Here is a 72089-nt window from a genome sequence, read left to right as displayed (position 1 = left end):
GAACCAAAAAACAGGATCTAGAGCCCCCTTTCTTAAAAACTTTTACGATGGTTTGAGTGAACACTTGTTTATGGAGCATGTTGGTGTTCTATTCAACAATTCAGACACATTTTGTTTTGTGAATTTACTGCAGTCCCGACAATGTAATATCACTCTTCCTACTTCCTCCCTATGTTTTGCATTTCCATTTGTCCTTCTTTCCTATCCCTTCCTGCCCTCTGAGTTTTATCCCTGGGAAAAGCTGCTCCTTTGGTTTTGTATGGCTGATTGTTCTAAGGAGTGCATACCTTTTTAATGTTATTGTTCACCTTATAGGCTGAGTATTCCTTGGCTGAAAGTGGAGCCACTGGGGTGAGTTTGGTTCCAGGCTCAAAGGGTCACTAAGGGCCACAGTCCTGGGGGTTCCACCAGTCTCTATCAAGGCAGCGAGCCTGGTCTTTTTGTAGGATTTTGAGTTTCGTTGCACAGTTTCCTCCCACTCCATCCAGGATCTTCTATTGTGATCTCTTTCAGAGAGGTCATTAGTGGTAGCCAGACACCATTTAGTTCTTGTCTCAGGGTTGAGGAGACTGAGGTTCTCATGGTCCATTAGCCCTTTGGACTACTTGTTTCCATGTGTCTTTGATTTTCTTTTGTTTCAGATGCAGAGAGACCAATAGTTGCACTGTAGATGGCCTCATTAGCATTTAAGACCCCAGTCACTACTCACCATTCTAGGATGTAGAACATTGTTTTTGTAAACTATTTTATGTCAACTAAGTTAGCTGTCCCCTGAGACTGTGGTCCTAAGCCCTCAAGTCCAGTGATTTATTACATCAAGGTGTTTGTTCCCGATTGCTCTACTATACACATGAATATATTTACAGCACTATAACTACATGTGTAGAAATATCCTCTGCCAAACATATATAGATTGTGGGTATAGTCCTGTTTGTCTACCCATACCTGTTCAGCTTGCCTGTCTGTCTATGGATCCATTCATATATCATTGTTTGTTGTTACTGATACTGCGTGATTGTGTATTTAATGGCATTTCCCTGTGTTGTCTGTAACTCCAGTGCTCTCCTCCATGTCTTCCTTTGCCTTCGTGATATTGTGCTGATAATCTAGATCTCTTTCAATGAACTAGAGTCTGCGGACCTCAAAATTGCTTGAATGACTACTTATAAGCTAGAAAAGCTCATAAAAGATTCAGACCTCTCTGAGGTTCTTTGGATTTCACAGTCCTAATCTGGTTCTTCATACTATATTACTAAAACTGACATACCTGGGAGAGTGATGAATATGAAAAGAAACAAGCCAGTTGTTTGAAATGCATGTCCCCAGACCTCAATCCCTGAGATCCCGATTCTGTTGAACTGGGGTGGTGGCGGGGTGTGAGGGATCAGGAATTGTATTTGTAACAAGCTCCCCAGGGTATTCTGAGATCAGGTAGGTGTGAGAGCCACTGCTCTAGACCACCTCCTGACTGATGTTACCTTAGGTCTTGCCTTTCTCCTTGGTGCCTTCTCTTTCCTGTCCGTGATATCTGGCCAGTTCTAAAATGTTCTGTAGCAGTTTCCAATCTGACCTACTTGCAATCTTGCTGGACCCCAGTGGGGTTAAATGGCACCCTCGCTCACACCAAACAGCAGCCCAATGATCTCTGGGTACATTTCTTGCCGTAGGAGAGCTGGGCGGTTCATCCCTTTTAGGAAGAGCTCATTACACCTGCTTTGCTTTGGTTAGCTGAGTGAGTTGGGGGCAAGAGTGATGTGATAGGATGTTAAGTGATTGCTTTTCTGTATATTTCATTAATATCTGCTTTGTCGACAAACTGAATAAATGATACTATGATTCTCTTAAAAGAAAAAATAAAGAGTAATGCATAGTATTGTTTGGCCTTGTAAGCCATGGAAAGGTCAAGTTCCCTAGGCTAGCTAGCTCTGATCAGATCCTAAGCGATTCTGATTTTATTAAGTCTGGAAAGAAAAGGTTTTGTTAAAACACCAGCGCTAGCTATGCCTTTGCTTCCCTAATGGTGTAGATGGGAAAACTGGGCAAGAGATTCTCCTTGGGGACCCTCTGACAAAACGATCTGTGGTAAACGCCAAAGGACCCTTCACTTTGGGGTCAGCCACTAAGGATGAGGTGCTGCTCATGTGGAGACTGGAGCACACTGGAAAGGGAGAAGGCAGAATTGTGAAAATGCAGGATCCTGCTCACTAATGGTCCTAATTTATACAGGACCTGTATTAAGAAAGGGCGTGGGTTCTCTAAGGACCAGAACTTCACTGACTGACAGTATAGCTCAGTGGGTCAGAGATCCTGTGTTCAAGACCTGACTGTGCCTTTTACTGGGCAAGTTGCTTAACCTCTCTGGGCTCAAGTCTCTTCACCCTTAAAATGGAAATAATAATGGCACCTACTTCACAGGGTTGATATGAGGAGTAAATGACCCAATATAGATATAAAACTCTTTGCATGGTTTCTGGTGTATATGTCGTTGTTGTTGTGTGCCATTGTGTTAATTCCAACTCATAGCAAATCCACAGGACAGAGTAGAAGTGTCCCATAGGATCAACTCTACAGCAGTGAATTTAATCTTTATGGGAGCATTATCACCAGGTTTTTTGCCATTATGCAGCTGGTGGATTTTGAACTGCTGGCTTTCTAGTTAGCCACTGAATGCTTAACCATTACATCACCAGGCTCCTTGGAGTGTATATTAGTTTAGCACTTATTGATAAACTTTGTTTCCAGTAGGCATCAGAGCTAAAGAGGACATAGTGTGAAGACTTCATGTGAGGACTTCATCCTCCTTTCCTCAGATTTTAGATTTCTCATATTCTTGACTTCCTGTAGACATTGTCCAAAAAAAATGGAAATTTATTTTGGCTCATGATTTCATGGTATAAATATCCCATTAATTTGAAATTTCAGAGGAAGGGTAGAGCTGTGGAAATGGTACCATAACTGGATCTGAAACTTCGGAATTTGCATGAGGAGTTCCTCTCCCGAGCCCAGAGGCAGGAAGTTGTTCCCAAGAAATGATGTTTGTGTCCCATAGGCCAAGCCTGCACATTAGAGTAGAATGAGAAGGCAGTGTGACCCTGGTCTCCGTATTTCATTCCAGCTCTTAATTTCAAAATAATATCCTCATCTGTAGGGTTTTATATTTTTCACAAGTAAAGATAACAAATAGAGAGGAGAATGCTTAGTAAGAAAAATATCTCTATTTGTAAAGGAAATCTGTTGAATCAAGAATTATTATACTGCAAACCATCACTTGAATCCTGTCACCTATGAAGTTCACAGATAAGAGCCCTCTGATTTTTAAAACTCACAGCCTGCCCTGAAGAACCTGAAACTCTACATGGAAGTAATTGGCTGCTAGAGCAGACTGCAAGTTTGCTGCCTCTAGAGAAGGCAGACTGGGTCCTACGTTGGTTAAGCTCAGTGGGAATGTGTGAGTTCTGCCTACCTACCCTGAGAAACATGTCCACCATGGGTAACAAATGCCTGCTGGTATTTGAAATGCCAGTGGCATAGCTTCCAGCATCACAACAACTTGTAAGGCACCATAGTGTGACAAACTGACACACTGTTGGTGGGGAAGACATCGAGGGCAGGTCTTTTCCAGAATCCATCTCTCAAACTTTGATTGCTGTGTGTTTATAAAAGGGAGACACAATTTGTAAAAATAAAATAAGCACTACAGATTTGCACCAAAAGTAAAAGAATCTCCTTGTTTCTGCCCATTTCCCAGAGGTAGTCATTGTTAATACATTGGTGGCTTCTTCAAATATTTTCTATATATTTACATATATACATTTATTAATACAAATGGATGACATTACACCCATGGGTATATTTTTCACTTAACATGTCACTGACATTTTTTTCATGTTAATTTATATAGGCTTCCCATATTTCTTTTACTGCCTACATAATATTTAAGTGTTAAAATATTAAAATGTGTTCAATGCATGTTTGCTTTATATAGTTTTTTTGTGTTACAAGCGGTGATGCTTTGAACATCTTTGTGTACATCTGAGTTTATTTCTGTAGACTAAATAGATTATTACATGTGGAATATCTGGATCAGATACTCTGTTTGGGCTCTTCCACACTCCTCTACTGTTTTGCGGTTGTTACAGATATCCGAGAAGTATGGCCTGCCAGTGGAGAAGATTGCAAAACTTTACAAGAAAAGCAAAAAAGGGTAAGAAATAAACTGAACTGAAATTGACTTCCATACCAGAAACAAGCATATTTCATTTTACTGTTCTTTGCAGATACTGCGTTTTTCACTAATTGAGGCTTTGTGGTCATCCTGTGTTGAGCAAGTCTATTGACACCATTTTTCCAACAGCATGTGCTCATTTTACGTCTCCTGAGTCACATTTTGGTAATTCTTGCAACTTCAGACTTTTTCATAATGCTATTGCCCACTTAATAGACCACAGTATAATGTAGACATAACTTTCGTATGAGTCGGATCCAACTCGATGGCACATAACAACAACGACAACAACTTTCGTATACATTGGCAAACCAGAAAATTTGTGTGCCTTGCTTTATTGCAAGTTTATTGTGGTGGTCTGGAAATAAACCTGCAATATCTCTGAGGTATGCCTGTAAATCTATATGATGCCTTTTCAACATGAGGTGGTGATTTTTTATATATATATTCTGGTTACCTAGTGCTGCTCTGACAGGAATATATCACAAATGGGATGGCCTTAACAAACAGGAGTTTATTCTCTCACCATCTAGAGGCTTTAAGTCAAAGTTCAAAGTGCCAGGCTCTAGGGGCTGTGTGAAAGCCCCTTGACTATGGGCTTCAGCTCTGGCTCTTGCTCCCGGCCCACTGAAGCTAGAGGCATCTCTTCATCCAGGCAGCTACTGGCTGCTGAGGCTAACAAGCCCAAGGTTGACAAATAAAATGGCACAGTCCCGATGTTACCAAACCACACAGCAGGCCATTAATTCAAATCCATTGTAAGTCCCAGGGTTAGCAGAGCATGGCAGGTTGCTGAACAATGACATGGCTACATGCAGGATCCAAGCGTGCCATAAGCTAGAGACTATCCCCAAGGCTTCTCCTTATACACAGAAAGCAGACCACATCCCAAAGACAGCTACTCAGCTGCTTGTGGTAGATCTCACCATGGAGTTGATTGCCAGCTGCCCAGCCACTCAACCAGGCCCAGCCAAGTTGACACACAAACATAACTACCACAATATGTGCATTGTCATCTACCTTTGATAAGAATTGTGCATGAAATGGTTCCAGAGCAGGATGCAAGTGCAATGCATCTTGAAGATCTTCTATGAGAGAGTGAGGGAGGAAGAAAGTAGTCATGAGATCAGCTGAGCTGAGATGATGGGGCAGAATAGAGGGGCTGGGGTGGTGGATACTGGGATAATGCCAAAGTCACCCCTCTGCTGAGTGACGTTCTCTCAAGGTTTATTGGAAGATAGCACAGTAGGAACATAAAAGGGTACAGGGCATAGGAGATTCTTCCAAGGTTCAATATGATCTCAAATGATCTTGCTAGTTCTCATTGTTCAGCACAATAGCTTTCATTTATTGAGATTCAGTAGGTGCTGGACTTCCTGCTGAGTGCCTTGTATGTGTTGCTCCATTTACTCTCTAACTTACTAATGGGAAAACGGAGCCAGAGGGAGGTGAAGCATCTTGCTTTAGGTTCACATGGATTTGAACCCAGGTCTGTAACTGGAAAGTTTAAGTTCTTACCCATCATGTTTACTCTTTGACTACCTCTGAGCCCCTCCTGGGGCCTCTGTTTGTGAGGTTCTGAGAGTAGTGACTACAAGACTTGAATTTATCGCCATGAGAGTCAGCTCTGTTGAGTCAGCTTCTCGAGCTGTTTTTCTTCAAAAAGCAGAAAATGAATCTTCTCAGAACCTCTTCCTTGAAAATATTGGCTAGAGAGCTCAGGTCTCTTGGTTGATTAGGAATCCAGCAAGAAACCCTTTCCACTTCAGCCCTTGTTGGAAAGCTCACTAAAATGCTTCTTAAAGTTTCTTTCCAAGGACAATGCAACAGACTGGAGGAATCCCTTTGATGGTGAGACTTGAGCAGTGTCTCCAGGTTTTACTGCTGAGCAGAAGTCCTCAGTGCAGATGTACCTACCGATGAAGATAACATTTCACTTTCATTAAACTCTGGGTCAAAGCCCTCTGCTAAAAGCTTTAATCCTAACAGCAACCCTATAAAGCAAGGCTGTTAATATATTTTTGTAAAAGAATAAACCGAGGCTCTGAGAGACTAAACAACTCATTTGATGACATAGAGCTGTGGAATGATAGAGTCAGTTCTTATTCTCAAACTAAGATCTGCCTGACTTCTAAGACGGGGAGTGACTCAAGGTGGTCTAAATTGTGGACAGAGCCTGGTTGGTTTTCTTAAAACAAAATCCACTGGGAAAAGAGCTAGCCAAGGAGTAGGCAAACCAGTTGCCCTCAAATCAACTCTAACTCATGGTGACTCCACATGTGTCAGAGTGGATCTGTGCCCCAGAGGGTTTTCAATGGCTAATTTTCCAGAAGTAGATTTTCATGCACCTTCAAAGGCATCCCTTTGTTGAGCACATACAGTGTGCCAATGTTTTAGGGAACTTGTATTTAATCCTCAAGGCGACCTCAAAAGTGCCATGACTCCAATCGCCAACCTTTCGGTTAGTAGCTGAGTACATTAACCGTTTGCACTACCCAAGGACTCCTATGAGTAGTAGCATGTGGTAAAGGTAAGAGCTTGAGAGTAAGGCAGTGTTCTTTCAGAACAGTGCTCAGTCATGTACTAGCTGAATGAATGTGGGGAAATGATTTAACCTCATTTAGCTGTTTTCTCATTTGCAAATGGCGATGATGGCACTTTTGAGGTTGCCTTGAGGATTAAATACAAGTTCCCTAAAACACTGGCACACAGTAGGTGCTCAACAAAGGGCAGCTGCAGTGAATCTTTACTTTCCCCTTCCTCCTAAGAGCATTTTTTCAAACTCATTTTCAAGAGGCAATATAGTTTAATAAAAATAGGGAAACTAAGTATTTAGGTTCTGCTCTGGCATGTGTTAACTCTGATTTTGGGCTCTGCTAACTTTTGTGGACCTCAATTTACTAATCTATAAAATAAGAGGGTTGGGTTGCTCTGAAGTCATATGAAAGTTATCAGTGGTGAGGTTAGTTCTGAGAAACTGAGGCTTGCTGTAAATCTCACTGCAAATCTCTGCAGAAAGAAAATAGAACAAAAGTCGTCTTTTCCTGCCTTGTTTCCTCTCTCCTGCACCTCTCCCAGCCTCCGTTGCAAAAGAATGTCTGTGGGGAGCACTGTTCAGGAGCTGCCCTTGGCCTTAGCACCCTGCTCATGCAGTTTTTTTCTCTCCCCCCCCCCCCCCCCCGTCCCCTTCCCACCTGACAGCATCTTGGTGAACATGGACGACAACATCATCGAGCACTACTCCAATGAGGACACTTTCATCCTCAACATGGAGAGCATGGTAGAAGGTTTCAAGATCACTCTCATGGAAATCTGAGCCCTGGTCCCAACAGCCCTTCAGCAGGAGCTCTCAGTACCTTCATCCTTGAGAGAGACAGAGGCCCTGACCCCAGAACCACAGACCCAACTCACCCATCTCACAATTGCTGTTACAAGACTGCCTGGGCAACAGGGCAAGGAACAAAGCCCCATTTGCTGTCTGTGTATTTGTCCTGTCCACCAGGGGGCATCCTGTGGAGCTGAAGCCTGAGCCCCTCAGAATGGTGCCTTGGGCCTTATTTATTGCTCACCTTTTCCAAGAGCCTGGGGTCCAGGACTTAGCAGGTCATTACTGGCTCCAGATGACACCATCCAGCGCCTACTCCTTCGAGGGAAACACAGCCAATCGATTCACCCTGGAGAGCCTGAAACATTCTCTCTACTTCTTTCTCACCTCTCCATATCTCCTGAGTGGCTGGACTAAACAAGCTACTTCTTGGTGTGGTAGTCACAGATGGGCTGAGAGGTGGATGCCCCCCTTCCTGGTCAGAAAAAAAACCATCAGGCTGCTCTGGGGAAGGTCTTCTTGCTCAATACCTCCAGAGGTTCCAGCAAGTGTCCACGAGGACTTGTACAGGAAGATATTCTGCTACAGTGTAATTAGTAGGTGACAAAGAAATTATGCCTGACTATTATGTACATAATGTTTATAATATTGCAATAATATATTTCACCTATGGTATGTGGGCATGTTTACTGCCACTGTCCTAGGGGAGGCACATACCTTGAGACTTGGCTTTCTGCCTTTCCAGCTCTTCAGGAAATATCCTGAGCTGGGGAAGTGGCCTTCGGGATGTCAGGGGACTGTGGAGGGTGCCACGATGGACTCTTGAGAGGGCATGCCCTGAGACATTTTCCCTGTCCCCAAAGGAAGTCATTTCCTTCTCTGTGACCACGACTTGCCCTCAAGGCCACCTCAGTCTCTTGGTGATGTGCTTTGCTTGACTCTTCCTTTGAGCTGTCTCTGAGAAAGGTCATATTGCCTGATGCTTCCAGCTCTTCTCCAGGGCTGGTACTAGGTGCTGCCTGAGCTTTTTGGAGAGGACTCTGCAGGGGTTTTGCCCTCAGGGCCCTGTCACTGGGGCCGGCTGCAGAACTCCTTGGCAGTGATGGGAATCCTGGACACTGTGTAGTGCCTAACAGTTTACAAGCACGTCCTTCATCTCAAGTGGCTCCTTTAGCCCAACTGCAGTTTTCAGAGCAGTGCCAACTGCTCAGCAGCAACCAGCAGGCCATGGCTTTTTCTTGGGTCTCCGCTGCCGGAGGTGCCAAGAAAGGAGGGATTGCTGCTCCTGAGTAGCCGCTGAGTGAGTGAGAACACCCCAGTAGTGCTTTCTCTTCCGCCACCAGCCTCAGGAGGTGGCCTGGGAGAGCAAAAGTTTGCACCCCTGCTACATGCCCGGGAGGTGAGGAGGAGAAGAAATGCCTCCTAAACAAACACGTAGCCATGAATCATGGTGGGCCGTTGTTCTCTTTGAGAGGACAAGTGAGTGGCTGAGGGGTGTGCACGCACCCTTAAAGATTGAAGCACTAGCTTTTGGGGAGCCTGACACATCCCCCCAACAAGGTAAGTTCTATGTAAAGGCCCAGGTTGTTTGTAAAGCACTTTGGCGTCTTACCTGCAGGCCCCTCTCAGGACTCCCTGCCCCTCCACTTCATCTGTCCTGAGGCCCAGAGCAGGATGAGTGGCTGCTCCAGCCCAGCTGTTTCTCCCTGATGCTGCAGGGGAGGTCATGGACCAGAGAGCAGGTGCTGTGTCCAGGAAGGCCTCTGGGTGGGGGCCGCGGCACCTTTCTGTGTGTCCTCTGGGCACATTACCCCTCCCTGTGGTGCCAAGGGTTTGCTTCCTGGATTCCACTCTGCTCCAACTCCGTCCCTTACTCCCCTACTCAGTGACCATCATGTCCTGACTGAGGCATGGTTACCATCCTGGGTATGAATGGGGCTGTATTCTAAGATGGAGAAGTTCAGTGTTGGAACTAGAGGATGTACAATGCACTTCCCATGCTCCTTGGGTGAGACATGGTTTCAAACATGGTTGGCAGATGTAACAGCCAATATGATTGGGCTGGGGCATAGGGCTCCAGAGTAAGGGAGCACAAATAAAATATTTCATAGCCTAACACAGGATACCTATTCTTCTGCAGCCTTTTTGGAAATCTGTTTGCTGGGGCTACCCTCAGGCAGGACAAATCAGAGATGCTTTTCCATTTGTCTTAAGCCCCTGAGCAGTCATTGTGGTGACCATTGCCAGAAGAAAACAGACGAGGCCAGCAAGCATTGGTGCTGAGTGTTATCTCCCATTGATCCTCTAGTTTTTCCATCTAACACACTCCCCACCCCCCACCCCGCCTCCTTGGCGCTTCCATGACTAACTGTAGTGTGTCCTTGCCTGTACCTGTTAGCTTTGGTGAATCCTGTTGTGCAACAATTCCCAAGGAAATACACTCCAGAAAGATAGGGGACCCTGCCTCCTCTGCCTTTTAATAAATCACACTCCATAGTTAAGCTTTTCCATCTGTGGAAGATGGTGGACATGAGAAGCAAGTGCTTTTCTTATACATCCCAAATTGGTTGGGCTTCACAAGTGTTTGGAAATTGGGACTAACAGAACAATACAATCAGAAGTCACCTTGGGATTAGTTCCTAAAAGACGAAGACACATCCCAGACCAGAGACTTAAGAAGCATGAAATGATCAAATGTTTATTTTTCTTCTTATTTAAAATCATGGAAATGCAAGAGAAATAGAGGGTTTGTGCCAAATTCTATGAACGGCCCTTTCTTAAAGATAAGCAAGGGAGATTGATATATGTACAATTTGCTCTCACATTAAAACAAAAAGGTAAATGTAACTTAATAGTTTTGTAAATGGGAGAGGGGAATCTATAAATAGTTATTTTATTTTTTGTACATTTCTAAGAAGAAAAAAAATAAATATTCATAACATCAGAGTAAAAAGTAGAGTCTGTTGCTTTCCTCGAGGTGGCTGGTGGGCTGTTTGCCTGATAGGGGAGAAGCCCCTGTGATGACCTGGGCACCTTCTGGCCCTGGGCTTGAACCAAAGAGTGTTTCCTCTTATTGCCAGGCCCCACCCCAAGGTTAAATGAGAAGAAAAAAACGTTGCCATGGAGTCAACTTCAATTCATGGCGATCCCATGTGTGTGAGCAGAATTGTATTCCATAGGGTTTTTTGGAAGCAGGTCACTGGGCTTTTCTTCAGAGGCACCTCTGAGTGGACTTGAACCTTCAACCCTTTGGTTAGTAGCTGAGTGCATTGACCTTTTATGTCACACAGGAACTCCTAAATGAGAAGAGGGCTGAGGAAATCAAGAGGACTTCAATGTGACCTACAGACAATTAGCTCAGTCTCTTTACTTCTACCCTTCCTTACTCCCAGGCTCACTCACCCCCACTTGACCCACAAGACCTCTTTGGTACCTTAGTCCATTTGGGCCATTCTCTACATAGAGACTAACATCACATGGCTCAAACTCCAATTTCATCACAGTCTCCTGCCCTGGAGCTCTCAGACTCTCTATTCTCTGTCGGCTCGAACCCAAACACCTTGATTCACTATTCCAGTGTTTACTGGTGTTTCATCATCAGTGGTCATTCACCCTGCTAACTTCCACACACATTCCTTTAACCATTATCCATGATTTTCTTCCCAAGACTTTTTCTGTTGGAAACAAGTAGTAGTTCTATGTTCTTCCACCTCTCACTTTCTCTCTCTAAACCTACAGCTTTCAAATCTTGGCTGAAAATTTGCCTTCAGGAAGCTTGCCCTGCCTAACTCCCGCCCCAAATTTATGCCTGGACCAGTGGGCAGAGAGGAGGCTGGGGCAAGTGCTTATTGAGGAGCCTTCTGGAGAGATCATGAGACAGAAATGGGGCCACATGGCCTTTTGGTCATAATCCATGTCCCACAGTTTCAATAGGATGTTGTAGTGCATGGTCTACCAAGCTGGCCTCCACATTTCCTCAGAGGCTGACCTTGGCTTGTGGTAACCATGGTCCTGTTGTTTGGTGAACTTTGCTCAACATGTGTGCCACCTCTACACACCTCTTTGTACTTGAGACTCTGGTTGGGTAGGAAAGGATGACCAATTATCAGTGCCACAGGATCTGGTATCAGTTCTCGCCTTCTTCCTTATATTTTAGTTCAGTTCAGTTACCATGGACCAGGCACTGTGATAGATGCTTGGGAAAAAGAGGCAGTTAGATGGAGTCTGTCTTCAAAGGAGATGTGCAAAGTGGCAATGCTCTAGTATCATCAATCAGCACAATAATAGAGGTTTACCCTGGGAGTGTCAGGGCTCTGTCATTACCCCATCCTAATACAAACCCTTCTTACACGTAGACATTCACATTGTAATGAGAGGCTACCAAATCTGAGCCTCACTTTGGGAAGGCTGCCAACTTGAATGTCTGAGTGCTGTGTTTGTGGAGTGTCAATCAGAGTCACTGTGTCACTTCAAGTCCTCCCCAAAGTGGATACATTAGGAAAAACGCTTATGGAAGAGAAAGGAGAAAAGAGGAAATGGGGTGAGCCTATCGACTGCAAGGAAGGTCTGACACCTGTGAAAGGTGAGAGGTAAGGAAGAAGGATTGAGTGGGAAAAGGCTTAGACCACAGCACAGCTATAAGAAAGTCTCAGCCAAGGTGATGGGGAGTCTGTAAGCAAGGGCTACACACTGGAAGGGTCCCACTTTGGGCAAGTATAACCCAGTTCTAATACCCTGCCCCCACACCCAGTCATTGACTGTGAGCATCAGGACAGTAGGACCTCAGTGAGCACCAAGGTGGATACAATGGTGTGGCAGCAGAAGCTATTGATCCTCTGTGCTTCCTGCAGCAGGTTCCATAAAGGAAAGTGAGAATGGGCACCTTGTTGACTGCCACAGCCAATCTATTCACAGACCATGGTTCCTGTGTCCCTCTAGGGCAGAAAATATACCCAGGAGGAGGGCAGTAGCAGAACCTGGAGCCCCAATAAAATACAGATTCAGCTGAGGCCGCAGATAAGCCATGATAATCTCATGTTCCAGACAATCATATTAAATAAACATGCTTTAATGCTAGGCAAGACAGTGACAAAAAAACAACTGATATAGTGGCCACTCCATGTGATTTACAAATAAGATCCCTCTGTGGAAAAGTCACCCCTGGGGGCATCTGATGGGACAGCATCTTCAGCATCCCTTCCCCACCCCAAAGGAAGGTATGGAACAGCTGAGCACTTGGTAGAGTCCTTCAGATTGTAAGCCACTTTATTCCAGTCTCTCGAACATCACAGACTGGCTTTATTTCAGACAGAACAGACTCCATTTCCAGAGGTCCCTGAACACAGCAATGACAATGAACAGCCCAGTATGCGAGTGACATAAACTTTTAGGCATTCAGCCTTCTGGATGCTGTACAGTTCCTTGGACAAACTTTAGTACATTGGATTAAAGACATACAAAGGCCTTCCTGGGAAGAAAGAGAAAGAGAAAAACAACCCCCGAGAAAGTACAGACAGGGTCAGTGGCAGGCCAGGACGAGAACTATGTCAGTACATTCTGGGAGTGTTGGTGTTCATTAGCCATGTGTCTGGCTCTTTTTTTCTTTCCTGAACAGCTGGAGACCCTCTTCTCTACTACCCACCCCATCTCTGGGTTCTGAGGGACAGAGTGAGTCTGGCTCAACAAGATGTCATAACCGAGGGCGGATCCCAGGGATCCCAGGCAGGCTTTTCCTAATATTAACTGATTCCACCCAGACAAGGAGAAGTAAAAGGAGGAATTAGGTCTTCACTTGAGAGCAGGCAAAAGTAGAGTACAATTCCTGGACTGCTGTCAATAAAGAGTGATGGCCCTCACTCACTCCACACTCCCTGTCTTCCATTAATTCCCTGTTTTCCAAAACCAGATTTGACTACTTGAAGGGCCAAGTGCTGGTATAGAACTACAATGAGGAATTGACAGAGGAAGATTATGAAAATTAGTTTACTGAGTCTGAGTCTCAAAATCCAATCTGCAGAATTGGTTCATTTTGGGCAACCATACGGATTGGGATTTTTGTTACCAGTTAAAGTGGACTCAATTAATACACAAGAACATAGAGGTTAGAATGGACTCCACCTCATTTTCCTTGTGTTTATGAATTTTATCTTTCTATGGTTCATGTTCTACAGGAAGTCCCTTGGTAGCAGAGACTCACTAGGGACCTCTGTGCCTTCTCTTGTGGCAAGTCCTGCATCTACATCCTTGAGTGTTGGAGCCTTCCCATGCCAACTATTTGTAAGAATGTAACTTGTCTGTGATCAGCAATTTTTACTTTTTACTGTCAGTTCAAATTCATGTATTCTAGGTCACCGGACCAAATGTCAACTCAACTTGTGCTGTCACTTCTGGAAACAGAGTCTATATTCAAAGAACATAATAATGGAACATACTAATGGGCTCCTCATGGTGGCTGTTCTGGGCTACCCTGTGCTGCTCTGATAAAAATATAGCACAAATGGGATGGCCTTAACAAATAGGAGTTTACTCTCTTGCAGTTCGGGAGGCCGGAAGTCCGAGTTCAAAGTGCCAGGCTCTAGGGGCTAGGTGAAAGCCCCTTGACCTTGGACTGCAGCTCTGCCTCTTGCTCCTGGCCTACTGAAGCTAGAGGCATCTCTTCATTCAGACAGCTACTGGCTGCTGAGGCTAAGAAGCCCAAGGTCGACAAATAAAATGGCACAGTCCCGATGTTACCAAACCACATGGCAGGCCATTAGTTTAAGTCCATTGTAAGTCCCAAGGTCAGCAGAACATGACAGGTTGCTGAACAACAACACAGCTACATGCAGGGTCCAAGCGTGCCATAATCTAGAGACAATCTCCAAGGCTTCTCCTTATATACAGGAAGCAGACCACATCCCAAAGGCAGCTACTCAGCTGCTTGTGGTAGGTCCCACCATGGAGTTGATTACCAGTCTCATCATAGGAAATAACTACCACCAGCTGCCCAGCCACTCAACCAGGCCCAGCCAAATTGACACACAAACATAACTACCACAATTCCACCCCTTGTCAACTTGGCATCTGTACAGATCTCCTCCACTGGGTGGTTCCAGTCCCTTAGTCCCTCTAAGTGGTGACCTCACCCCCTTGGCCTGGCAGCCCTGTTCCTCTCCCTCTTGGGCATAGCAGCCCTGCCCCCTCTCTCTTGGGCAGCGGCTATGACTCCATCCCACCAGCTCACATGAACGAGCAGCCCCATGCTCCAGAACCAAATTGGTGAAGGCCTGGCTCTTTGAAACCTAGGGGGCTGTGGTGGTTCTACTCCCAAAGGCCATGGCCCTACCTTTAAGACTGAGGCAGCTCTGCTTCCGTTTTCTTGGTCTCTCCACTTCTGCCAATTAATGCCCAAGGGCAACCCACTCCACCAGAAATCTTTCTGCCCAAAGGACACTTAGCTTTCTTGCTCTGTGGGCCAGCCAACCTGCTACTCCATTTTATGCCAGTTTTCTCTACCAATTAATGCCTGAAGGCAACCCACTCTGCCAGGAAGCCATCTACCTAATGGCACCCGGCTTTTTCCTCCTTGGGCTGGTAAGCCTGTTGCTGTTTAATGACAGTTCTCTCAGCTCTGCTCCTGCCATCTCTCATGCTGGTCTCTTGCTCTGTTCCTGCTGTCTGTCATGCCATATGCCGGGGTCTCTCTACCAACGTCTCAGGTCAAGGATGCACTCCACTCCTGTTTCCACATTTTAGATATCTCTCAGAGCAGAACCCCACTCTCTCGGTACCAAATTCTGTTCTGGGCTACCTAGTACTGTTCTGACAAGAATATACCACAAATGAGATGACCTTAACAAACCAGAGTTTGTTATGGTTTGGGAGGCTAGAAGTCAGAGTTCAAAGTGCCAGGCTAGGGGCTGGGTGAAAGCCACTCAACCTTGGGCTTCAGCTCTGCCTTTTGCTTCTGACCCACTGAAGCTAGAGGCATCTCTTCACTTAGCTACTGGCTGCTGAGGCTAATAAGCCCAAGGTCGACAAATAAAATGGCACAGTCCCGATGTTACCAAACCACACGGCAGGCCGTTAATTTAAGTCCCTTGTAAGTCCCAAGGTTGGCAGAGCATGGCAGGTTGCCGAACAACGACACAACGACACGGCTACATGCAGGGTCCAAGTGTGCCATAAGCTAGAGACTATCCCCAAGGCTTCTCCTTATATACAGGAAGCAGACCACATCCCAAAGGCAGCTACTCAGCTGCTTGTGGTAGATCCCACCATGGAGTTGATTACCAGTCTCATCATAGGGAATAACTACCACCAGCTGCCCACCCACTCAACCAGGCCCAGCCAAGCTGACACACAAACATAACTACCGCAGTGGCCTTGGAAACCACAGCAGCATTTTTCCAGGTCTTCTTTCATGAATCAGTCAGCCTTTGACTCTTCAAAGTGCTGGGGCATGGAACAGTGAACATTTCAAATATGGCTCCCTAATCACGTACATATTTGAACCAGTGGGAAATCCTGAGTATGCATATTATTATTATTATTATTATTTTTCAGGTCTACAGAATATTGGCATGCTCAGAACAGCACCACATCTCCATCTAATGCCACCAGTGAGCTGATGGGCTGGGTGGGCAGGTCACCATCCTCTCCTCTCTCATATTTAACCTTCTGGTGTTTCAGTGGACATGTCTCATTTGCATCTGCCCTACCATTCTCCAGGCACTGCCACTCTGGAAAACCATTCAAAATGAAGTTTGGGCCTTGGTCATAGTTACGTTTTACTTTTCTGGAATATGTGAAATATACCAGTTGATTGGTGCATTTGTGCAAAGACAGGTAGGACTTTAAAACAAGACATGGACATTCATAGCTGGCTTACTTCACAATAAGCTACTTCACAAACAGTCATCTGGAATAAGATTGTATTAGTACTCACTAAACATGCATTGCATTTAAACAAGGCAAAATACTTAATTTGGTCTGCAATACCCAATTTTATATACAGTAGTCTTTTTTTTTTTTTTTCTTTTAAAATACAATCAGCAACAAGATGTGTCTGGTTTTGGAATATAAGTTACCATTTGTGTTTAATTTCCAAAGAAACTCATATCAGCTCAACTCATGTAAACTTTGGGAAAAAGTAGCTGAGATCCCTCTTTTTCCTCTCTTCTATTTATTTGCCTTAAAATGTTCACAGCTTAGAAACTACAGCCTTCTGAGGAAGAGGGTGGAGTGGGCTCCCACAGGGGAATTCCCCAGGTCTCTTTCATAGCCTTGCCCCAGCAGGTAACTTGTTCTTGGGGAGTCCATCATTTCTGGGGGAGGTGTGACCACCACCCAGGCAGAGCGTTTCCGTCTTTCAAACAAGCCCCTTGAAGCCTGCGGTAGAATCACTGGGCTGGATTTGTTCCCTTCTCTTGCCTCACTAAGTCCTGGTTTCAGAACAGACATTAGGATCGAAAAAAAAAAAAAAAAAAAATATATATATATATATAATCGATTAAGCATCGTTGGAACAACGAATACCACAAAGTCTGTGTACGACAACACTGTCCATGCTCTCAACAAGCACATTGGAGCACTGGGCATTCCCACGAAGCATCCACAACAAAAGAAGCAGAAGGCGTCACAGAGGAAGGCGCGTCTGGCCGCACGGGGGATAGCATCACCATCAATATTGTTTGGCAAAATGATTAAAAAGAAAAATCAAAAGGGAAGATGAGCAGCTCTGGGATCCAGTGGACGGACTTCAGAACTGGCCCGCACTGCTCGGGTCACACTGCAGGAGGCGCACGATGGATGGGTCACTTTTGGCCCCTCGGATGAACTCTTCCAGGGAGAGTTTTCCTAGAAAGCAAGAGGAGAGGTGAGCAGGGGACATCCGTATGAACCTGCATTCTTCCTCTTGCATCTCAGGGGGGTGGGGATGGGGGCAGCGACCTCATGCCTCTCCCTGCAGCCTAACGACTGCTGTGCTGTCCCCGCACTCATCTCTCCTGGGTACAATGCCGGCGCCCGCTGGGAACGCTAAGCCCCACAGGCCGGGGCTCTTGTTTGCGCTTGCATGGCCAGCACCTACACAGGGCAATCATTCATTCAATCACACTTGTGTGCGTCTGCTATGTGCAGGTCCTGGGCCGGGGCTGGAGAGAGGGTGCTGGATGAACCTGGCATGACCCCTGCCCATGCCTGTTTCAGCTCCATTTACTATTTGCTGAATGAATGGCCTTCTCGCCTTTACAAGGGGAGCTGGGATCTCATGGCATCAAGGCAGTTCCCGCAACATTGCTCGGGAGATTTCCGGGCTCCTTGAGGTCACTTGGGTCCTGAGTCCTGACCATGTAGGCCTTTGGTTTGCAGCAAGAGTCCCTCCCCCTGTATGTGGCAGAGGCAGGACATAAGCAGTTGTTCTTCTGGACAACACGTGAGGACAACTGTGCCTCTACCCGAAGGAAGGGAAGTTCAGGGATACATGTGCAAGGTGGGGAGTGACTGGCTGGGTCCCTCCTTTTAATCACGGTGGTCTCCTTGATAGGCTAGAGCAGAGAGGCTCAGTAGCCTGGGATCCCTCCCCTGCCTGGGTGTCCCTTTCCTTCCCATGTGAGCTTAAGAGGTGCTGAGCTCTCTTCCAGGAGGTCCCTGTGTCACTATTGTCACAGGGAGGGCAGGGGCAGCATGGTGTCCTTTGTGTTCTTGGTGCTTCCTTTCTGTGCTCAGGGAGCAAATCCCCCTCTTTGCTTACTTTGCCCCTGGGAGTGACGTGATTTACTTGACTGGGCATTCTTCTCAGCTTTGCCCTCCCTCGTTCTTTTTCTCGTGGAAGGAGCTGCCCCCGGAGAGGACCTCTCCCACCCCGTCCTCTGAGGATACCCATGTGCCCCAGCCTGCTCCAGCATGGCACAGCCCAGCCGCTCTCACACGAAGCTACATCCTCCAACGCTGCTACATCCTTTTGCCTCAATTACATTCCAGGGTGATGCAAACGGTTAACGTCCTTGGCTGGCTGCTGACTGCTCCAATCCACCCAGAGGGCTTTGGGGAAAAGCCTGGTGACCTACTTTCAAAATACCAGCCATGGAAAACCCTATGTACTCTGACACACACGGTCACCATGAGTTGGAGTCAACTTGATGATGATTGGTACTGAATTGCCCTTTTATTTCTTAACTTGTTCCAAACTCGGGTAGAAGGAGGGGGTGCTATCTATTGGAGGCCCTCCTCAGAGATACCAGCAAGTACGTCTTTCCCTTAGCTGCAAATCTTCCCCCAGAGGAATTTGTTTAATCAAATTCATCTTACTTGCTTGAAGAAAAAAGACAGGGTAGTTTTTTTTTTTTTCCCCTATTCTCAGACCGGCTCTTCTTAGGCTTGTGTCCTGGCCCATTTTTATAAGCAACACCCCTGCCTGTGCAATGCTTAAAACAATGACAAGTTTGCCCAGGTTCAAAAGGAAAAATAGGATGTAATAGATGTACTGGTACTTTGTAGAGGAAACAAAACAAACAAGGGAAAGGAGACAGGAGAGGTCATATGCACACGTCCAAGTTCCCTGAAGCTGGAAATCCCAGCTGGACACAGCAGCACAGGCCCTAGGTTCTGTGTAGAAATCTAGCTCCCTTGGGTTAACTATCAGTGTGCCTCAGAGTTGTTCTGGGAGCTAACTGCCCTGTGGGCCCCAGCCTTCTCTCTTCAAGTAAGTGACCAGTGGTCAGACACAGAGAGCATCAGTGGACCTCCCTGTGATGATAGTGACAGAGGGACGTCCTGGAAAAGAGCTCAGCACCTCTTAAGCTCACAGAGCTAGTGGCCAGAGGTTCACTGGGGGCCTGCTCTTCTGCACTGAGCTGAAGCACTATGTCTTGGCTGTTGGGCTAAGACATATCTGAAGGCTTTCCTTACTGCCACCTCCCCCTACACCATACACACACACACACCATTTCCCCCCCTTAGGAAAGCACAGGGCTTTTAGCAGTGAGATGCATTCCTGGGAATGCTAATTCAGTCAGGGCTCTATGATCTCATTGTACTGGAGTCTCAGTGGAGATGCCTAACATACTGCCTATGAGCAACGTAATAGCTCAGGTGGTGTCTCTGGCTCCTCCTTCTCTGTTCCACAAGATTTGTCCTATTATGTCTGGGGTAGAGAATGGCCTTGAAGGATAGTTGTTGTTGTTGTTGTTATGTGCTGTCGAGTCGGACCTGACTCATAGCTACCCTCCTTGCGTTTCCAAGGCAGTATCACTACGGAAGTAGATTGTCCAACCTTCCTTCCCAGGAGTGGCTGGTGGGTTTGAACCATCAGCCTTCTGGTTAGCAGTCAAGTGCCTTAGGCACTATGCTACCAATACTTTCTGTGGAAGGATCAGCTCTCCAGGGATCACCTGGTCATCCTGCTTCTTGTCCATCCAGGGGCACATAGGGGGAGCCACTTCCCTGTCTTGAGCCAGTTCCCTGTGGCCGATATCTTGTCCTTGAGGGTCATCTCCCAGCCTGGACTCCCCCACCCCTCCAGAAGCCTCTTACCATCTCTATTGGTGTCCATCTGGCGGAAGATCTTTTCTGTCCTTTTCTCTGGGGTTGACTCATCTTCAGGCATTTTCATGACAGATGAAACCATCTTATAGATTGCCTGGGGACAGAAGCCACATGGTGGTAAGACAGAAATGTGGTTTGGCACAAAATAGCCCTATTATTAAACCTCTCAAATACAGGAGTGATGAGAATGTTCCCCATTCCCACGGGGAGCTAATCCCATCCCTGCTAATGTATTGTAAGAAATGGCCCGCCAGTCACTGGGAGAGAACCCAGGCCAGCAGTCAGTGAGGACCTTCACAAAGACCCAGGAGACTCCTGTAACTCAAACTTGTATGGATCCCCTCTGCCTTGGAATTTTGTTAACACACAGACTTTGAGCAGGACTCGGTGGGGCCTGAGATTCTGCATTTCTGACAGGCTCCTCTGTGACACTGATGCTGTTCTGAGGACATCACATTAAAGAGTAAGGCTGGAGATGACATTCCACATCCCAGAGGATGTAGATTGCAATCTCCCCCCAGGTCCCTCAAGTATGGCAAACACCTCCTAGGCAGACATTCAATCCATCCCAGGGTTCTTTCTCCATCTGTGGCAATGCTCTCATATTCTTTCTCAACAAACTCCAGGGTATCCCGAACTCATCAGTGAGGTTTGGCACTCCACATGGAAATAATCAGCCATACCAGCTGTGGTAGTTAAGTTTGTGTGTCACCTTGGCTGGGCCTGGTTGAGTGGCTGGGCAGCTGGATATATTGATTCCCCATGATGCAACTGGGAATCAACTCCATGGTGGAATCTACTATGCGCAGCTGAGTAGCTGCCTTAAGGATGTGATCTGCTTCTAGTATGTATGAAGACTCTTTGAGAAAGGTCTTGAGCTTTTTGGCACATTGGATCCTGCATTTGGCCAAGTCTTCATCTCAATGACCTGCCATGTTGTCTGTAGATCTTGGGACTGTTAATGGATTTAAATTAGTGGCCTGCCATATTGCTTTGTAATCTTGGGACTGTTCCATTTTACTTGTTGACCTTGGGTTTGCAGTCAGCAGCTGCCTGAGTTAAGAGACACCTCCAGCTTCAGTGGGCCAGAGGCAAGAGGCAGAGCTGAAGCCCAAGATCAAGGGGCTTTCACCCAGCCCTTAGAGCTGCACTTTGAACTTGGACTTCTAGCCTCCTAAACTGTAAGGGAATAAATCCCTATTTGTTAAAGTCATCCACTTGTGGTATTTTTCTGTTAGAGCAGCACTGAGAACCAAAACACAGCTTTGGATTAAATAATTTTGCTGCCATCAAATGGGCTCCAACTCATGGGGACTCCGTGTGTGTCAGAGCAGAAGTGTGCTCCACAGTTTTCAATGACTGACTTCTCAGAAGCAGATCTCCAGGCTTTTCTTCCCAGGTACCTCTGGATGGACTTGAGCCTCCAACCTTTGGGTTAGCAGCCAAGGTTTATATCACCTAGGAACTCCTATGCAACCCCCAGCCTGAGCTGAATTGGGTGTGTCTGGGAAATTTATTTATTATTTATTCAATTTTATTTATTTTTTTTTTAAAAAAACTTTTTAATGTGATTTGGGTGAAAATTTACAGAGCATACTGGTTCTTCACTCAACAATTCATATACATTTCATTCTGTGACATTGATTGCAATCCCCACAGTATAATAGCACTCTTCCTGCTTCCTTTAGGGTTGGAAATAAACTCTCTCACTATCTGTATACTCCTCACAATTCTCAGTGAGGGTCTGGGAGGCCTCAGTTGTCAGATGTAGTTTTTATTTGGGAAGAAAAAAGGCAAAGTTAGCACTTTTATCTTCAAACTATGACTTTGCTAATCAGATTCACTTTGAGCATTGTAACCCTGAAAAGATATTTTAGAGAAAAACAGATTTTACCAGGGGATGGGTGGGGGAAATGTAGAAAGGTCTGGAGTTGTATGTGCAGTGAGACAGCAGAAGAGAGCAGAGAGGGGAGGATGCAGCTGAGGGAAAGTGAACTCCAAAAGGGAAACATGGAGGCAAAAATGCTCCAAATCTGGACACCTAGGCCAATTGGCATAACATAGTCCATGAGTCAACATTCTACATCCTACCCTGGTGAGTAGTGACTGAGGTCTTAAAAGCTGGGGAGTGACCATCTAAGGTACAACTATTGGTCTATCCCTGCTTAGAGCAAAGAAGGGTTAAAAAAAAATCAAAGATGCAAGGAAACAATTGGTCCAAAGGAGTCATGGACCACATGAACTCCAGCCTCCACGTCTCTTAAGACCAGAAGAACTAGATGGTGCCCGGCTACCTCTGCTGACCTCTCTGAAAAAGATCACAATAGGAGGTCCTGGAGAAAAAAAATGTGGAACAAAAAATCAAAATCATAAGAAAGACCAGACGTACTGGTTTGACAGAGATTGGTGGAACCCCTGAAACTATGGCCCTTAGACACCCTTAGCCCTGGAACTGAACTACTTCTGTGGTTCAACTTTCAGTGAAACAACAGATAGGCCTATATGGTGAACAATAACATCAGGGAGGTACAACAATCAACCATATGAGATCAGAAGGGCAGCATTTGCTCAGAAATAAAGCTCAGTAGGCAGGAAGGGATAGGAAGGAAGTTTGAATGGAAATGAGAAACACAGGGAGGAAGCAGGAAGAGTGCTATTATACCATGGAGATTGCAGTCAATGTCACAAAATAAAATGTAAATGAACTGTTGGATGGAAAACCAATTTGCTCTGTAAACTTTCACCCAAACCACAATAAAAAGTTTTGTTAAAAAACCACAACAATATAATTGAATAAATAATGCAACTGTTTTAAAAAATAAATAAATAAAACTATTTAAAAAATTCCTGAAACCCTACCTGCATCAAGGACATATTGAAATGTTAGCCTCCTCCAGGAAGCCTTCCATGATCTTCTTTTACTGTTATGTGTAATCTCCCTTTTTCTATGCTAGAGAATGGCTTCACCTAAACCTCTCTTGAATCTTTCATTCCACTCACCCTGAATAGTAGTTATCCAAGACATTCCCCTTTTAAGTACGAAGGCAAAAATCAGGTATGGCTGTTCATGGAATCCCTGAAAGTTCTAACATAGGGTCTTGCATAGAGTTGGGTCCATTAAGTCTAAAGGATTAATTCAGTAATAACTGGCCCCTTATCTTCTTTCATGCTCATTATCATTTCAGCTGTTTTCTATCCTGTTTCTATCTATAGAGTTTCCCCATTATTTTTTATAATTTTTTTTCCTAAATTTCCTCTTTGTTTTCTTTTTCTTCCCATATAATTATACATATTCATGTTAAATCTCTCAAAGATTCTTAACCTGTAAATAGCTATGGGCTCTTGCCTTGGAAGCCATGCACATGTGCTCGTGGATAGGCACTCACCATTGCCGACAATTCCAGAGGCTCATGGATTCAGAAGCCCATATACATTTCATTTTGTGACATTGATTGCAATCTCCACAGTATAATAGCACTCTTCCTGCTTCCTTTGGGGTTGGAAGCAAATGAAAATGTTTAGAAAATCCCTGCTCTTAGTTTACTTTCTCCCTCCTTCTCTTCATTCATCAATTTACTCAGTTCTTCACCAACTATTTGAGTGATTACTTTATATCAAGTATAATAACTGACCCAATCCTTGCCTTCATGGGACTTAAATAAGGCAAACAAACATTATTACAATAATTGAAGAAATGCATGTAAAACTACCATTGAGCAAAGTGCCACAGAGGTCATGTGGTCTTATGAGATAATGTAACAGGGAAATTGGGCCTTGTGGTGCAATGGTTATGTGCTTGGCTGCTAACTGAAAGTTTTACAGTTAGAACCCACTGGTTTTTCACAGGAGAAAAGACCTGGTAATCAGCTCCCATAAAGATTATGGCCTGGAAAACTCTATGGACAGTTCTACTATGTCATAGAGGGTCGCTATGAGTCAGAATTGACTCAACAACACACAACTGGAAGTCAAGGGTAGGCTTCTTTGAAGAGTGATGACTGAGTGAAAATGTGCAGAAAGCGTAGGGCTTAAAGCAGTAAGGGGCAGAGGGAAGTGTATGTACTGACGCCTGGGGGTGGGAGGAATGGCAAGAAGGCCAAGAGAGCATGTGCGGAGTATGGCATAAGACGTGGCCCCAGAATAGGTAGAAACAGACTATCAAGGGCCTTGAAGGCCATTTAAAGATATTTGTATTTATCCAACATGCTGTGAAAAAAGATGAGAGTGATAATAAATTGATTTTTCCTAGCAGCACCCCTTCCCACATCCACTTCTATTCCCCCATTTGCAACTGATGATGTTTAGAGAATTTTAAAAAAAGTCATTCATAATTTATTCAGCAATTATTTATTGAATGCCTACTATGTGATAAAGGAGCTCTGGTGGCATAGTGCCTAAAGCATTTGACTGTTAGCCAGAAGGCTGGAGGTTCAAACCCATGAGCCACTCCACAGAAGGAAGACTGGGTGATCTACTTCCGTAAAGATTTACTGCCTCAGAAACCCAAAGAGAATCGCTATGAGTCAGGATCGATTCAACAGCAGTGTGTTTGGTTTTTGGTTTGGGACTATGTGATAAACATGCTACCCGATGGGGATACAATTGTCAACAAGACTGATTGTTTTCTCTTATTTTATGACTTACCAATCACCCTAACAAAGAACTTAGGAGGCATTATACAGGAAACAGAAAGTACCCCATGTTTTAGGTGTACCATTTAAATGGGTGTAGCCCTGGTGACACCGTGGTTTAAAGCTCTGTGAACTCAAAAGTCAGCAATTTGAACCCACCAGCTGCTCTACAGGAGAAAGATCCGGCAGTCTATTTCCATTAAGGTTACACCTTGGAAACCCTAGGGGGTAGGTCTACTATAGGGTCTCTAGGAGTCGGAGTTGACTTGATGGCAGTGGGTAGTCATTTCATAATGCTTTAATAATTGTCATGAAACCCTCACCCAGACTACCTCTGGACCCCACAGTAGGGAGTGAAACAGTCACTACAACCCTCCGATCCAGAGCTCTGCTTGGAATTCTCAGCCTTGGAGAGTTTGGGACTCATGAAATTCCCCTTTTTGCAATTCAGATGGGAAATGAACTGTATAATAATGCAGAGGTTATTTCTTCCATACTCTGTTGAACAAATGAATGAAAGACCAAGCAAACTAATGAATGTCTGTTAGAAAAAGAGGTGCTCAGACTCGACAGGAACTCTCGGAGAGTTTTAGTCTATAGCTATTAGGTTAAAGGAGGCGATCTGGGACAGAGAAAGGTAAACTCAGTTGCCCTAGAGTTGATTTCAACTCATGGCGGCCCCACGTGTATCAGGATAGAACTGTGTTCTGTAGCATTTTCAGTGACTAAGATTTTGGAAGTAGATCACCAGGCCTTTCTTCCAAGGCACCTCTGGTGGACTTGAACCTGCAACTGAGGTGCAGTAGAGCATGTTAACCACGTGCTGTACCCAGGGAGGTGGGGACACTGGAAAGATGAGGACCAGTTAATACAAAACACAAGCATTAACTTTAACACATAAGCATAAACATAAACAAAAACGGAAGGCAGAATTCCCTTGTTGCTTTTAGGTTGCATGAGTCAATTCTGACAAGTGACAGAGCAGGACTGCCCCATAGGGTTTTCTTGGCTATAATCTTTACAGAAGCCGATTTCAGGTGTTTTCTCTTGCAGAGCTGCTGGGTGTATTCAAACTGCCAACCTTTCAGTTAGCTCCGAGTGCTTAACCATTTGGACCACCAGGGCTGCTAAGGATGCCATTACAGGAGTGTATTTGCAAACTGTGCTCTGGAATGGGGCAGGAGGCAAAAGATCTGAGTACATTGTGGGGTTGAGGCTGGGGAGCAAGTGAAGCCTTTTTAAAAAGAGTAACATTTTCAGATGGTTCTTTCATTTCATTCAGATTGTATATATATACGTATGCGTGTGTGTGTGTGTGTGTATGTGTATATCTATATCTATAAGCTCTGGTGGTGTAGGCATTTGGCTGCTAAACAGAAGGTCAGAAGTTCAAAGACATCAGCAGCTCCATGGGGAAGATGGGGCGATCTACTTCTATAAAGTTTTCAGCCTCGGAAACCCAATGGGGGTCAGAATTGACTCGATGGCAGTGAGTCTGGTTTTTTTTTTTTTTTTTGGTACATGTGTGTGTGTGTGTGTGTGTGTATCGATGTGCATGGCATGGGTGATACTAGAGCAGTGAGCAAAGAGCTGAGGTGATGAGTCACAGTGGTCCAAAGTTATCCAAATGGATAACTGCTTTGCAAAACCAAATATACACCTTTGGGGAATTGTCTGACCCTTTTTGCTCCCTACCTATGACATCAGCAACTGAGAGATGATTCTATTAGGACTTCAAAATCTGGGACTCTGCAGCACAGAGACAGGATAGACACAAACCCAGACAGCAATCTGAAACAAATAATTTCTTTTATTGGCTCCAGTTTTTCTCCCCCAAATTTAATGGGATTAAACTGTGAAGAGGCCAGGCCACTTCCTTGCTTTATTTTTAGCAATGTCAATGAAAGGTCTATCAGGGATATTCTGTTTTTAATTAAAATTGAAGAATCCCATTCTGGTCTTGGGGTAAATACCGAACTATGGGACACCTAGGAGCCCAGCTCCTGCTCTGCCCCAGGCAGGCTTGGGACAGCTCCCTACAGGTAGCCGGGGCCCTGCTAGCTTCATCATAGCCTATTCCTTCCCTTTTTCTCTCTGAAGGAACCACCTGTGAAATGTTGGGAAGAAAGCACTCATGTCTGAACTGATAAAAGTTGTGGCATTAACTGAAGGCAGGCACAAGTTCAAGAGTTAAAGCTCAACCTTCTCCCTGAAGGAAACCAGCCTGATTCTTTTCATCAGAAGATTTAGGGTCTTCCAGCAGGGAACCAGACGTCCATGGCCCTCTGACGGCAGGCCAAGGGCAAAAGATGTTAAGCAGTGCAGGGCTGTTTTTATTATTTTATTTTTCTTGCAGGGTTGTTTTTAGATTGTAGATAAAGAAGAGCACCCTGCTTGGGAGGATGCTACATACCAGGAAAGGGGGTGGAGGGATGCCAGTAGAATCTTTCTTGGAAATATTTTAAATATAGGATCAACATCTGTATGTCTGGAATGATGCAATTACTTTCTTATTTGGAGCTAGTAGAACAAGTTAAATCAGTAACTTTCATAGTATTTCAGAAATGGAGGTAGTTTAAAAACCAAACCAGACTCACTGCCATCCAGTCGATTCCAACTCATAGTGGACCCAATGGGATTCCAAGGTGGTAAATCTTTACGGAAGTAGATTGCGCCATCGTCCTTCTGTAGAGTGGCTGGTGGATTTGAACTGCCAGCCTTCTGGTTAGCAGTCAAATGCCTTAGCCACTACCCCACCAGAACTCTTTGGAGGTACTTTAGGCAGTACTTTGGGTGCCTTAAATGAACAGGGAAAGGACAAGGGGGGAATATGGGCCAGACTGCTTGTTTCAACCAAAGCAGTTCCAGTCTTACATTGGGTGTCATGTAAGATTTTACTTGCGGGGGGGAGGGTTCTGCTGTTAAAAATGTTTGAAACTCCCAAATCATTTATGTGTCCTTCCCTTTGTGATATCCCTGGTCTTTACAGGTAACAGGTAATTCAAAGATTCGTACACTGAATCATACTCGAAGTGCCCTGCCATTGTTGTTCATTGTCATTGAGTTGGCTCCAATTCATGTGCAACATATTGAAATGTTGCCTGGTCCTTGTCATCTTCGTAGTCATTGGTATGCTTGAGGCCATAGTTGTGGCCACTGTGTATTTTCAGTGCCTTCCATCCTAGGGAATTCATCTCCCAGCACTACATTGGACAACATTCTGCTGTGACCTACAGAGTTTTCATTGGCTAATTTTTAGAAGTACATGGCCAGGTCTTTCTCCATAGTCTGTCTTGGTCTGGAAGCTCTGCTGGAATCTGCTCACCATGGGTGATCCTGCTGGTAGTCGAAATACCAGCAGTGTAGCTTTCAGCTTCATAGCGACATGCAAGCCACCACAGTACAATACACTGACAGATGAGTGTTGAGCGCACTAGAAGAGCTTATTATTTAAGAGAGCTCAGCACTGTACCCTTTTCTAAGTAGAGGAGTTATAGGGAGGTAGATGGGGTCACAACATAGGAAGAACTTTCTTGCATTCAGAGGTGATCAATGATAGAATAGGGGTGGGCTGCTCTACAGAAGCAAGTTCTTGGATATTGAAGGTAGACAAGCCAAACAATCACCTGTTGAGGATGCTGCTAAGAAGATTTTCCCAAAGGGTTTTTCAGGGACCCATCTTCCAAGATACTCTAAGAACAGAGAGATCTCATCACCAAACAGTTTGACAAACACTGCTTACTGTATCGCCTTCTTGGAGCATCACAAAACACATGAACATACTAAAGACTCTGAGAATTCCTCAGTAAAGGACTTCTTGAATTCTACTTAACCCAGGGTTTCCCAAACTTATTTCACCCAGAGCCCTCTTATTGGTGCTCTTTGCAGAGCATCTATGAACAGTTCGTGGAACCAGTACTTCAAGAAAGTCCTCTCTGTTCCTCTGTTTTTCAGACAAGATAAACCATCACGCTTCTCCATAAGATTTGTCCTACCAATAACTTCCGAGTTTCTTCAAGACAAGGACACTCTCTTACTCATCCTTGTATGTTTTGGAGTTTAACATTTCCTTCATTCAACATACATTTATTGACCACATGCTAAGCACCAGGGACTATGCTAAATTCTCTAGATGTAGAGAAAGAAAGCACAGTTCCTGTCTTCAAGGAGCTTACAGCCTAGGTGGAAAAGGAGTCCACAAAGGAGACTGGGAAGGAGCCAGACAGAGGTGCCATGTAGGTACTCATTAATGTTTGGCAGATGGTACTTAAGAGTTGAACTCTTAAGCTACAGTGTGGCTTGTGATAATAAGATTGTTGTTGTTGTTGTTGTTATGTGCCGTCGAGTCAGACCCAACTCATAGCGACCCCTCCTTGGGTTTTCGAGGTGGTATCACTACGGAAGTAGATTGCCCAACCTTCCTTCTGAGGAGTGGCTGGGGGGTTTGGACCGCCAGCCTTTTGGTTAGCAGTCAAGTGCCTTAGGCACTATGCCACCAGAGCTCCCAGTAATAAGATTAGTCCCTTAGTAAGAGACACATCAAGCACAACCAATTAGCAAGCACTAAGATCAGTTCTAGAGAAAATCACTAGCATAAACAATTGCCTGAAAGAGTTTTCTCCAGGAAAGAAATCTAAGTTGCATTGTGGGGTAACATCTGTGGTCCACATTCATAATTAAGAAGTAGGCAAGAGTTTGGAACTGAATTCCCAATGGCCACATCAAGATGGAATTGAAGTTCTTTCCTTTTTATTTTTAGTTTTTTTTCAGAACCAGAAGAGTATGGTGTTTCGGATCTCCAAGGAACATATTAAAAGTCACATATTGTCTATGGCACCAATTTAGAAAACTCTTTGGGGGAAAAGTGCAAATGCCACTCAGGAAGTGGTTCTAAAAAAAATGTTCAGAAGTCTCTCTGGTCCTTATTTTGATCCTCGGTGGCACAAATACTCCCAAGATGGCTGTCTGAATTGGTCACAGTCTGGTGTTTTTGAGATCAGGTGGGATTAATCTGTGAGTTGTTTGATGCCCTTTGATGGCCATCACAATCACCTCACCCTTCCTTGTTGGGTTACTGTATAGATAATAAACAAAAACAAGCAAACAAATGCCATTGTCATTGAGTCAATTCTGACTGATGGCACTGCTATGTAGATACAGCAGTAGAACAGCTGCATGGGGTTTTCTTGGTTATAATCTTTATAGAAGCAGATCACCAAGTCTTCTTTTCTGTAACACTTCTGGGCAGTGTTGAATTGCCATCCTTTCAGCAATTTAGCTGGTTGCAAACTGCTTACACCAACTCATGGATATGCCTTATTCACTACAAAGTGAGTCAGCAAGCCAATCTTTTCCCACACGGCTAAAAGAAACAAAAATGAAATCTCCTGTGATGGGCTGCTAGTACACTTTTGTTATGGGCTCAATTGTGTCCCCCCAAAATAGGTGTCAACTTGGCCAGACCATGATTCTCAATACTATGTAGTTATCCACCATTTTGTGATCTGATGTAATTATCCAATATATTCTAAAGCCTAACCTCTATGAGTCCTTCAAGGATTCTATGGGCAAAATATTGAACAATGCAGCAAGCATCAAAAGAAGATGGAAGGAACACACAGAGTCACTGTGCCAAAAAGAACTGGTCAACTTCAATCCTTTCATGAGGCAGCATATAATCAAGAATCAATGACATTGAAGAAAGAAGTCCAAGCTGCACTGAAGGAATTGTTGAAAAACAGGGCTCCAGGAATTGACAGAATACCAACTGAGATGTTTCAAGAATTAGATGCAACATTGGAAGTACTTATTCGTCTATTCAAAAAAATTTGGAAGACAGCTACCTGGACTACTGACTGGCAGGCACCTATATTTGTGCCCAGTCCAAAGAAGAGTACATCCAGCAGAATGTGGAAATTACCAAGAAATATCATTAATATCACATGCAAGTAAAATTTTGCTGAAGATGATTCAAAAATGACTGTAGCAGGACATTGACAGGGAACTGCCAGAAATTCAAGCAGGCAGAAAGCAGGACCTTAGTAGACATTGGGTCCTTTGAAGTGAATGCAGTGTCTGCAAATGTGCATTCTCTTTAATGGCGAAGACCAGTTACTGTTGTTTTGTGCCACTGAGTCGATTCTGACTCACAGTGACTCTATAGGACAGAGGAGCACTGACCCATAGGGTTTCCTAGGCTGTAAACTTTATGGAAGCAGACCACCAAGTCTTTTCCCCTGTGGAGTGATTAGTGAGTTAGAACTGGTGACCTTTCAGTTATCAGCCACGTGCTTAATCACTGCATCACCAGGGCTCTCTGGCAGACCAGCCACTGTTGTTAGATGCTGTCGAGTTGGCTCTGATTCACAGCAACCCTATGTACAACAAAATGAAACACTGCCTGGTCTTGCACCACTCTCACAATCCTTTCTATACCTGAGCCCATCATTGCAGCCACTATGTCAATTCATCCCATTGAGGGCCTTCCCCTTTTTCGTTGACCCTCCACTTTAACAAGCATGATATCCTTCTCCAAAGACTGGTCCCTTCTGACAACATGACCAACGTAGGTGAGATGAAGTCTGGCCTTTCTCACTTCCAAGGAGCATTCTGGCTGCACTTCTTCCAGGATAGATTTGTTCCTTCTTCTGTCAGTTCATGGTACTTTCAGCATTCTTTGCCAGCACCACAACTCAGAAGCATCAACTCTTCTTTGGTCTTCCTTATTCATTGTTCAGCTTTCACATGCATATGAGGTAATTGAAAATAACATGACTTGGGTTAAAGGCACCTTAGTCTTCAAAGAGACATCTTTGCTCTTCAGTACTTTAAAGAGGTCATTTGCAGCAGATTTGCCCAGTACAATATGTTTTCTGATGTCTTGACTGCTGCTTCCATTGGTGTTGATTGTGAAACCAAGTAATATGAAATTTTTGATGACTTCAATCATTTCTCCATTTGTCATGAGGCTGCTTATTGGTCTAGTTGTGAGGATTTTCATTTTCTTTATATGGAGGTATAATCCATACTGCAGGTTGTAGCCTTTAATCTTCATCCGTAAGTGCTTCAAGTCATCCTTACTTTCAGCAAGCAAAGTCGTGACATCTGCATAGCGCAGGTTGTTAATGAGTCTTCCTCTAATCCTGATGCCATGCTCTTCTTCATATAGTCCAGCTTCTCACATTATTTGCTAAGCATACAGATTGAATAAGTATGGTGAAAGGATACAATCCTAATGTACTCCCTTCCTGATTTTAAATCATGCAGTATCCCCTGTTCTGTTCAAATGACAGTCTCCTGGTCTATGGACAGGTTCCTCATGAGCACAATCAAGTATTCTGGAATTCCCATTTTTCTCAATGTTATCCATAATTTGTTATGATCTACACAATCAAATACTTTCGCATAGTCAGTAAAACACAAGTAAATATCTTTCTGGTATTCTTTGCTTTCAGCTATGATCCATCTGACATCAGCAATGATATCCTTCTTTTTATATCCTCTCCTGAATCCAGCTTGCATTTCTGGAAGTTCTCTGTCAATATACTGCTGCAACAATTTTTGAATTATCTTCAGCAAGATTTTGCTTGTGTGTGATATTAATGATATTGTTCAATAATTTCCACATTCTGTGGGATCACCTTTCTTTGCAATGGGTACAAATATGGAAATCTTCTGGTCAATCGGCCAGGAAATTGTCTTCCAAATTTCTTGCCATAGATGAGTGAACGCCTCCAGTGCAGCATCCATTTGTTGAAACACCTCAATGCATATTCCATCAGTCCCTGGAGCTTTGTTCTTCGCTACTCCCATCAGTGCAGCTTCAACTTTTTCCTTCAATTCCATTGGTTCTTGAGCATATGCCACCTCCTGAAATGGATGAATATTGACTCATTCTTTTTTGGTACAGCGACTCTGTGTATTTCTTTCATCTTCTTTTAATATTTCCTGTATCATTCAAAATTTTGCCCATAGAATCTTTCAATATTGCAACTCGAGGCTTGAATTTTGTCTTCAGTTCTTTCAGCTTGGGAAGTGCCAAGTGTGTTATTCTCTTTTGGTTTTCTAACTCCAGGTCTTTGCACATTTCATTATAATAATTGACTTTGTCTTCTCGAGCTGCTCTTTGAAATCTTCTGTTCAGCTCTTTTATCTTGTCATTTCTTCCATTTACTTTAGCTACTCTCCACTCAAGGCAAGTTTCGGAGTCTCTTCTGGCATCCATTTTAGTCTTCTCTTCCTTTCCTGTTTTCTCAATGACCTTTTGCTTTCTTCATGGATGATGTTGTTGATGTCATCCCACAATTCCTCTGGTGTTCAGTCACTAGTGTGACTAGTATGACAATAGTGAATCTATTCTTTACATCATTTCTAAATTCAGGAGGGATATAATCAAGGTCATATTTTGGCTCTTGTGGACTTGTTTTAATTGTCCTCAGCTTCAACTTGAACTTGCATAAAAGCAGTTGATGATCTATTCCACAATCAGCTCCTGGCCTTGTTTTGGCTGAAGATATTGAGCTTCTCCATTGCCTCTTTCTACAGATGTAGTTGATCTGATGAAGTCTATCTGGTGAAATCCACGTGTATAGCCACCATTTATGTTGCTGTAAAAAGGAGTAAGCTGTTGGTCTTGCAAAATTCTGTCATGCAATTTCCAGCATTATTTCTATTACCAAGGCCGTATTTTCCACCTACCTCTGATTCTTCTTCTTCTCCCCCACCCCCCAACTTTTGCATTCCAGTCACCAGAGACAACCAACATATCTTGATTGCATGTTTGGTCAGTTTCAGACTACAGAAGTTGTTAAAAATCTCTAATTTCCTCACCTTTGGCTTTGGTGGTTGGTGTGTAAGTTTGAATGATGGTAGTAGTAACTGCTCGTCCTTGGCGGTGTATGGATATTATCCTATCACTGACAGCATTATATTTCCAGATAGATCTTGAAACACTCTTTGTGATGACAGATGCCAGGCCATTCCTCTTCAATTTGTCATTCCTGACATAGTAGATTGTATGGTGGTCTGATTCAAAATGGCCAAAATCAGTCCATTTCAGCTCACCAATGCCTAGAATATCAATCTTTATGCAGTCCATTTCATTTTTGACAACTTCCAATTTCCCTAGATTCATACTTTGTAATTCAATGTTCCGATTATTAATGGATGTTTGCAGCTATTTATTCCCATTATGCATTGTGCCACATCAGCAAAAAGCTTTACTCCATGCACATCATTGAGTTTGACTCTACTTTGAGGAGGCAGCTCTTCCCAGTTGTATTTTGAGTGCCTTCTGACATAAGGGGCTCATCTTCTAGCACTATATCGGACAATGTTTCAGGGCTATTCATAAAGTTTTCCAGTAATATATCAGACAGTGTTTCACTGCTATTCATAAGGTTTTCACTGCCAACTCTTTGAGAAGTGGATGGCCCTTTCCTTCTTCTGAGTCTGTCTTAGCCTGGAAGCTCTGCTGAAACCAGTCCATCATGGATGACCCTGCTGGTATTTGAAATTCTGGTGGCATAGCCTCCAGCCTCACAGCAACACACAATCCACCCCAATATGACAAACTAACAGACAAGTGGTGGGCAGATCAGCTAAAACCATGAAATGAGGACTCACAAAAAGGCACAGTTAGTTGTGACAATGACATGGCCTAGAATGTGGGCTTTCTTTTTTTTTTTTTTTTTTGTATATGCAACATTTATGTTAAAAAAAAAGTCTTGTATCTTAGAAAGGGTTCATTTTGTGTTGTGTATTTAGGTTTCTGTACAATAAATAACCCTTTTCTTTTACAGCTAAGGATGGTTTCAATGGGGAATCATTTGGTAAATGTGGTCCTCTTTGAAAAGTGATGATGGTAGCGTCCTTCCATTGCTTTTTTGTGCTTCATCTTTTAAGAAGTTGGGCTGTTCTTGGGTTTTGTTTCAGTTGGGAACGACATGATGGAAAATGTTGCTGTTGGGTGCCATTGAGTCTATTTCTAGAGTGTGGGCTTTCAAAGAGGAAAACAGAGAGGAAAAAAATAGAATGGGGAATTCAGTAAGATCCTACTGCAAATTCTAATTTATCCAGAATAATGGAAAGCAGGGAGATTATCATATGAATGTAACAGAATACAGGGCTTGTTAGTTTGTAAAGTAGCAGAACAGAATAGCATAGCCCTTAATATGAAAATGGTTCTAAATTGAATTTAATCTCGGTGGTTTGGAAGTCACCTCAGGATGCCGCAGTGTTTCTTGTGGTTATGAGTATCAGTCATCAGGATGTAGAGCTGAGGAAACACTGGGAGAAATCGGAGTTTTCAGTTTAAAAAGTACAAGTGTACAAGACGGATGAAGGAATGTGTGTCCTTACAATTATGACCTGGAAACTCACTCGGGGCTTGTCAATGGGCTGAGGTGCTTTACTGTAAAGACAAGGCCTCTATCAGAGTGAATGCTCTGCATTTTTGTCCTCACCTTTTTTACTCCATCACGAGTAGGGTGTAAGTCGGCATGGCTCACTAAGTGCTGGCTAGCACGTTTTGCTCGTTCTCTACAACTGTCCTACTCTCTCTCATGAAAGTGGGTTCCATTCTACAGGGATTTATCTCCATACCACAGACTGTATTTATTTCCAGTTCCAGTTTAGTTGGTGCTTAACAATAGGTGGTGAACGAATGCATGAGTGATATTCATCGGTTCATGAGGTCCCTCCCTGCCTAGGTGTCTACACCTACACCAACAACCGCCCCCCCAAAAATCCATTATTGTCAAGTAGATTCTAACTCACAGCGACCCTATAGGACACAGTAGAACTGCCCCGTAGGGATTCCAAGGTTGCTTATGGAAGCAGACAGCCACATCTTTCTCCCACAGAGTAGCTGGTGAGTTTAAATTGTTTGTTAGCAGCCAAGTGCTTAACCACTGTGTCACCAGGCCTCCTTATCTATATCAATATTAGCCGGGAACTCCTTGAACAAGAGCAGCCAGGAGATCTGTGCAAAAATGGTAAGCAGGAGATAACACAGTGCTGAGGACATTTTTTTTTTCTTAGAACCCAATCAGGAAACAATTCTTCTCTCCGAAAGTGAAACATATCCCTCCTTGTCATTGCAGAAGGCGTCCCTGGGTGGCACAAATGGTTGAGCAATTGACTACTAGCAGAAAACCTGGCAACTTGAAACCACCCAAAGTGCCTTGGAAGAGAGGACTGGCGTTGTGCTTCCAAAATGTCACAGCCTTGAAAACCCTATGGAACAGTTCTATTCTGCATACATCGAGTCAATTTTGACTCGATGGCAACTGAAAACAATGTTTGTTGCAGTGAGGCAGAAAACGGAGAGAAAGAGACTACTATTCCCAGACAGAAGACAGACATAAAGCAAAGCTAATTCAACAGAAGCTACTTTTTAATAATATTTATTGTTATTTTCTTAATTAGTGAAGATTAAGAAAAATGATATGGGGACACTTCTCATACACTTTGGAACTTTATTTGAAAAAATAATTTGGCAGACTCGATCAGTAGCCCTAGAAATGTTTCTACCCTGGCCTAGTATTTGCACTTGTGGGTACCCTGTCTAAGAAAATAATCCTGAACACAGAAAAACATTAATGTGCAAGAATAATTTTTTGTTATTTTATTTTTTAAAGTTGTAGTTTTATGTATAATAACACAAAGGTGGAAACAACCTGAATATCCAACATTAAGGGAAAATTAAACGACGTAAACTATATTGTAAGGAGGTCTGGCGGTGTAGTGGTTAAGGTATTCAGATGCTAAACAAAAAGTCAGCATCCAACCCACCAGCTGTTCTGTGGGTTGGCAGAAAGATGAGGCATCTACTGCCGCAAAGATTTACAGCCTTGGAAACACTATGGGGCAGTTCTACTCTGTCCAATAAGGTCACTATGAGTCAGAGTTGACTTGATGTTAGTGGGTTTGGTTTTGGCTTATAATATATTGTAGGACTATTATACAGACTTTTTTTTTTTTAAATGTGTTGTTGTGTAGACGCTGACTCATGGTGACTCCACACATGTCAGAGTAAAACTGTGCTCCACAGAATTTTCAGGGTCAGAATTTTTGGAAGTACATCTGCAGGTCTTTCTTCCAAGGATCTCTGGGTGGAACCACCAACCTTTTGATCAGCAGTGGAGCACCTTAATCTTCGGCACCACCCAGGGACCATGCTGCCATTCTAATATTTTTAATGAAAGTTTTTATAACATGAGAAATGTTTGTGTTACTATGCTGAATGAAAATGGTAAGATACAAAACCTCATATACTTTATGAAATCAACTAGATATTTTTAAATGCAAGGAACTAGGACTGGGAGGATATATTAACTTATTAGCAGTGATTCTCTTTGTGGGTAGGGTGAGACCATGAGGACTGTTCTAATCTTTCTCATATGTTTCTAAACTGTCCATATTTTTACACTAGACACTATATTCTCATTACTTTTATCCTCAAGGGAGAAGAATCTTTATTTTTATTTATGAACCATGTCTCTGGGGGATTAATTTCACAGATGAATCAAGGTCATTTTTGCTCTGGGTGGAAGAAAAGCGACCGCTGGCCCAAGCACAAAAGAGGACCAGTCGGCAGATCTTGAGAGCTTCCTGATGAGCAGGGACCATTTGGATTCTTGCATCCTTCCAGCCTTTGCAGCTGTCTCTTCTTAATTCCTCATGTGGGTTCAGTCCCACAGGCCTGGGACCAGGCCCCAGGCCAACACTCCAAGGCTCAGTAACAGTCTTGCAGGTCTATCTATCTTTGTCCCTGTTGTTGTTGTTGTTGTTGTTATGTGCTGTTGAGTCAAACCCGACTCATAGCGACCCCTCCTTGGGTTTCCGAGGCAGTATCACTACGGAAGTAGGATTGCCCAACCTTCCTTCCGAGGAGTTCCCATAAAAAGCAAATGCCACTGCACCCTATTCCTCACTGGGTCTTCTTATCTCTTTGTGTCTTACACTCCCCCACCCACCCAGCACCCTACCCATTCTCCCAGGGCCTGCAGAGGTGTGAATCCAGGTGTTCTGGTATGAGAGCTGGCCTCCGTTACCAGCTTTCGAAAAAGCCAAATGCTCGCTTTGTTGGCCCACTGCCTGCTGCCAGAAGCTTCCCTGCTGTGCCCCCGCCCTCTCTGGTGTGCCTGCCCACCAGTCCTTCCTCCTGTCTGCAGTCCGAGCTCCCTGATCTTCCTGCCCCCCCCCCTTAGATTTGTCTCTGGGTCCCACCACCGCTGATCAAGCCATGACCATAGCTCTTTCCCTCCCTCCACCACCTCCCCACAGGTTTGTTGATTTCTACCTCTTCTTCTATTCTGTTCAAGGAATTCACTCTGGGAGTTATTTTAGGGAAATAAAATGAAGTGACTCCTATCAAAGGGACAGAGGCCTCTATCTCCGATAGGAGAGACTTGGAGTCAAGATTCCTGCTCTTATTCAAGAGACTAATAAAGCTGTAAGTTAATGATGGTGAGATGATGAGCTTTTCTGTGACAACAAGCACTGTGCTAAGCATCAGGAGCTCTGGTGGCATAGTGCCTAAGGCATTGGACTGCTGACCAGAAGGCTGGTGGTTCAAACCCAGGAGCCACTCCACGAAAGGAAGATTGGGTGTCTACTTCCATAGAGATACCACCTCAGAAACCCAAGGAGGGGGTCACTGTGAGTCAGATCCGACTCAACGGCAGTGAGTTTGGTGCCAAGCATTGAACATGGGACGACACATCTAGTGTTAAAATAACCTCATAACATGGGTGGATACCACTGGTAGTTCCACTTTATGTGCAAGGATGAAGCTCACTTAAGTGAATTAACTTTGTCAAAGTCACAGAAGTGGTGAGTGAAAGAGTCAGGATTTTACTCCCAGGTAAACAGTCCCAAAGGCAGGTCATGGCAGTGAGTACATGGAGTGGCCACAGGGAGCTTGGCGACTGAAGAGACATATTCATCTGTAGGTGTGGTGACTGATGTCAGGCAAGAACGTGGGCTCAGTGATGCCAGAGCTTTTGCTTTTTCAAGAGATGCCCACAAATTTAGATTGTGATGTGCCATCTCCCTTTCCATAATGTGGGTTCTTTTTTTTTTTTAGGAGGGTAGGCCAACCGTTTGCGACCTCTGCGATAGGACACGCTGTGCACCGTCGGATTCTTACCTGGGACGCAGCTCTTTCTAAAGGACTTACATACCTGGACAATCTCTAGCATTTCCGCCTTGCTGATGTAGCCATTGCCGTCCAGGTCGTACATGCTGAAGGCCCATTTCAGCTTCTGCTCCAGCTTCCCCCTCGACGTGACACTCAGGGCTATGATGAATTCCCTGAAGTCTATTGTCCCATCCCCATTGGCGTCGAAGGTACGGAAGACATGCTCCGCAAATTTGGAAGCATCCCCATAAGGGAAAAAGTTCCCATAAATTTTCTTAAATTCTTCCATTGACAAATGGCCACTGGGGCAGTCTCTCAGGAAGCCTTTGTACCACTCCTGGATCTCATGCTCTGTAAAGTCCGTGCTTTCAAGTAAGTCCTGCATGACTTCCGGGCGCAGCTTGCTGTTCTGTTTCCCCATACTGGCGGCAAGAATTCAGCTGAAGATAGAACAGAAAATATATGTCATTCTTAGAGCTTTGCTTTAGGGGCACCTTTTATATTTACGATTGCTCCTTTGAGAAAGAGGGAAACAAAAAGCAAGCTCCACTCTAGCCCAGCAATATTGTCTAAATTTTAATGTAGCAGTCAGCCAAACACAAGGGGATAAAGACAGGCAGGCAGAAGATGAAGAGTGCAAATAGCACTGACCAGGAAGCTGATCTTCTTCATACAGAGCCAACTTGAAAGCATAGATTGATAAGGAAAGTCAGTCAGTGAGTCAGAAAGAGAGCAACAGAGACAGAGAGAGGTTGAGAGAGAGGAACAGAGATAGACATAGAGAAGGCAGGTATGGGAGGGGGTTGGTTAGTTCTGACTTATCCATTTGTAAGAGCTTGAGCCTGGATCTAAGAATACTGGGTTTCCAATAGCCAATCAAAGGGGCTCTGGTGGCATAATGGTTAAGCATTCACCTGCTAACTCAAAAGTTGGCAATTTGAACCCACCCAGTCACTCTGAGGGAGAAAAGAACCGGTGTATTACTCTAGTAAATACAACAGTGTAGGAAACTTGGTCCTATAGGGTCACTCTGAGTCAGAGTTGACTCAATGATACATGACAACAAAAACAATACTCAACCCAAAGCCCTGGTGATTCAGTGGTCAAATTCTCTTCTTGTATTCAATCCTGGCCAACATACCCTGTGTGCTGCCACCACCCATCTGTCAACAGAAGCTCTGTTTGCTGCTGTGATGCTGAACAGGTTTCTGTGGAGTTTCCAGACTAAGACAGACTAGGAAGAAAGAACTGGAGATCTACTTCTGAAAATCCACCCATGAAAACTCTACAGACCACAAAGGTAAACCCCAAACTGATCGCAGGGGTGAGACAGGACTGGGCAGTCTTTGATTTTGTGATGCAGGGGGTTGTTAGGAGGCAGGGGCAGATAACAACAACCCCCAAGCCAAGTATTAGTGGGGCAAACTAAAGGAGAAGAAGAGAGATCAAAAGAGAAAATTCAGCACTTTTCATTGTCAGAACATGTTCAAGTCAATGATGCTTGGAGGAAACTAGTTGCCATCGAGTTGACTCTGACTCATGGCGACCCCACGTGTGTCAGGGTAGAAGTGCACTGCACAGGGTGGTTTCCCACAGCTGCATGTTCAGAAGTAGACCGCTAGGCCTTTCTTTCACTTAGACACCTTTGAGTGGACCAGAACTGCCAACCTTTTGGTTAGTAGCGAAGCTCATTAACCTGTCTGCACCACCCAGGGATTCCAATGTTTGGGTACCTACAGAATATTATAAACACAGACACAAGAAAGGAAAATAGAAATAAACCAATCTAATAGCACTAAACACTCCACCATGCTAGTCCAGTTAATGGAACCCACAAAGGCAGATCACTGACAACAGTTGATTTAGATGGCAAAGATGATGTTTCCTAAGGTTGCTTATGTCTTATGCTTATTGCTTACGAAACAGGCCAACATTTCCTTTCTAAAATACATATAGCTTTCTTTCTCTCTTATCATAATAGTAGCACACGCCTATGCTAAAATAGCAAACGACTCAGTGTTGCACAAATGAAGAAGTCAACCTTCCAATCCCAACAGTTAGAGATAACCACTGCTCGCATTGTGGTGAGTGTCTTTCCATATGTTTTCTATGAGTATCTATTTCAGTATGCTATATATATATATATTGGGAGATCTGGTAGCATAGTGCCTAAGGCACTTGACTGCTAACCAGAAGGCTGGTGGTTCAAGCCCACCAGCCACTCCTTGGAAGGAAAATGGGGCAATCTACTTCTGTAGTGATACTGCCTCGGAAACCCAAGGAGGGGTTGCTATGAGTTGGGTCCCACTTGACGGCACATAACAACAACAACAACATTGATATATTAAATGTGTTAATATGTTTATATTTTTAAATAAGAATATATGCACTTTTTGTTACCTATTTTTTATATTTAACATACTGTGGGGAACAAAAGCAGTTTTTATTACATGGACATATAGCTGCAAATATCGGCTTCCTCTCCACATAATCTTTGCTTGCTGAAAGTGAGGATGACTTAACGCACCTACTGATGAAGGTTGAAGAATACAGTCTGCAGTATGGATTACGTCTCAACATAAAGAAAACAAAAATCCTCACAACTGGACCAATGAGCAGCATCACAATAAATGGAGAGAAGATTGAGGTTGTCAAGGAATTCACATTGCTTGGTTCTACAATCGATGCCAACAGAAGCAGCAGTCAGGACATTAGACGACGTGTAGCATTGGGAAAGTCAACTGCGAAGGAACTGTTTCAAGTGCTGAGGAGCAAGGATATCTCATTGAGGACTAAGGTGTGCCTGACACAAGCCATGATATTTCCAATCGCCTCGTATGCATGTGAGAGCTGGACAATGAATAAGGAAGACCGAAGAAGAGTTGATGCTTTTGAGTTGTGGTGCTGGCGAAGAATGCTGAAAGTACCATGGACTGCTAAAAGAACTAACAGATCTGTCCTGGAGGAAGTGCAGCCAGAATGCTCCTTGGAGGCAAGAATGGCCAGACTTCGTCTCACCTATTTTGGTCATGTTGTAAGAAGGGACCATTCCCTGGAGAAGGATGTCATGCTTGGTAGGGTGGAGGGTCGACGAAAGAGGGGGAGGCCTTCAATGAGATGGATTGATACGGTGGCTGCGATGATGGGCTCAAGTATAGCAGGGATTGTGGGGCTGGCGCGGGATCGGGCAGTGTTTCGTTCTGCTGTGCATGGGGTCGCTATGAGTCGGAAACGACCCGACAGCACTTAACAACAAAAACAACAACTCCACATAATCATTTATCATTTTCAAGTACCATGCCTTAGGCATGGTTCTGATGCTGTGGATACAACAGTAAAATGTGGCCACTCTTGAGGGACATTCTCTTGTGTGTGTTTAGGGGTGGTGGTGACAGTAAAGGGACAATACCATAAATATTCGATCAATACATGGAACCAGAGGAAAGGGTGTGCTGCTGTGAGCATGCACGGGAGGGACTCTCAAGCCATCAGGGTGCAATCAGGGAGGCCTACTCGGGAGGCTGTGCTGCTGTAACAGAAATACCACAAATGGACGGCTTTAACAAACACAGCTGATTCTTCCACAGTTTAGGAAGGAAGAAATCCAAATTTCAAGTGCCAGTTGTAGGAGAAGGCTTTCTAACTTCATGTCTCCTGGTTCCAGGAGGTTCCCAGCGCAGGGACCCTGGGTCCAAAGGATGTTCTCAGCTCCTGGCTCTTCTTTCTCGGTGACAGTAGGTCCCTCTTTCCACTCACTTCTCTCTCCTTTTTTGTCTTGATAAAAGGTGATGCAGGCCACACCCCAAGAAAACTCCCCTTACATTGGATCAGGGCTGTGATGGGATTAAGGGTGCTACGTTTCACCCTAATCCTTTTTACAGATGATGAGTTTATCACATCATATCACATCATGGGGGATCATGACCTAACTGCTGCTTTACATCATTAGATAACTGCCAAACCACTGAGAATCATGGCCCAGCCAAGTGAACACATATTTTGGGGGGACACAATTCAGTCCATGGTAGACAAAGTGACATCTGAGCACAGGTCCTACTTCAGTCTTATGATTAACCCTTTCTTATAAGGGGTTCTACACTGTTATATGCATATTTACTACATTGAAAAAAATTCCAACAACAAGGCTTGGAAATTTATAGAATTTTTGAAAGACATCCCCATTTTAATAATGAGTATCAATTGTCTTTGAGATTTTAAAATTTATGGTGCTTCTTTGTTTAGGTGTCTGTCTCGCTCGTACTACAGCCAGCTGCTTGAGGCAGAGTCCATATTGGGGTTACTTTATATGTCTGAGGAGCCCTGCTGGCACAGTGGGTAAGTGCTCGACTGCTAATTGAAAGGTCAGTGATTCAAACCCACTAGCAGCTCCATGGGAGGAAGCCCTGGTGATCTACTCCTCTAGAGACTACATCCTTGGGAACCCTATGAGGCAGTTCTACTCTATCCTATAGGGTCCCTATGACTATTACAGAGTCTACTTGACCGCAACAGGTTTTCTATTTCTAGGGCCTGCCATAAAAAAACATTTGCTGAACTAAGAAATGAAGGAACGACTGAAAAAAAAAAAAAAAAAAGACTGAATAAACAACAACAATTACAACATTTCTTCTTAGAAAAGGAAGCATTTTGTCAGAAGGAGGGAGTTCTGGTGGTGTAGTGATTAAAGCATTTGGCTGCTACCCAAAAGGTTGTTGGTTCAAACCCACCAGCCGCTCAGTGGAAGAAAAATGAGGCAGTCTACTTTTGTAAGGATTTGCAGCCTTGGAAAGCCAATGGGGGTCGCTAGGAGTCAGAATCAACTTGATGTCAGTGAGTTGGTTTGGTGTGGTTGCCAGAAGGACGGGGCCTGGTTTCCAGAAGCCATTTGACACACTGAAGCTATCTGGTTAAGAGTTGTTTCACAACCCCTTAAGTTGAACTACCTGTGTTCTGATTACCTACTGCTGCTCTGACAGGAATATACCACAAATGGAATGGCCTTAACAAACAGGAGTGTATTCTTATAATTTGGAGGCTTTAAGTCCGAGTTCAAAGTGCCAGGCTCTAGGGGCTGGGTGAAAGCCCCTCAACCTTGGCCTTCAGCTCTGCCTCCTGCTCCTGGCCCACTGAAGCTGGAGGCTTTTCTTCACTCAGCTGCTGGCTGCTGAGGCTGACAAGCCCAAGGTTGACAAGTAAAAAGGCACAGTCCCGATGTTACCAAACCACATGGCAGGCCATTCATTCAAGTCCATTAAAAGTCCCAAGGTTGGCAGAGCATGGCAGGCTACTGAACAACGACACAGCTACATGCAGGATTCAAGAGTGCCATAAGCTATACACTGTTCCCAAAGCAGTTTCTTATATATGGGAAGCAAACCACATACCCAAAGCAGCTACTCAGCTGCTCCAATAGATTCCACCATGGAGTTAATTACCAATCTTACCATGGGGAATAATGACATCCAGCTGCCCAGCCACTCAACCAGGCCCAGCCAAGTTGACACACAAACTTAACTACCACAGCCTGTATATTTGTCTTTGGCAACCCCCCCCCAACTTCCCCCAGATCAATATAAATTCTTAGCAGTCTTTGCATCTCACACAGCTCCAACTTCCTTCACGGCGTGGTCCGTAGTTTAAGGAACAGTGTGTGATCCTTGTTAACTGCCAAGTTGATTGGTTTTCTTTTCTGAGTTCTAGTGTAGTGCCTATGGCACTTGACTGCTAAACAGAAGGCTGGTGGTTCAAACCCACCAGCCACTCCTCGGAATGAAGGTTGGGCAATCTACTTCTGTAGCGATACTGTCTCAGAAACCCAAGGAGGGGTCGCTATGAATCGGGTCTAACTCGAGGGCACATAACAACAACAGCGCCTGGCCACAGAGCCTGGTCTGCTCTAGCTCCTATGCAGGTCTCCCCAGGAGAGAGGAGAACCAAATTTTCTTCCTATTAGCATGACAAACAGCTAGCAAGAAAGAGCTAACTTTCAGAGGTCCTTTTTTATGGGAATCACGCAAACACCATTTTATGTAAAAGCAAATTAAACTAGAACTCCAAAGGGAATACAGTTTATCAACTAAGCATTCCAATAACTTTCACTTCCTCTCATATCCCCCCCCCTTCTTTTTTTTTGGAGGTGGGGAGCAAAGTTAGATTGGTTTGTATTAGAATTTAAAAACTGTCATTTAGTTGCTAAATTGGCAACTTGCCTGAGGCAAGAATTCAGAAGCATGAGGTAATACATAATACATGGGTTTACAGAGCTCCAAAACATTTTATGGAATTTAAAAGTAATTTTGAGTTTTCCTTTTGGGGAATTCTTTAGAATCCAGCTGTTTGGTGTGGCGTTCAAGCAAATCACCATCATTACAGTTTGGTTAAGTGCAGATCACCGTGTGCTTGGCCTTGGGAAAAAGTGCTATTTTGATATTTAAATCTACTCCCTTAAAGGATGATTTATTTCCCTGGAAGTAGAAAACACTATTTCTTCAAAACCAAACTTCAGTTCCTTTCCCAATGTTTACAAAGTGCTTCTTCTTTATTAGCTGTTTTGCTATAGAAAACAAAGCGCTTCAACATTTTGGCTAAGGCTCCCACTGAGACTGAACTGTGTGCAGCTATTTCTTGATAAACAGTAATTAAACCACATTTACAAATTCATTAGCACAGAAAGGCCATAACACACACAAGGCAGAAGAATGGAATAAGTTATTTGGGAAACGGGTGTTTGCAATTTAGTCCAGAATTTGTCTCAGTAGATAAATACAGACACTTTACTAAGAACAGTGACTGAACTTGGGAAAGCCATCTGGACTTGGTTACACATACAACAAAAATCTCAGGGGACCTGTGATAGAGTTTCACTCTTGGAGGGAAAAAAGATAGATGAATATCTGACAATACTTTTCTCTTGAAGAAGAAAGGAAATTCTGCCTGTTTTAGTTGAAGGGGGAAAAGAAAATGCACAACAGCAGGGAAAAACTACATTACTAAGTAGTCAAGAAAAAAAAAAATAGTTTGGAGACTAAAGTTATATCTCAAGACATAAACCTTTCCATTAGTCTAGTCAGTCATTAAAACATTTCTTTTGTGAGAGTGGAACGTAATGGGTAAAAGCTCAGGCTAGGGAAGAAAAATGCTTGGGTCCAAAACCTGACTGTATTTGTTACTGTTGTTAGCTGCCATGGAGTAGTACAGTCCCCAACTCATGGTGACCCCACACACAATGGGATGCACTGCTGCCATCCCCGTGAATGGTTGTGGACTGGACTGTTATGACCCACAGGGTTTGTCAGGCTGGTGGTGGCATCAGCTGGGAATTGAACCCAGTCTCTCCACATCGGAAAATTAAAACCTAGGTATGCCCGCATTAGCTGGGAATTGAACCCAGGTTTCCTGCAGAAAAGACAAATCATGAACCCACCAATGTTCCCCTTATTATTTACTACCTGTTGGCTAATTCACTTCCCTGTGCAACTCAGTTTTGTCCTTTGTAAAATGAGTTCCATTCAGTTCTTATCTCACTGATTCATTGTAAGAACCATGGTAAACTGCCTCAAGGCCAGACCATGGTAAATGAAAATGTCTTATCCCTGATGGCCCTTCATACATTATTCCACTGAACTGTGTGCGGGGAGGGGGTGGGATAAGGGGGTAAGGAGGGTCTTTCACCATTTTCTAAGCAAAGAAATGAAAACTTGGAGAGAAAAAGCAAAGCATTGCCCAAGGCACACAACTTGTAAATGAGAGCCACACTGTGAAATCTGTTGTCTACTTAGCTGTTCACTGGAGTTCCCACTTATATCCCACAAGCTCAATGGGCAATGAACATATAGAAATTAGAAACATAAAAAGGTGGTAGTCAAAAAGATCAATGGCCTTTTTTCCCCTAACGTTAGGGATTATTTTCTTCTAATGTAATCTTCCCAGAAACTAGAGGGAAAAGATACCTCAGGCTGGAGAAAGGGGGCCAAGGAGATGGTTGGGGTGCTACCCACGACAGCTGTTTTTTTTAAAAATGGCTTGTTTTCCACAAAAATAATTGGGCTCTGTTTTGGTTACCTACTACCACTCTGACAGGAATATACCACAAATGGGATGACTTGAAGAAACAGGAGTTTATTCTCTAACAGTTTGGAAGCTTTAAGTCCGTGTTCACAGTACCAGGCTCTAGGGCTGGGTGAAAGCCCCTCAACCTTGGGCTTCAGCTCTGCCTCCTGCTCCTGGCCCACTGAAGCTGGAGGCTTTTCTTCACTCAGCTGCTGGCTGCTGACAAGCCGAAAGTTGACAGGTAAGAAAGGCACAGTCCCGATGTTACCAAACCACATGGCAGGCCATTAATTCAAGTCCATTGAAACTCCCAAGGTCGGCAGAGCATGACAGGTTGTAGGGCTCAAGCATGCCATAAGCTAGAGACCATTCTCCAAGGCTTCTCCTTATGTACAGGAATAGACTACATCCCTTAGGCAGTTAGTCAGCTGCTCACAGTAGATTCCACCATGGAGTTGATTACCAGTCTCATCATGGGGAATATAATATCCAGCTGCCCAGCCAGGCAACCAGGTCCATCCAAGTTGACACACAAATTTAACTACCACAGGCTCCCAAAACAGAGTTTTGACTGCTGGGTTCCTTGTTGATGGGGCACCAACCACCGCACCAGTCTGCTTCCGTAAAGATTACAAGTGTTGGCTACCGTGTGGGGCAGATCTACTCTGTCCTACAGAACTGACTTGATTCAACTGTATGGCAGGGGGTTTGTTGGGTTTTTGGTTAGATGGTCAGACGTTTGGACAGGGGAGCGATTCTCTGTAGCGCCACCTTTGCTCACTTTACATTTTGCCCTCCCTCTCCCTACCACTGGCCCCAATCTATTCTCCACTCAGTCCCCAGAAAACCAAACCAAACCTACTGCCATCAAGTTGATTCCAAATGACAGTGACCTTATAGGACAGAGTAGAACTACCCCACAGGGTTTCCAAGGCTATCAATCTTTATGGCAGCAGACTCCCCCATCTTTTTCCTGTCTTGCAGCTGGTTGTTTCTAACTGCTGTAGTTGTGGTTAGCAGCCTGATGCTGTAACCACTAAGCCACCAGAGCTCCCTGAGTGATCTTTAAAAACATAAAACACACCATGCCACTCCCCTTCTTAAAGCTGAAGGGCTTTCCAAGACACTTAGATAAAATACTACTCCTTCCTTTGGCCCACAAGGCTCTGTTTAAGCAGGTCCCAGTCTTCTCTCTGCTAGAGACCTTGCAGATGATACAGATTTTATGTGTGAGATGATAGGTAGATAAAACCAAACTAGTTGTAGTTTACTAGATTCTGACTCATGGCTACCTCATGTCACTGCTGGTGGACTTGAACTGTCAACCTTTAGGTCAGTAGTCAAATGCAAACTGTTTGTGCCACTTAGGGGCATAGACACACAGATAGAAAATTAATAATTTTTGCTGAATTCATGATGTGTTTCCTTAAGTAAATACATACCTGTTGTATTAAACAATATTCTGTTATTTTGTGCTTTATTCTGAGAAAGGTAACATAGAATTTCTCAACTTGTTTTGGGTCACATCCAATCTCCCAGTGTTCAAAAAACAAATTTAGTGTAAATATTGACCATTGTTGAAAAATGAAAAATACATGAGAAGGCAACAAACCACAAACAAAGAACCATGACCAGGAATCTAAAATATGAAGTTAACTTTCCATTTAAAAAGAAAAAAAAAAAAAAAAGGAATAGCAACTAAAATGATGCCATAATGGAAAGAAATGGTGATTAATGAACAATTTGTTGGACTGCGTGTTCTCACGTTATTTTCTGCATCTACACAGTGAAAGATCTGGAGCATTTCATTTCTGCAATTCCTCGTAAGGCTCTGAAAGCTCTGTGGCTTAATTCCTTAGAGCCCAGAGTTAGTCTCCCAGGGAAAAGTCCATAACTTACCCTGGACAGCCTGCTTGACTCCAGAGGAAAATTTTCAAGGCAAACTACATTGAGGTCTCCTAAAATGGAATTTACAAAATGCTAGCAGCTAAACTCAAGCTTGGCAGCAACGAGGAACACAGAACCCATGGTGGTTCTAGAAGGAGACCCGGTTAATTAAATGTTTGCCTGTTGAGGACATATAACCTTGCCCACAAAGTGATGCTTTGAATTTCCAACCAGAGGAATATCTGAATTATGAAACCTAGAAAAAGATTTCTAAATTTTTAGGAAGGAAATTATACAAATTATAGATGAAGGGGAACAAGCGTTCATTGACCATGACTTAGATATCAGATATTTTAGCCACTTGAATTTTATAGGTGGCAAAAGTCCAGCAAATTCAATGCAAGGTCAGTTGCCTTTTGTTCTCACTGGGGGGAGAAGACTAAATAAAAACCTGAAAAGCATATTGCTTCAGAAATTTCTCATTAGTGGACCCTGCCTCTCTTGTGGGAGTTTGAAAGGAGATCATACAGACCAATGGAAATCTTTATCTAATGGAATCCCTTGGTGGTACAAATGGTTCGCATGCTTGGCTAATAACTGAAAGGTTGGAGGTTCGTGTCCATCCAGAGGTGGCTTGAAGGAAAAGCCTGGCGCCCTAGTTCTGAAAAACCAGCCACTGAAAGCCAGTGGAGCAAGTAGTACACTGATATATGTAGGGTTGCTGTGAGTAAGAGCTGACCTGACGTCAAGTCGTGCATTTATATAAAGAACAAAATAGGGAATAAAACACAGCGGTACATAAAGGGAATAATTAAAACACAAGAGGGAGAATTGAAGAGTGATACAACATTTCCCCTCTTGGTTCCTTCTTGACCAAAGGCTAGCCTCCGCTCTGGCCTCTGGTGAGATGAGCTGATAGAAGGAACTGAGATGTATTTCCACAACAACCTCGTGAGGATCACAAAACAGTTTTGCTGGAATTGTCTGAAGTATGTTAAAAGCCCCTGCAGGCAGCAAGACCATCTTCCTGATGAGGATAGGCATGTGGACACATGTTCTGGTAGAGTGGTCACAGCCTGGAACACTTTTCCCTACTGTGGAGAGGTGATGGGGTTTGAGAAGAGAACTGAACTAGCACAAAATACCTAGTGAGCAGGAGACCTACTATAAATAAATTTACTCCTCCTCTTGTCTTCTCCATGGCATGAGATAAAGCCCAGGAAATCCACCTGGTCTTCTCAGGGTGAGCACAAAGTTGTTGTTGCTATGTGCCATCAAGTTGTCTCTGACTCACAGCAATCCCTCGTTGTGTTTTCAAGGCACTATCACTAAGGAAGTAGATTGCCCAACCTTCCTTCCAAGGAGTAGCTGGTGGGTTTGAACAGCCAACCTTCTGGTTAGCAGTCAAGTGCCTTAGGCACTATGCCACCTGAGACCTGGGTCTACAGAGCCAGCACTTCAGACTGGAGAGGGCCTGCCTGGCCTGGCCATCTCATGTTCCACAAAAATAAAGTGTTACCACGTCACTGCCAATAAAAACACACATTCTGCTAAGAATCTGAAGGGAATATCATCGAACATCAGCCCCCTCCCCCCAAGATGGATTTTTTTTTTTTGTCTTTACTGATTATAAAAGTAATATATCATTATTGTAAAAAAAATATATAAATAATAAAGGAATATAAAAATTGAATATCCTCGCTCTGATCCAGTACCACTCCATAGAGGATAAACACTATAAACAGTTTAATTTAGATATATCTTCCTAGATATTTAAATAAGGAGCTCTGGTGGCATACCAGCCACTTCATGGAAGGAAGACTGGGTAATCCACTTCCTTTCATAAGGATTTACCACCTCAGAAACCCAAAGGAGTCAGTATGAGTTGGAATCAACTTGATGTCAGTGAGGTTTTCTTTCTTTTCTTTTTTTTTTTTTTTGACATTTAAATGCATACATATGCATAGAGTGTAATCTCTACACTGTAACCATAAATAGGATCATACTATATTGTTTTGTCAATTTCATTTTCACTTAAGGATATATTGTGGACATGCTTTCAAACATATGGATGTATCAAATCCTGCTTAATTCCTACATTTTCATTTACGGACCGATTCAACTGATAGTGTTGGGCACTGACTTCATGGAAGCACTGAATTAGGTATCAAACAAAATGGCTAGTAAAAAACTCACGTAAAGCTTACAGTCCTTTGTTATTCCATTATTTGGAATTTATTTAACTAATTCCCCTTGATGGACATTTAAATTAATCCCAGTTTCTTTTTATGCCCTTGTCATTTACCTTAGGCATGGTCCCTGGATTTCTTAGACAAAATTTATTGCAAAGAGGTTCTTGATGTCACTGACAAGTGCAGTGACCTCTAGATTCTTGCTTGTAAATTCTCCAACAAGCCATTTTCCTCTACAATCTTCACACTCTAACTATACATCTTGAAAGAAGCCCTGATGGTGCAGTGGTTAAGCACTGGCCTGCTAACCGGAAGGTCAGCGGTTCAAATCCACCAACTGCTCCTCAGGAGAAAGGTGTGGCAGTCTGTTTCTGTAAGGATTTACAGCATTGGAAACCCCATGGGGGCAGTTTTACTCTGACCCAATAGGATCACTATGAGTCGGAAGTGACTAGATGGCAACGGGTGTTTTTTGCGTACACCTCGAAAGGGTTTATACACTTGATAGAATTAGAATTCCACCTGCCGCTCTGGCCTGACCATGTCATGGCACACATGCAAGTGTGCCACTTGTTATTCTGGGCAAGCCCACCTTGCTGTTTAAAAAGTGTGCTATTGTCCCCATGAAGGAACCCTGATGGTGCAGTGGTTAAGTACTCAGCTGCTAACCAAAAGACTAACAGTTGGAACCCACCATTCCATGGAACTCCTGCCACTCTGCAGGAGAAAGATGTGGCAATCTTCTTCCATAAAGATTTACAGCCTTGGAAATGCTATAGGGCATTTCCACTCTGTCCTTTAGTGTTGCTCTGAGTCAGAATCAACTTGACGGCCATGAGTTTGGTTTTGGGGTTAGTTATTGTAATTCCTGGACCCATCACAGCCTAAAAGGAAATTTTACTTAAAAGACACCCTAAATCCTCTGTTGCTTGACACTCAACTCCTGATGTCTCATGATCACTATTCCAAATTCAGCCAGTGCTAACTCTGCTAAGAGTTCTGCCTAGAAGTCTGCCTAGAGGGGTAATTGAACTATATGCTTGAAGTGTCCATGAGTAAGTGGACAGAAGCCATACTAAATGGCCACCTTCCAGGCTTACAGAAACTATTGAATTGTCCCAAACAATGAAATCCCTGCAGTGCTCTGAAGTCAAGGGCTAGATGAAGTCACATGTCATCTTGGCCTCAGAGCACCTCACCATCAGACCAAGGCTTTGAAGCTGCCTGTTTTGGGTGCCCGAGGCTAGTGTGGTTGCAGCTGGAGGCAGAGGAGGGTGCACTGGGCCTCAATGGTTCCCCAGAGCTGCCCAAGCAAAGACCCTTCCTTGGCTGACTGCCGTGTAATTATGGTAGCAATAAACATCTATTTCTCTAAAGCTACTAAATAATGTCTTATATAAAAGACAGAAATGATTACTCTGGGCTTGGATAAAACCATACAGCAGAACGGTGAGCTGTCATGGACAGGGGAGGGCGCAGAGTTAGATCAGTTATGGTGACCCAGGCCTCATCACTACCCAGCAGGCAGGAGAAGGCACAGGCAGAGCACGCGCTGCCATTTTTAGATCTTCTCTGGAGGCTACAAATGCCTTCAGTAAATTAATACAAACCCCTCCATAGAGTCTAAGAATAGTTCACTATTTAAAAAAATTTTTCAGCAAACATGTGTTTAACATCTACTGTTTCCTGGCTTAGAATGAATATCCCTATAAAAATAATATCCTACATGGAGTAGGGAATGGAAGGGTATCTAGGATTCTGAATGAAACTTCAGAGCGTTTTCACTAATTTTATTGTCACAATTTCACTGAAGAATTGGTGAGAGGAACACTGAATTGTGCCCCCCAAAAGAAACGTGGAAGCCCTAACCCCTAGCTTTAAATATGACCCTGTGTGGATACAGGGGGTTTCTTTGGTTATGTTAATGAGGCCACACCAGAGTAGGGTGAGTCCTAAGCCAAATCAGTTCTGTGTATCAAAAACCAAACTCATTATCCTGTCATCTCCAACTCATAGCAACCCCCACTGGGTTTCCGAGGCTGTAAATCTTCACAGAAGTAGATCACCCCTCTTCCTTCCACAGAGCAGCTGGTGGGTTTGAACTGCTGACCTTCTGGTTAACAGTCAAATGCCTTATCCACTACTGGCAGAATAGGCACTGGGGAGGAAGACAGTTGCCATGTGAGGACCTGCCTACAAGCAAAGAAATGCCAAGGACTGCTGGCATATACCAGAAACCAGAAGAGAGGTCACAGGTGGAACTGACAAGGCTGAGACCCAGATTTGGACTTGGAGCTCCAGAACTGTGGGTAAATTTCTGTTTTTAAAGCCACTCACTCATGCTAGCTGTGGTGGTACTAGGTAACTAAGACAGTTATTATATTTTGATTTTACTCTAAGAACAAAGGGCTTAGAGAAACTGTTTCTCTATTTGGTCATCTCATGACCAAATTCATGCAGCTGGTGGCCCCAAAAGAGTGGGATTACTTGTGGTGTTTGAATAGCTGCTTCTGTCAGAAGGTCACTCCCTGTCCTGGCCAGCAGGACTGAAAATACAAATGTTTGTCCAGCAAACATCTGTACAAATGAGAAGCTCACTCATTGGTTAAGAAGGGCAGACAATGGAAGAGATCTCTTTTAACCTCTTGCGCCTTTTGTTTCCTCTACAAGATCAAGTGACCACTGCAGCGCAAGTGGCACTTGGGGGCAGCAAGGTTCATGGAAAGAGAATTGGACTTGGTAGCAGAAAACTAAATTCCAGTCCTTATTACTGTTATATGATCTTGTGAAAGTCATTTGCTATCTCTCCATCTTGTTTTTTCTACAGTAAAATAGGCATTATAATAATACCTCTCTCACAAGGCTGCTGGGAGGATTAATGAATAAAAGGACTTCCAATGCCTGGGGAGAAGCTCAGCTTCCTGCCTGGCACTGGGCAGGGACTCGATAAACACTATTAATCTGAATGAGGTAAGAGTTCAGTTTGGTGTGGATGTTTACAAAGATGAGTCTTCCACAGTTGGAGACATTCTCCCCTATGCTTTAGTTTCTATGGAGAAGTAGAAAGAACAAGAGAAAGAAAGTGGCCCAAGAGAGGAAAAGAAAGAACATGAGCGTGAGCTTCCAGCCTGACAACTCTCGTGGCTTGCCAGATGGGGAAGACACTTGTGGGTTTGAGCACAGAGAAGACTCTGCCAGACTGGGGCCCAGTGTTTGCCCTGCAGGACAGGCATTACGCTAACCTGGAATTAAGCAAATAGGTCCCATTAGAGAAGCAACTGATGGAGAGCCAGACACAGCATTTCTACTCTGATCGGCTGGGACCCTGTACTTAAACCCAAGGAGCCGTGAGTGGGTGTCCCTAGGTTGTCACCCCAATCATGTGACCACAGAGTGGCTGCTCAGAGAACTGTGTTATTCCTTTCCCAGGAGAAGTCACGTGTACCCATGGCAGGCAGTGCCCTGAGCACAGGTGAGGAGCTTCTGGGGTCACCCCACTAACTGGTCCTCCTGCCTCGGCTCCCACTCCATCACGTTTCTTCTTCATTTGGTGGCCATTTCTGGACCTGGAACGCTCTTCTCTCTACATATCCCCATAACTTGCATACATTTTCTAAATGTCCTCATTTATTAATTTATATTTAACCCTCAGATCACTGCCGAAACAGTCTCTCCTTTGGGAGATTTCTCTGACTACCAAGATCAGTCATGGCCCGCAATGCATGCTGTAATAGCATCTTATAATTTTCACACATAATATAATTGGAATTAACTTTGTATAAGTATTTGTTTAAGATCGACTTCTCCTGCCAGATGCTAAGCTGTTACAGGATTGATTCTGTACCATGCCTGATAGAGTGTACACTTAATAAGCATTTGTTGAATTAATGTACTTCCTCCTATTGCCTTATTTTTAACTTATTGTCATTGGCATTCTTATATCAGAAAATTATTTGTTGTTTAATCTGAAATTCAAATTTAACTGAGAATCCTGTATTTTTATTGCTAATCTGGTGATCCACACAACTCGCTATATCAACACCTTCCTCTGATGCCCTCATGTTCATGACTGAAAAGGAGGTGATGATGTTATATTTATTTCATTTGTCCCAGGATTATATTTATCTGTGGCCAGCAAAAGCCAATGTTATATCTGGAGATAGGAGCGAGATTCTCTTCCTGTTCAGTTCAACCCTTTACTCTCATCTCCACATAATCCTGTTCCAATCATGCCTGTCATTGTCTTTTCCTGGGTTAGTTGTGTCTTAGCCACCAACTGTAAGGACAGGAACTTTGTGTTTCTACCATATGCCTATCCCAGGGCTTGATGTTTTTTTATCTACCTATTCCTCACATATCAGCTATCCCATTAGCCAACATTTCACATTTATGACAATATATGTCATAGTAAAAAAATCTGACTATTGTGCACATTAATGATGTACATCTGGCAGGAATGCCAAGGTGTGAAGCAAAAGTGACACTGACTATGATGGTTATGTGTCGACTTAGCTAGCCACAACTCTCAGTAGTTTTGCAGTCATATAATGATGAAATCTGACAGTTACATAATGATGGAGTCACACTCCATTTTGTGATCTGATATGATCATCCTCCACTTTTGCATAATGACCTGGGTTTTGGAATCTAGACCTGCCGGTAAGTGAGGAGTGGGTGTACCTATCTAGGCAATCTGCTCCTGTAAAGATTAAAGCCAAGTAAATCCTAAGGGGGCAGTCCTTCTCTGTCTCACTGGGTCACTGTGAGCTGAAATCAACCTGTCAGCCCCTAACAACAACAAAGTAATTCTCACAAAGGCTTGTAAGAAAGCTATTAATACTTTTCCTGTTTATAACAAATGGGGAGAATTGAGGCTCAGAGAAACATGAATTAAAATCCAGTTCTACTGTTGGTCCTTTTCTTACAACTCTTAGAAAAGTGCTGGTGTATGGTAGGTGCTCAAAATAGTATGACTCCATTCTGTTGAAACTATTTCTATTGGTCAAACATGGTGTTTCATATCTTGTGTCAGCAGAGGGCGGCTAGAACATTTACAAACATGGGTGTTAGGTGAAGAGCAAGGTAGCTGACAAATACTCCTGCCACCTGTCTGGTTGAGAATGATTAAGAAACAATCTTTCCCAAAGCATGTGTCTATGGACATCTCTGTACTGAGGCCTTCTTCTACTAAGAATATCTAGGGGACAGAGGGCTTCTTTGTCTAGGGCTGAATTTATCAGGAATGACAGTAATATTGGTGCTTCCCCAATGTTTTGTTTTTCTGATCATACTCAGTTTCCTAGGAATCTGAGATTAGTCTCAGAGATTTTTTTTTTTTTTTAATGGTTGTAAGAGGAAATAAAAATGGAAGTGTAATCTGAAGACAGGAAAGAGTAAAATACATTGACAAAGTGGTTACAAAGCAAAAAAAAAAAATCAAACAAAGGAGCCACCTTCTCCAAAAGCCAAGTTCTGTGTGCACCTAGGCCAACCCCCTCCTTTCTTTGACCACTTGCGTGTGCCAGGCCGGTTTACTCACTTATCATTCTGCACACCCGCTCACTCCACTTCCCAGCAGGAATCATATAAGATTTTTCCTATTCCTTCTAAATTCTGATAAGAGTGTTTCATTTCTATCAAGTTACTTTTATTTTTCTCTAGTCCTTACATTATAGCAAGCACAGTCAAAATGGAAAAGAAAAAGAAAAAGAAAAAAAAGCATCCTCAAAATGGTTTAAAGTTGCTCACGAAAGCTTGCAGTGTTTTCCTGGGACGTCTCTACCTGAGCTAGGGTCAGCTGATGTAATGTAGGTAGAACCCACCCCCTGCTAATCTGGCAGAGGCAAGAGAGGAAGCTTCCTATATTCTAAATCCCTATACGTATACATAGTAACCCACTTAAAAATACTCACGCTGCTGAACCACTAAAGTCTCCAACTTCATTAGAAAGGATTGTAAAGAAAATTGCATCCCGTCTTTCCCTGAATAATGTGACTTCTGGCCTTTTCTATTTAATTTTGCAGCACCAAAGGGCTCATTAGTACACACAGTTTAGTACTTACTGTGTCAGCAACTACAGTCCCGGTGCAGAGCTGCAGAGACTGACTAAGAGGAGGAGGCTTTAGAGCTTTGCATTTATCATGTGTAACTAGTAAGCATCTTGAATTTATGAAACAGGCATACAGTGTACACTTGGAAGCACCAATATAATAACATTACAAATGGCTGGAACTGACAATCTAATATTTCTCACTGATAATGGATCCAAATATGCTTTGAATATGCTTACTCCTACAGTACAACTTGGACATTATAGAGGGGGTTGGAACAAAAATGATTACAGTAAAAAAAAAAAAAGTAATGGAAACTTGAAATTCATCCAAATAATTTTATTGAAGGAAAAAGCAATAAAGGAAGGGTGTTCTATTATTTGTAGCTATTCCATTTGAATAATGGTGTAGATAAATTTGCCAGTAGTTCTCTTTCTCCTGATTAATGACTTACAATGCTCAACAATGTATAAAATGTTTCAGAGTATCATTCCAGTACTTCATGTTGGTCCTTTGTTGTTTTAACAGCAGCATTTTCCATTATAAGAAAAATGTGAAAATATAGAATTCGATTGTATTCACAAAGACAGTGATAACAAAAGAACATAGAAGTACAGTGGAAGAACTGGAGTTATGGTGAAACCCTGGAGACTATGGCTCCTAGTCACCCTTGGGGTCTGGAATTGAACTCACTCCCATGGCAGCCAAACATAAGATACACCTATAAGTTGAATAATTACACCAGGTAGGTACACTCCTGTGTTAGACTGGGTTCTCTAGAGAAACAAAACCAGTAAAGTGTGTGTATATATATATCAGAGAGAGAGAGAGAGAGAGAAATTTATCTTAGGAAAACCCCACTTGTAGAAGCTGGCAAGTCCAAAGTTCTTGGATTAAATGTCAAACTGGAGGCTTTTCCTGACTCACGCAGCTGCAGGGGCTGAGGAGCTCAAGGTTGGCAGGCATTATACTGACTGTTGACTCCAACAAATGACGAATCCAAGATCTCCAGGCCGAACGGTGGATTGTTCACCCATGGACAGTTGTAGTCAGTACAACAGAATCCTGATCCACAGAAGAATGTCTCTTTTCCCAGGATGTCCATAAATATATTGGAAGCAGGCCACACCCCCAGGGAAACTCCCTTTCAACGGATTGGCTGCTCAAAACATATTCATCTGTTCCCATCATGGGAATAACCACATCACAACTGCTTACACCACATGGAATTGTGGTCCAGCCAAGTTGACACACAGCTCCAAATATCACAACTCCTTAGAACAATCAACCAGGGGAGATCCAAAGGGCAGTATTTGCACAGGGAGATAGCTCAGAGGGCAGGAATGCATAGGAAAGAAGGACACAGGGAAAAGGTAAAGATAGGAAGGAAGTGGGAAGAGAGCTGTTACATTGCAGGGAGTGTAATCAGTGTCATGAAACAAAATGTGTATGAACTGTTGAATGGAAAACAAATTTGCTCTGTAAACTTTCACCTAAATCACAGTTTAAAAAAAGAAAGAAAGAAAAAATTCCTTGAATCAAATGAGAATGAAAACACAACATACCAAAAAAATAAAAAAAGTACTGGAGTTAATACACTTCAGTGATCAAAACTGAGTTGGATTTGTTTTTATTTAAAAGCAAAGAATAAAAATTTAAGAACCTGTATTTTACCAGTGGTATGTATGTAACTAACTAACTAAGCTGATCATTTCTTCCCTCATTAGATGAAAACATTTTAAATATGCATTAAAAGATGTATTTTAAAGTGTTTAAATTTATCCCCAATAGATCAAATAATGGGTTTGAAAAGTTAGAATGAACACTTTTCCTAGAATAAAAACTGTGAGCTATGGACTATAGTGCCCAGTAGAAACTTGTAAGTAATACCTTTACTCAAGAAGATCTCATTTCCCTTTTAATTATTTCATAAGTATTTCCAGAGATCCCACTGCATGCCTACAACTATGCTAGACATTATAGTGGATTCAAAGAATTATATAGAAAACTGGGTAATCTACTTCTGTAGAGATACTGCCTCAGAAACCCAAGGAGGGGTCACTATGAGTCAGATCCAACTCCACAACAGTGAGTTTTGATTTTTTTTAAGCAGGGGAGACTGGTGTGCTGGTAGACCAGATAGACTACTGCTTCACATAAAAGACGTGGTCTTTACATTCAAGGAACATAATCTAATTAAGGCAATAATACATTGCACATGAAACATTTAACATACACAATAAGGGTAGGAGTTCTTCACTATGGGAGTGGGTGAAGAAGCAGCCAGAATGGCTGAGTTTTGCCTATCAGTCAATCTATTAAGGAAAATAAAGATGGCTTCCTGGTCCCAGGGCAGTGCATATGAGGTTGCACAGGTGAGTGCAAAGAGAAAGTGATGTTTCTTCATGAAACTCCCTTGTCTCTCATTCCTCAGACCCCTTCAAATAACACTGAGCTGTGAGTGACACTACAAATTCTGAGGCTGTTTTCATTAGTCACAGATGCTACAAGAATAATCAACCAATCTCTTCATGGATTTATGAGGACAGATCTTATCAGATATGAATTTTAAAAAATGCCCTGAGGATGAAGCACACAGTAAAGCTCTGGGTATTGTATCTCATGCCAAGTTTGGTGTGAAACCTGCTTCTATTTCCTTGGGTGAGAACTGCAAATGGAGCCAACAAAGATTCTATCCAACACGCAGAGCAGCACTGTAAGTGGTAAAAAAAAAAAAAATCCCTTCGGCCTAATGTGTTGTATGAGAAATCACAGAGGTCATTTGGAGTGTGTGCCCTCACTTAGCCCCTGAGAGGAGGTGGACAAACACTAAAATCCAAAGAACACATGGCATTGGCTTGGAGGAAGTGCCCCATATAACCCTCGGAGGGGAATGAATCTGTTGGTGGAGGGCATCAAGGGTTAGCCCCTGGGCTGCCACTTCATCTCTGAATGCTCCTTTCTCCCTTTCTTCTCTCCCACCATTTAGGGTGTTCATGATGTTTCCCAAGGACTGGAGCCCAACCTCTAATTCTCCTCCCCAGTCTTTGTTTGGACATCCTCATTTACCACTGTCATCTGCTGGAGGCAGTCCATTTGGATGCAATTAGATTGGAATCTCAGCTCTGCTTTACATTGTTTGTGCTCCAGATCCCCCATTTTACATGTGAGAATACTGATACCAGCCTCCAAGGGTTCCATAAAGCTCTTCCCTATCAAAGAGCCTGGCACAAAATAGGCATTTTTATTACTCAAGGTTGTTTTTCTCTGCTATTTATCTTAATAGAATCCTTTGAGTTAATGGCATATTGGCATATTGTGGCAGAGACTGTCATTCTCCTCCTTCTCCTTTTAGCAAAGCCTGAATTTTGGCAGTCGCCACCCAGTAGAGACTATTGCCAGTATTTCTCTTTATTTCCCAGGATCCATTGCAGCTAAGGGTGGCCATGTAACTAAATTCTTACCAATGAAATATGAACAGGAGTGGTACATGAAATTTCCATATCACCTCCTTAGAAGAAAATATCTTGCCATTGAATATCTTACTTCTCATTTTTGTAGGATGTGAGTGAAATAGGGATTTTCTTTTTTTATGTTAATGTTTTCTATGTTAATGTTATGTTTACGTTGATGCTCAAAATAGGATGGTCCTAAGCCTAATTCTAAGTCCCATTTGCTTTTAAAGTTACTCTACATTCTATAGGAAGTCTAAGAATCTCTTCTGATGCCCATTCTGTTTTTTTCTTTCTTTCTTGTCTTTTTTAATGACTTTTTGCTTTCTTCATGTATGATGTTCTTGATGTCATCCCACAACTTGTCTGGTCTTTGGTCACTGGTGTTCAATGCATCGAATCTATTCTCCAGATGGTTTCTAAATTCAGGTAGGATATAACCAAGGTGGATTTGTTTGCTCTCATGGACTTGTTTTAATTTTCTTCAGCTTCAACTTGAACTTGCTTATGAGCTATTGATGGTCTGTTTCATAGTCATGTACTGGCCTTATCTTGACTGATGATAATATTGAGCTTCTCCATCACTTCTTTCCACAGATGTAGTTGCTCTGATTCCTATGAATTCCATCTTCTAAACAAGCCAAAAACCAAACTCACTGCTGTCGAGTTGGTCCTGACTCATAGCGACACCTCCTTGGGTTTCCAAGGCAATGTCATTATGGAAGTAGATTGCCAAACCTTTCGAGGAGTGGCTGGTGGGTTTAAACTGCCAGCCTTCTGGTTAGCAGTCAAATGCCTTATGCATTAGACAAAGAGGGACATTTCCCTAGAACCAACGCCTTAAATTCAAACTTTCAGCCTCTGAAACTGTGAGATGATATATTCTTGTTCTCCAAACCCACCCAGTTATGGTATTTTTTGTTAAAATAGTATTAGGTAACTAAGACACCATTATTCTCCCCACAACAGAGGGCATAAAAATGTCTCACAAACTTCAGGTGAAGGATGTCTTCAAGCTGGTTTCCCATCAGTTTTCTTAGAACCCTAGGTACCTAGGGTACCTATGGTCCAGCTTCATAGCCAGTTGCCATAATGTCCAAGCAGGAAATGACTGCCTCAATTATTTCTGTGACTTCCTATGCACCCATTACCAAGTTTATCAATGTAGTCCATTAAATATTTTCTCTCTGGCCTCATATTCCAAGTGTTTTATCCACAAGCCTGCAAAGAGTGCTTGAAGGGGACGTCCTACAGCCAGTGCTGTAGGTGCCCCATTCAAGGGTACTGTCTGCAGATGCTCCCAAAGCCACTTAAACTCAGGATGTCAGAGTGGTCATAGTTCCATGCATGACAGTGGAATGAATGGGCTCTGGTCTTACCATATGGGCTCCAAAGTAGTAATGCTCATCCAAAGAGTCTAAGGAGCTCTGGTGGTACAGTGCTTAAGGCATTTGACTGCTAACCAGAAGGCTGGCAGTTCAAACCCACCAGCCACTCCATGGAAGGAAGACTGGTCAATCTAAAGGTGGTAAAGATTTACCCACCTCGGAAACCCAAAGGGGGTGGCTATGAGTCAGAGTCAACTCGATGGCAGTGACTTTAGTTTTATCCTGAGTCTGATTCAAAGGAGCTCTCTCATGAATGATAAATTAGCTTCTGACTATTATTCTTCTAACCACAGGGATTGTGCTTGGTCTCTCTTCATCTGAGCCCCATTCTTTCAATAGCATTCTCTCTACCTGGATATAACAGATGTCATTTTACATTTCCATTTATGACCACAAAGCCTTTTAGGATGAAATGACACTGAGGACAAGAGAAAGGGAGACAGAAAGAGCTAGAACCTTGATGCCAGTACTGAGTCACGTTGGGCTGCTCCAAATAACTTCCAGTGTGTGAACTAATACATTTTCCCTGCTGCAGGCCAGGGTTACAGTTTTTGAGACTCACACCTGGAAGCATCCCAACTGAGGCACCATGGAAACAACCACAATTACACATCCCTGCAGATGGTCTCCTCCTCAGACCTATTTTCCAGGAGCCCTTTTCATGCTGAGCTTTGGAGAAAATGATGATATACTAGTGACCACACAAGAAAAGCTCTGATTGAATGATTTATCACCATCAACTCAGACCTTCCTCCTCCAAGGAAGCGAGACATGTTCATTCCAGAAAATATCCCAAAGGCATGAGTGTCATCCCAGAGTACAAGAGAGGCCTGACTAACTTCTGATTTTTTTGGTTCCCATGGCTTAGAAAAAAAACGTGATTTACAAATTTAGCAAATTTCTATTTTCATAATATATGCACAAATCCAGTGAACTATAATTGCAATATTCACAAGTAAATCAGAGGACTTATAAAGAATATTAATTCATAGTGCACCTTAGGTACTGTGGTCTAGGTACCTAGTTTTAATGGCAGGATGAACATCCTATTCATCAGTACTGTCAGTGTAACTCTATGTATAGATATATAACGTTAAGTGGAAATAATGAAGAATATATGACTGGGTGGCCTTTTGTGAATATGAGGCCCAGGTTGAAAAAAATAAAACAAAGAATCCCTTTCCCATCTGCCTCCCATTCGACCATGTTGTTGTTGTTGTTGTTATTTGCCGTCGAGTCGGCCCCGACTCATAGCGACCCCTCCTTGGGTTTCCGAGGCAGTATCACTACGGAAGTAGGATTGCCCAACCTTCCTTCCGAGGAGTGGCTGGTGGGTTTGAACCTCCAGCCTTCTGGTTAGCAGTCAAGTGCCTTAGGCACTATGCTACCAGAGCTCCTCCATTCAACCATGGCAGACTGTAATTGGTTGCTGTGATTTTTATATTACTTACCTCCTATTCGACCATGGCAGACTGTAGTTGGTTGCTGTCATTTTTTTATTACTTACCATATTATTCTTATGTAGCATTCCCTATGAACCAGTACTTTATATGAACTAACACATTTAGTCTTCATAACAACCCTCTGAAGCAGGAGATAGCATTATCTCCATTTTACAGATAAGGAACTGAAGCACAGAGAGGTTAAGTGATTTATCCAAAGCCACACAGATAGTGAGTGGTAAAGCCAGGATTAAACTCTAGAGAGATAGCTCTAGAGTTCATATTCTTGGCCATTCCATTATGCAGTCTGTGCAGACACAACCATAAAACCACAGGGGGTTCAGAGACAGGACTAGGGTTTCCAGACCAGGGATCATGTGGCATTGGTTGGTTAAATCATTGGTTGGTTACATCATTGTGTAACGTGTATGTAATGTTTTTAGCTTCTCTCACCTGTGAGCGTGTGCATGTATGAACATGCGTGCATGTGTGTGTTTTCTGTATGCTGAGTGTCAGTGTCATTGCATGGCAGCATCTTTTCAGTTATGTGGGTTTAACTTTGTCAAGTCCCTTCAGTACAACTTTTCCGAGCCACTGATTTGCTCTCTGACATTAATTTCTAACCAGGCTTCAACTGTTGATTAGAGAGAAGCTCTTAAAAATAATCACATTATTCTAAAATAAGGCCGTTTGTCTTTTTCTTTGGAAACAATTTTCACATTATAATTACTTCAATTGTTTCCAAATTGAGCTCCATTTATGACTGTGCAGAATGGATGGCTACTATGGTCAAGAAATTCTTCCCAAAAGAATTGAGAATTATTACTGGAACTAGCTATCATAAAATTCCAATTCTATCTACTGCACAGCATTAGAAAGAAGACTGACTGAGGCAAAGATTCTGTGGCCTTAGGAAGCTTTTTCTGGGATCCAGCCTGACAAAAGGAACATTATAGAACAAATATTAGATCATAGACCATGGTCTCTAACAATTTGGGGTCCAAATCTTGTTCCGTCACAGAAGTCTCTAACAGGCTAGTTATGTACACTCTAACAGCCTCAGTATTCTCATTTGCAAAATCAGGCTAAGCAAAGTGCTTCGTGGATGTGATTGTTATAAAGGAAGGTACTTAAACACTTAGCTTGGTGCCCGTACATATAGAGAGGAAAGAGGAAACTTTTGCCCTTTATGCAGGCCACTCCCTGAGAGGGGCTGATGTCACTAGGTGAGTTTCTAGGTCATTATTTACCAGAAGTAAGAGTTAGAGCTTGCTGAAGTCAAATGCATTCCTCCTGCTTCTCACTTTCTAGAGATAAGAAGAAATCTCTGGGACTTTTCCTCTCATCCCTTCTGCCTCCACATGGTGCAGGGACCCTATCTTCCCCTTACAGCTTAGCAGATGAATGGCAGTACCATAGCACTGAACTGAGAGGGTGGAACAGACCTCAGCTGGGCCTTGAGCTTAAACCATCGCTCCAACCTGATGACCAGACAGGCCAGCCCTGATTGTTGGGCACTGTCTTTGCTAATAATAAAGAGGTGCATTGATTTTCCAAGGTCTGTCTATTTATAGCTCTCAGGGAAACCCCAAGGAGAGAAGAGAGGACTGGCAGAGAAGGGTTTGAATTGTTCCAGGTCTCTTGACTACAACATCTCTGACACCAGCAGAAAGATTAAAATGGTAGCAGGCACACACCAAAAAGAAGTGTCATTCTCCTAAACAAAGGATATACTCAATTGTCCTTCAAATTAATTCAATTCTAAAGATGGGGACACTTCCATTCTCCTTTCAAAATTTCCCTTCTCTCCCCGCAATAGCAACTGGACAATTATCGGGCTGGAACTTTAGGTCAGACCCTCAGAAGTTCTTCCTGCCCAGATGCTGTCACGCCTCATCTGCTTCCAGGCCATGAGGCAGGGCTGCCTTCCCCGGGGATGTGTCTGCATTAGGCCCCGGGAAATAGGAACTGCAAAGAGGTGCCTACTAAATGATCTGCCCTCTGCACAGCAAGCTCTCTTTGCCAGCAGCCAAATCATACTTTTTAGGTGTGACACCACCTGCATTTCTCTTTTTCATCAGAAACAGATTCAAATGCCGAAGTGACCAGGGTGTTATTACGAGTTTGTACGCTCTGTTGAGCCAGACGGCAGTCCAGGAATAACAACTCCATAGAAGGGGAGGGCCCAGAATTCAATCTGATTTCTTGGCATCCACACTTCATGGAGGCAAACCTTTTCTGAGTGACTGGGAAGAGATCAAAGCCAAAGGAAACAATGCTCTTCGCAAGACCAAGCAAACAGAACTTATTGGAGTAGTCCCTCAGACCAAATAATCATCATGGGATTGTTTCTGCTTATTTAGGGAGAGCCACTATACTCCAGAGACAGGGGAGGGTCAGGCAGGACTGCACTTTCAAAGGCTGCCGGAACATTTGTTCAGATCTAAACACAAACCTGTTGCCGTCGAGTCGAATCTGACTCCTAGGGACCCTTTTGGTCAGTGTAGAACTGCCCCATAGGGTTTCTAGGGCTGTCAAACTTTTATGAGTGCAGACTGCCAAATCTTCCCCCCAGAGAGCCGCTGGTAGATTCAAACCACCGATCTTTCAGTTAGCAGTCACATGCTCATCCACTGTGCCATTAGGACTCCATTTTGACCAGTAATAGCCAAATAGTCCTGCTGTATTCCTTGGTGCCCACCACCTGTCTGTACTGTACTGTCTTGCATGGTGCTATTATTTCAAATACCAGCATGGTCACTCATCATAGATAGGTTTTATGGAGCTTCCAGACTAAGAGTTGAAGACAGCCCTGGCAAATCTACTTCCAAAAATTAGCCAGTGAAAATCCTACAGTTCACAACAGAATGCTGTCTGATATAGTGCTAGAAGATGAGGACTCTAGGTTGGGGAAAGTGAGAGAAACCCTCAATTAGATGGATTGACATAGTGGCTGCAACAATAGACTCCAACATGCCAGTGACCATGAAGACAGCACAGGAACAGGCGATGTTTTGTTCTGTTGGACATGGGGTTGCCATGAGTTGGAGCTGACTGGATGGTAACTAACAACAATTCCTCAGCACATGACTATGAATATTGTTTATTTCCAAATTAGAACTATAGGTTCACAAAATATTTCTGAGACAGAATTTTTTTCCCCAAACAATGGCATATTGTTTTTTGACTACTGTAACTATAAAACTCAATCCCCTCATTTATGCTTATTAAATATTAAATATAAAAATATATTTTATTTCAATTTCATTATGCCATTATAAACAGATTTTCTCACAAATGTTTTCTAGATTTTTAATTTTCTTGGTCTTCTAAAGAATCTTTGCTAGGACAATAAACAGTAAAAACACACACACACACATCCATAAAAAAATGCAAGTGCCAGCTACAATTCAGTAGAGTTGAATAGAAATAGCATAATTTACATCTGCTTCTTTATTCCTAATAACGACTGTAAAAATAACTAAAATATTCTGGAGGTTGTAGCCATGGAGATAACACCACCTCTAAAATGTAGAATATAATTTGTTGAGGGGTGTCTAAGCAGACAGAATGAAAACCAACAGAGACAAGCAAATCTAATAAAAATCTTTAAACTCTACTTTCTCTTCTCTTTCAGTTGGGATGATTCCATAACATCTTAGTGCCTTAAAGTAACCATAACAAAGAGTGATTCCCAAACCTGGCAAATTTTCTAAGATGCTCCGGACTAGTGAGAACACAGGAAAGACACTCACGTGTTAACAATTCAGAAGCAGTAGACAAATAACATAAAATGACCATGTCTTCTTTCCAATCTATTTTTCTTAGACTTTATTTTAAACAAGTTAAATGTTTTGATGAGGTTTCTACTCCAATGGACCATGAAGTGAAGTGAGGAGAGGAAGCTGCCTTGATGAATAATGGATAAATAAGATGCAGCCCCTACTCTTCAGGAGTCAACAATCTACTGCCCAGAAATATCATGTGAGCTACAAACGTGAGCATGTACATAATTTAAAATGTTCTTCTGGTCACATGAGAGTGGAATCAGTTAACACGTTCAGCAGCTAACCAAAAGGTTGAACGTTGAAGTACACCCAGAAGTGCTTCTCCTTTGTCTCACTACTTTCCCTCTCAGCAGGCTCTTTCCAGCATGTATCACACATCCTGTAGCTTGCCAGCAGAAATGGGGTAATAGGTTTTGAAAAGCCAGGGAAATACATGGTAATGAGGTCTTGCTGCTATTCTCACTGAAAGATCAACACCCTCTTATAAACAGCAAAATAGGAAAAAGCAAATCTTTTGTGGTCAACCACTTATTGTTTGGCCTGTAAGTCATATGTGAATACATATGTATTGGGAACAAGGGGCCACATGGTAGACCAAAGTACTGTTACCAGTGAAAAGGTTCTGTGGTGGCCAGAAGAGATCCCCAACAAGTTAAATACCAGCCTGAAGCTCAGCGTGAACCACCCTGAGGTCTGGACTCATGACCAATGGATGGGAAGAGAAGCAGCAGAAAAACAACTCCTAAATACACCATGTGTACTGGGGGGCCTTACCAAAGGGTGCCCTTCTGCAGATTAAATTTTTGCTTTTTCTTCTTTTTTTCTGAAGATAAATGGTGCAAATCATTTTGGATTGATCAGAAGACTGAGCATTGAGTGTCCTCACTGTTTGTGGAGAGGAATGTATCAAAGAAGATTTATTTGAAAGGCTGGTCTACTTTTTGGTTGAAAGACCTAAAGAAAAAGATGGCATGGGGGGGCAGTGATTAAGGGTTTTTTCTGAGCACCCCTCGGGCTTGCCTGTGTCCTGGGAAGTGAGCATGTAGTAAACTCTCTTGATCAGGCCATCCTCTTGACTTGAGTGGACACCAGGACCTGCGTAGAGTTCCCTGCAGCAATGGGCATGTAACAACTGCCGCTCTGTGCAGTGGGGCCAGTGTTCAGTACTGCTACTGTGTGGTGGTGAGAAGCAAGTGCATGGCAGACCTATGAGACTTCAGCAAGCACAAGTCAGGACCTTCAGGGGACTGAACGCCCTAGAGACTCTAGAACTAGTAAGAGGGCTTAGCTCGAGAGAGATAATGACTTGCCTGCTAATAGGATGTATATGAGTTCTGAGGAATTAACTAAAAAATAGCAGGATGCAACTTTATATCTATCCTAGTTTGTGAAGTAGTTCTCGCTACTTACATATGCATCTGACAAAAGAATCTGGCTGGCTGAGATTTCCTCGCTTCCAGACCATTCCCTACACAGGTATCAGAGAGGCTGCCTTATTATAAAGGCACATCTGGCTGGTAAGAAAGGAGCTCTGGTGGCACAGTGGGTAAGGCATTTAGCTGCTCATCAGAAGGCCAATGGTTCAAACCCATCAACTGTTCCACAAGAGGAAGATGGGGCAATCTACTTCCACAAAGATTTACAGCCTTAGAAAGCCCATGGGAGTTGCTATGAGTTGGAATCTATTCAATGGCAGTGGGTTTTGGTTTGAGCTAATAGAGATCTCAAAATACATAGCGTGGTTTTTTCATGATTACCAAATTTATCCTATCAGAATGTCTACTTTGCAATACATAAAGTTGTTAACTCTCATTCACCTCTGGCAATAAGTACATCATGGTATCCATGCCTTCTTTCCAATAACCCTGATAATTTCTGAAAGGATTAACACAATGATAATAGTGGCTTTCTCCTTAGTCTCAAATTTCTCTGTCTTCTCTTAGAGTTTATTATTCCTTTATGAACAACATCTTTCCAGCAGACAAAACCCTCTCATGCTGTAATCCCTTTTCCTCCTGTTTCCTCCCGAATTTCATGTCAACATTTACACATCACCAATCACTTCTACTGTTTACCTACGGTGACTTTCAGATCCCATCCTCAACCTCTCATCAAATAACCTCATATTTTCCATTATTTAACATTGCCTCTCATAACATTTCCACTTCAACAGGAAAACAATATTCTAAAGTCAAGTTCTAGTCTCTCTTTTAAAAAGAAACCAGTTAAACATTTAAAGTGCAATGGGAAACCGTGAGAATATTGAGAATCTTTGTTACTTGTTCACTTTTTGTGCAATTCTCATATTGTCTCCAGAAGCTAACCCAGAGCACGGCCTAACTCAGAAAGCTACTGGACCGACTACTCAGAAAGAGGTTGCAATAACTAGTACCAACGATGTTTTTTCCCCCAAAGAATAAGAGGAAGGAGGGAGAAAAGAAGAGCAAGAAGAAAAATGGCTGGCGTTCTTTCCTTCCTACCTCTGACAAAGTATTTTGAATTCCATTGTTCCAAAAGATCTCATTTTTCCATGAAATGATTTGTTTTTTTTACTTGTCCATCTCCATCAATCACCACTTGCATATGGTCACAAAATGTTATCAATTGTACCTCAGGAAAAAAAACTGTATTATTTTGCCTTTCTCTTATCCCTACAATTATTGTTCTTGCCTGAACTCAGCCTCCATTTGTACCTAGCAATGTGCCGCTCATGACAGGCCTTCAACAACTACTGGTGGAGTGAATGTGGAAACAAGTTCCTCTGGCTCAGTGTGCTCATTTGCTAACTACTCTTGCCTCCAGAAGCGGGGGGAGTGCCTAAGGCATTTGACTGCTAACCAGAAGGCCGGCGGTTCAAACCCATCAGCCACTCCTCAGAAGGAAGATTGGGCAATCTACTTACGTAGAGACACCGCCTCGGAAACACAAAGAAGGGTCGCTATGAGACCGAACTGACTCGATGGCAGTGAGTTTGGATTTTTGTTTTTTCTTGCTTCTAGACCATTCCCCACACAGCTATCAGAGAAGCTGTTTTCTACAGGCATATCTCTCTATGCCACTTTTTCGCTCCCAAGCACTAATAACTCCCCACAGGCTTTATTGCCAAGTCTGATGCCGTATCCTGACATTACATATCGCTTCACAGTCTGGTCCCAGCCTGCCTTTTCTAAAACTATCCTTGACCCTTCCCTACATTCTCCTGCTCCACCCACAGAGGGCCACCCTCCTTGGAACCTTTCCTGCTCCACACGTTGACTCCTCCTGAGCTCTAAGCCTCCTCTCCCCTTCCTTATAACTGCCCAGACACTCACCAAGTACAGGCTGAATTAACTGCTTGCTCGCAATGACAGATAATCAGTTATTGGGCATATTCTAGCTGTCACACACTTCTCTGAGCACTTTATGCAACACTCTAGTATTTCTTTTCATCTCAATAACAACAATGAAAATTAGGTACTAATTCATTTAGTAACTTGTTCAGGTTACACAGTTAATAAATGGGAGACCCAGGATTTAAACCCATATACATGCCTCAAAAGACCTGGTGCTCTTACCCTCCATGCCCCCCCTGCAGTTCCCAACCCCAAGTCCCCTTCCACTGCCCCCCTCTTCCCCCACCTCCACCAATGCGTCTCTGGCCCTGTGCAGTACCCCTCTTTTGGGGCTCACCACATTACAATACAGTTTCTGTTTACGGATGAACGTTCCCTCACAGGATTACAAACACCCCAACAGCAGGGCTCCTTCTCACAACTCTGTGGATCTCCAGTATCCAGCATAGTCTGAATGTTTCATAGTTTATTTTTTATAACTGAATTTGAATATATGCTCTCAATCATAGGAAAAACTCAACTCCAAACTAAATCTCATAGCTGAGCCACATGTAGATTACAGAGCTCATTTACCTACAGAGTACAAATTCAATGGCTCCATTGGATAATAAGGAAGCGGAAGCTCCACTTCCATCTCAGCCCACTTCATAATTAATATTTTAACCCACTTATAGGAACCTGGTATTGTAATATTCATGGCAACCATCTGCAATTCAGCCAGCCAAGAACACAAACAGAAACCTCCCACAGTTTCAATAACAGTGTTGCTTAACCTGAAATGCTTTATGGAAGACAAAGAAGCCTTCATAAAATGAAACAGTAGTGAATGTTGATAATGAGAAAGTTTTGCAACAAAGTGTCTTGCTGATTTATATAGTGCTTCCATGCCAATGGCTAGAAGAAATTTTTACAAAGATTCTCCTCAGCCTAGGCAACATGCCAGAAAGATTGTCAGTATCCTTAAAGACAAGGAAACTGAGGGAGGGAGGCCAGGGGAGGACAAGAGAGAGGAAAAGAAAGAGCACACGGCCAGAGGAAACTTTTAACTGTAAGTCAAAAACATGACACTTTTTTTTCTGCAAGAACTCTTCTCAACCAAATTCAAGATAGATCCTGAGAGTGTCTGGTGGACTGTCTGCTTCCAGGGTCGGGAGAACAATGTTTTCTTTTCTACTCTTATTACAGTCCTGGAGGAAGTGCAGCCAGAATGCTCCTTGGAAGCAAGAATGGCCAGACTTTGTCTCACCACTTTGGTCATGTTGTCAGAAGGGACCTTTCCCTGGAAAAGGATATCATGCTTGGTAAAGCGGAGGATCAGCAAAAAAGGGGAAGGCCCTCAATGAGATGGACGACACAGTGGCTGCAATGATGGGCTCAGGCACAGCAAGGATTGTGAGGCTGGCTCAGGACTGGGCAGTGTTTCATTCTGTTGTACACAGGGGTCACTATGAGTTAGAGCTGACTCGATGGCACCTAACAACAACAACATTTTAATTCAGCTATATGACAAAGAAGGAACTCTGGTAGCATAGTGCCTAAGGCACTTGACTGCTAACCAGGAGGCTGGCGGTTCAAACCCACCAGCCACTCCTCGGAAGGAAGATGGGGCAATCTACTTCGGTAGTGATACTGCCTCAGAAACCCAAGGAGGGGTCGCTAT

The 72089-nt window shown here is 43.2% G+C and overlaps 2 protein-coding genes across 2 annotated transcripts in view; one reads left to right on the top strand and one right to left on the bottom strand.

Moving 5' to 3' along the window:
- Positions 1 to 7541, top strand: part of GRHL2 (grainyhead like transcription factor 2) — a 144610-nt gene extending 137069 nt beyond the window's left edge. The window contains exons 14-15 of the mRNA XM_007934814.2: positions 4140 to 4204; positions 7427 to 7541. Of these exons, the coding sequence (XP_007933005.1) occupies positions 4140 to 4204; positions 7427 to 7541 (180 nt within the window). The remainder of the gene's footprint in view (positions 1 to 4139; positions 4205 to 7426) is intronic.
- Positions 7542 to 17289: 9748 nt separating this feature from the next.
- On the bottom strand, positions 17290 to 39270 carry NCALD (neurocalcin delta). Its single transcript, XM_007934812.2, has 3 exons — positions 38893 to 39270; positions 20064 to 20169; positions 17290 to 17387 (listed from the first exon to the last, which is right to left on the bottom strand). The coding sequence occupies exons 1-3, from the start codon at positions 39268 to 39270 to the stop codon at positions 17290 to 17292; spliced, it is 582 nt and encodes a 193-aa protein (XP_007933003.1).
- Between the last annotated feature and the right edge of the window lie 32819 nt (positions 39271 to 72089).

Source organism: Orycteropus afer, unplaced genomic scaffold (genome assembly GCF_000298275.1).
Source record: "Orycteropus afer afer isolate SDZICR_OR568_19922 unplaced genomic scaffold, OryAfe1.0 scaffold00021, whole genome shotgun sequence".
NCBI classification, from domain to species: Eukaryota; Metazoa; Chordata; class Mammalia; order Tubulidentata; family Orycteropodidae; genus Orycteropus; species Orycteropus afer.
Note: the sequence above shows the minus strand (reverse complement) of the source record. Positions and strands in the feature narration are given on the sequence as shown.

Bases quoted from the DNA above. Each gene is read 5' to 3' on its own strand.
- NCALD (XM_007934812.2), bottom strand. From the start codon at position 39,270: ATGGGGAAACAGAACAGCAAGCTGCGCCCGGAAGTCATGCAGGACTTA. The intron at 20,170-38,892 runs GTATGTAAGTCC...TTCTGTCCCCAG, and splicing joins AAATGCTAGAGATTGTCCAG to GCAATCTATAAGATGGTTTC. The intron at 17,388-20,063 runs GTAAGAGGCTTC...CTTGCTTTCTAG, and splicing joins GATGGACACCAATAGAGATG to GAAAACTCTCCCTGGAAGAG.